Source organism: Hippocampus zosterae, chromosome 7 (assembly GCF_025434085.1).
Source record: "Hippocampus zosterae strain Florida chromosome 7, ASM2543408v3, whole genome shotgun sequence".
Lineage (NCBI taxonomy): Eukaryota > Metazoa > Chordata > Actinopteri > Syngnathiformes > Syngnathidae > Hippocampus > Hippocampus zosterae.
The window spans coordinates 13,163,680-13,224,627 of record NC_067457.1 but is presented as its reverse complement, the minus strand read 5'-3'; the positions used below and the strand labels follow the sequence as shown (position 1 = coordinate 13,224,627).

Here is a 60,948-nt window from a genome sequence, read left to right as displayed (position 1 = left end):
GAATAAACTCGTTTGTGACGAGTCTGCACCTCGGCCTCTGACTTAGTTTGTTTTTGGACTTCGAACGATCTCGGCTTCAAGCTCTTAGAAACTTCTGGTGTGTCCCCTGATCTGCGGCTCAACTAAGAAACCTCTCTTCGCTTCTTTTATGTCGGCCCACCGGATCCTTCAGCTGACGCCCGGGAAGAGGCGGAACGCCTCGGCGCGCCCCTGGTCTCCAGGAGAAAGCGTGGGTGGGGTCTGGCTCCGGGCCGACACATCACTGTCACCCGCAGCATTCTTCTAATTTCAAAAGGAGCTACGTGGCGAAGAAACGTGGCGATGTCGAGAGAAGACCACCCAACGAGTCTCCTCGGAAGTCGGGACCTCAGCGCAAGGGAAAGTCTGTGCATACCTGTGCTCAAAATGGCATGCCACGGTCTATCTATGCTAGGACATGAAAGGCCATGAAGGGCGCAGCCATTAGGAGATTTTACCGCCCACTGCTGGCGATTGAAATTGACATCAAGTGCAAACGTCGCAGCTCGCCTGTTTTGTGGATTCATTCACGTGACATTCGCAATGCCAGCCGAAGGCACTTTGACAAAAAAAATAAAAAATATGTCAGGCCATTTGATATGCGTCATTCCTTGACTATCCTTTTTATATGACCTCCGCCCCCAGCCTTACTGGATTCCAAGTGCATCAAGGACTCGGGGTCTTCCTATTTTGGCGAGGCCAGAAGGTTTGTGAGAAAGAACACCCATCCTGTCGATGCCTCACCTCTTAAAAACGCTTGCATGCACGTGCAGACGGCAGAGTGTTCTTTGTGCATGACAGCATGTCGCTGTGCGTCTTCCACCGTGGTCTGATGATGGTCTGCTTGATGGGCTGTTGCTGCTGCGTCGTCCTGCCCGACTCTCCTGGGTTGCAGCCGGGAGCCACCGTGACAGGTGAGACTCATGGGAGACTTTATTAGGTACAACCGCACTATCTTGATTGGCTAGGGAAAGTCTGCACACCCCTGTTAAGGTTTTTGTGATATTAAAAAATGAGACACTCAAGGGTGTGGACATGGGTCACGTGATTGTCCATCATTGTACTGTATTGCAGACGGCATTGCATATCAATATCAATCATTCCACCCCACCCTGTTGATACAACATTTTCAATGGGCAGCAAAAAGTAAAAATCTTTGTTCCAGTCCACGATTGTTTTTCAATGAGCATCAGCCCAGGCAGGAACGGTGCTACTACTACTCTACTCTCCACGTCTGTGATGCTTTGTCATCAAATTCCATTCCAGTTGCCTTGAAAGGGTTTCTTCTTTTGGTGCGCTGTTTGTATTTATAGCCACGAAGAGGCCGGCGTCCATCAAAGAGGCAGGAGAAAGGAGCCTCACACTGGTGCCAACACGCTCCACGGTGGCCTCCCTTGTGCCTCCGAAGAGCACAGCGTGCTTCCTGGAAGACGTGCTGGCCGCCATGCGAGAGGCTCTCGAGGACGACGGCCAGCTGACGCCAGGCGGCGCCTCCTTATTCGGAATGTGCGCGGCTTCTAGGAGTCTAGCGGTCTTGATGGGTCTGGCGAAGGATGCAAAGAGGAACCTTGGCAGTACAGTGGAGCTCCTGCATCCCACTGAAGGTAACGATGTCACAACAAGCTGAAGCCAACATAAAATCTTTCTCATCTTCTCCACTGAAATGAAGAGAGGGGCAAGTCCATTTGGGGAATTTTGCAAGTTTTATGGCTGCAATAAATTCTGGGGCCCATTGGTGATTGTTATGACACTTCCTCATGACTGCAACTGGGTCTCAACTGTTTTAATTAGCATTTCAATGATATTCACTGTAATACAAGTGAAAAAATAAGTGAACCGTTGGCACCGTTTACTCTCCTCAGTGATTTTAGTGGAGGAGGAGGATGATCGGGAAGCACTGATTCTCGACTTTCACATTCCACAATCCCCTTTGCTCCAACACAAGTTTGTTCTGCTCTTGGCATTGGAAAGTCCCTTCAGTGGAGACGACTCGGACCAGATCACCTTCACCAGTCAGTCTCTGCTACCCAACACACAGGTAGACTCCATCGCAATTGGGTCAATTCACTGTGATATGTCCACCATGTTTCATTTGTTTGTTTTTGTTTTTTGTGGAGGTTGTGTGCATGTCAGAAGGAACGCAATATGTTCTACTGACAGGACAAACATCCATGGAACACCAAAGATGGATGCTCTCCATTGACTCCAAATCCCCTAATATGAGTATGTATTTTCTTTCTTCATTATTTTGTTAGTACATTCATACTGTTCGGTCCGAATTGGGATACAAAGTCAATCTGTTTGATTCCACATTATACATAAGTTTCATTCAATGTCATTCCACGTGATTCCCATTTTTTTCATTTAGTATTCTAGCTTTCAAAAGCAATTTCATCAGAAATAGCATTTTTCACTTTAAGATACAATAGGAATGTTTTAAGTTAAGAATGTGATCATGGAACAAAGTAAACTTGTGAGTCATGTTATGAGTGCAATTTTAAATATCATAAGTAAAAATGATAATGTAGTAGTATTTTTTTCCCTGTGTACATGCTCATCCAAATGTATTTGTCATAGAGAAAAGGATGAAAGAACTCCTTACGGATGGAAATATAAGAAGAAGCAACGTGACTCCAGTTCTTCTTTTCTCTCTTGAAGAGGATATCAGGTTTGTCCTGCATCTTGTTTTTCCCCTTTCAACGCAAACCCACATTTTTTAAATTCTGAAGTGTCAATTCCATTTCTCAATAGCACCAAAGTTTCCGGCTTATCACAGCCAAGCTCCTTCTTGTGTGAGCTGCGCCGCTTCCTGAGTGATTCCCTTCCTCACAAGAGTCCGCACGCTCCTCCACTGAGGCGGGAGTCTCTGCACGCTCCGCCCCCCATCAGCCTGGATCTCTCCTCCAGTGAGTCCGTGTTGGCGGAACTCATCAACTCGTCAGCCCAGACCGTCTTCTCCTTCACGGGCCCCACGTATCACGTCCACTGGGGAGAGCTGGCCATGCCTCCCGGCCTGCTGGATGAGCTCAGGCACGGTTTGGAGCAAACCCTTTTGCAGATCAGGGAGGTTTTACGAGACAAGGATAACGGCCAGAGGAGCATCAAGAGGCTCCAGAGGCTCTGGGAGCTTTGCGACTTTCCCATGGTGGACCCGGCAAAAGGTAATGTGCACAAAAAGTATTCGTGTAGGTCCCTTGATGATGATGATAAGGAATGGGCACCATATTGGTACTATTTCGTCGGATATGGTTTAAATGGGAATAATCTCTATGAATATGCGATCAACACTATGCATCTAGCATGTACACAATTATAAATCAATGTTACATAAATTGATTGTCTCAGCCCTTAGACTTTTTTCGACACAAACGACCTTCCGAGAGGAATTGTGGGCCATTTAGGTTCTGCAATGAAGAAGAAAAGAAAAAGACTAAGTGTTAAGAATGTGGAACAGTCGGGTGTGGGAAGAACGTGACAAATGTGTTCATCAAAATGAATAATGTTGGTTTTGCTTGAGAGTGTTCAGTGTCACAGGTGACCTCACTTAGGGGAAAGCGTAACCGAGCAAAATTTTCATGAGCGCCATTTGTTTTCCTTAAATTTAACCAAAGTAAATAAATGTTAGTTAGCTTCTCTGTGGTTGTTTTACCAACATTATTGTAGAAAGGACTGCGCGTTGCGCTTGATTTAGATTAATGTTCCAACATGGTTACATTCATTGCAATTAATTAAGCACGTTCTCTATTTAGTTGATAACTAATGGCCAAGTTTTAAGGTAGCATAATATTGTCATTGCAACATTTTTCCCTGAAACAAAGTTTCAGAAAGACACAGTTGGGACTGATGGCTTTTTCCGCCCCCTTAAGGTGAAAGCCAGTACTGCGCGTTCCTCCTGTTGAAGGCCATGAAGACGGTGGGTCGCGAGATGTTGCCGCAACTGCGGGCCACCCGTGCGGAACCCAGACCCACGGCCAGGGAAGCCACGTGCCGCCTGAGGAGCCTCACGGTCTCCCTGGAGCGTTTCGTGGTGGGTCCCAACACGGCCAACATCAACAACTGCCACGGCCAGTGCGCTTTCCCGCTGGAGAAGACCGTAAACCACGCCGTGTTGCTCAACGCGCACATTGAGAGCGGCAACGTCCACGAGCGGTCGCCGTGCTGCGTGCCTTTCGCTTACGAGTCCCTGGAGGTGGTGGACTTGAACGAACATGGCACGCTTTTCTTCACGCACCCAGATATGGTCGCAAAGGAGTGTGGTTGTCGCTAATGCTAAAGCTAATAGACACATACTGGTGTGCACTTGACTTAGTGACCACAAACACCGTTCTCTGAGCGAATTCTTTTATTGACACTTATTTATTCACAAATTTGACACTCTGGCACATATAGGAAGACGAAGTAGCTGTCCAACCAATATATCTCTAATATGCTGTTTGTTTCTATAATAATAAAACGAAAACCACACCAAAAAAATTCATTTGCGTTTCAGATCAAAATACGGTGATAAGTGATTTTTGTTGGCACAGCAACGATATTGAAATATAAGTAGTGTCACAAAAATCATGACACTTCCTTTTTTCCCTGTTTTGTTTAATACACTGTCTAACTCAAGGCCCGAGGGCCAGATCTGGCCCGCCACATCATTTTACGTGGCCCGCAAAAGCAAACCGAGCATGTCAACTTCCATGATGCTTGCTAAAGTCTGAACAAAAATTTCAAATTGTCATACATAAGCCACAATAAGAGTCATTTTTTTTTTTTACTTCTGATTTTAAAACTAGTTATCCATCAATTTGTTGTGCACTGTGTATGTAATATGTGGAGGTGATTAAACATTTATATTGTTTCCTAAAATTCATAACGGTACTCCAAGGGAAACGGTAACTACATTGTGGCCCGCGACAAAAATTACAGCTGCCGCTGTTGTGAAAGCGCTATATAAATCGGCATGTATTGTATTGTATAAAAATAAGTTAGACACCCGTGGTTTAAGGTTTCATTTGGCCAAATGTGAGGCCGTCGACGTGAGACAACTTCCACTCGACAGCACATCATTCATTTGTCCGAATGTCCCTTGAAATGAAATAGAAAAAAGGAAGCGCAAATTGACTTTTGGGACACCCAGTATATTAATTACTGTATTGTGTATAAGTATAACATGTTTGAATCCACGCGTAGTCTTACGATGCTGCAGTATTGTTTCACTGGCACGAGATGTCCTATTTTGCTTGTAATTATACAAAGGTATAATCTCAATTTGTAGTAACTAAAATGGAAGGCTTGCATCTACCTATTAACTACAAAGTACACCGTGCCTTTTTTAAACTTTCTAATCAAAAAGCATCAGTCCCAGCATATTTTCGCGGTTTTAGGTTTTTAGGCCGTTTTACTGCCTATGGGCTTTTTCCGTTTCCTTATCGCTCCAAGTTCTTCAGATCCCCACCACGATGTGAACTTGTCCCACAAGGAGATCTGGGCAAGGAAGACACATAGAAACGATGTAAATTCAATTCCTAGTTCTATGATTGTCATATCAATTCCGTTTGAGCTGACGGCATGTTCTTCTGGAATACTTTGGCCAAATTCTACCACTCTCTTGGCGGTCAAATCTGGCATGGTTAATAAGCAGACAATAAATACCTGAGTTATTGAACCATCTTGAATACTTCCAATGAAATAATTTATCCCAGTCTCTTCGACAAATATGTCAACGGCATCTATGGGACACAATGTTCAAGAAAAATATGTAAAGTGGAGATAGTCTATACACCCTTGACCTGTTCAAATGTCTTGTTTTCTGTGATAAAATGCAACTATTTGCGGACTATGGTTTATACTGTAAAACGTGTCTACAAAATGTCAGGAAAAGCCTACTAGAACATTTGAACATTTGGGGTTATGCAAATGCAGCTCAAATGGTGAAAACCAGCCTTGCACAACCACATCAGAGCATTTTGAAATTATTTATCATTATTTTTTTTTTAACTCACTGTGAAATTGATGGACCCCTGCCTCCACAAGCAGCACGATCAGCGCCAACGCCAAGCAGCGATTCATGGTGAATCCCTTCCATGGATTTGAAACCTCGTTCAGATTTTGCATGGACAAAATCCTGTCATAGGACACTGAACAAGACGCCATTCAAATTAAATTAGTTTAAAAGCAGCATGTGATCTCAAACAGTGGATGGGTTCAAGTGGAGTCAAGTCTTACTTATTTTTGCTTGCTTGTGAACTTTTAGCCTAACCTGCAAATGAGAACACTTGGTATAATTTGTGTACTGCTTTGAGCACATGTGTCTTAAAATAGACCACTGTATTAGTTTCAGTTATATTGTCTTAAAAATCAAGAGAGAGGAACATACCTTGTGTAAAAAAGCCTTCAGTTGTGCGTCCACGGTAAGTACACTTGTTGCCGGTGACGACTGTTCTTCACCGGCGAAACACACCCCGCCTGTTCGCACTTTGATTGACAGGAACAGATGATAATGGTTTCCAAGTAGGACAAATCTTGTACATTGACACTGTTTGGCCTGTAGGTGGAGCCATTAGTCACCAGTAATTAGTGTTTGGTCACACGACATCATACGCCCCCCACTCCGTCGAGCTCAGCAGCATCAGCCTGTTGGCCGCCTACTACACTGAGGCAAGTAGAGAGTTCAGCGGTGCAGTGGTTAGCGACCATACTGAAAATAAAACGTCTCCCGTGTTGTCATCTAACCAAGAGTAGTCATCCGAAATGATGTCTACACAAAACCGTAGAGACTTGCGCGCAAAGAGGATCAACAGAATCTACATAGCCTGACTGCTGTGTTCAAAGCAAACTTGAGAAAAAACGAAATATGCAACCATGGCTTAAATCCACTATAGGCTGAGTTCTAGTTTATCTTAGATGTGCACTTTATAATGTTATATTGCTCTGTTTTGAGTCCATAAAAAGAGCTGTTAAAGCAGCTGTTGTGTGACAAAATATTTTTTCACTGTTGTTGATGGACAGTAATATTGTGTGAGAGATTATGTGTGAATAACTGCTCCAAGTGAAAAATGTTCATGTAAAATTGAAAATCGAAATTTTTATTTCAGTAAATATTTGCATTTTGCACGTAGAAAATTAATTCATGATTCCATGTTGATAAGAGCATTAAGAAAAATAGGACAAAAAATGTAAAAGGAAATTCAGAAACAATAAAAAATAAATACATAAAAAAATGCGTGAGTAATCACGATTAATTTTTTGTTCATTTGAGTTAATTATGACAGTTGTGTTTTTAATTAGATTAAATATTTTAATCGTTTGACAGCTCTAATTTGTATACATGTCGTGTTCTTCACCTTTCTCAGGTAATGCTCCACTTCCACGTCCTGGGTACCAGATGCCTGAGCCTGATGGGTGCAGCTCGTACTTCTTTGGGCTTCCTGTTCCAGAAGGGGTATGTGCTTCACAACATTTATGGCAATTAATGCAAAATATTTATACAAAAGAATTTTAAAAAACGGCAACAACTTTGTTGTCAAACCCTGTTTTTCATCTTATGCTTTATTCAACATTGGTTCCAAAGATCAAAATTGGAAACAAGGCTGTCGCTGTTTCTTAGTGGAACATTAATATTTTTTCATGAAACTTTGATGTATTACTATGAAGTCACATCTGTGTATTATAATAATCAACTGCACTGTTGACTTTGCAACAGAGAAATTTAGTTGGACCAGATCCTGCAGCCCATATTGTTTTCATTTTCAATATGAATTAATATTACACAATCAAATATTAATATCTTTTTTGGGTGTGTTTTGTTTTTACAAAACACCAACAAGTCACAGGTTTCCAAGACGTTGACTTTGTAACTAGAGTGTTACAAGCTGCAGCTGTAACAAAGCCCTTTACAGAACAGTTAACATAAAATAACAAAATAATATATCACAGCACATAACGGTGCTGTATGTTACGCATACAGTACATTTGAAAATAAAGTTTATCCAATACAATACAATAACGTAATGGACAGTAATGCAATCATAACCACTATTCCTGCATACGGTTTGTTGTTTGAACAATTGCTTGATGAAAGAGGAGAGAATCAAAGTGTCCTTTTACCAGTGCGTCAGAGACATCCTGCTAAAAGTGTGCACACGTCAACTGCAAGCTAAGATTGAAAATAAACACGAAGCTGTAGTGTACATTGACGAAAAAGAAGAGATTGGTTTGATTCACTTGTCCCATCCCCATGTAAATCCCTCCAATTCCAAGGAGTGACTCTCTGTTCCAATGCTCCTCTCTCGGCTCCATCGGCCATCCATCTAGCTGCACCAACGCAAACTGTCCAACAGTTTACAGGGCTGTAAAAAATGCTGCCCATTACAGGTGCAAAAAACACAAAGCGCACCGGCTGTTGAACGGCGACAGTCAAATAGCACCGGCATACGCTTCGCCGAAAACCAAATCAGTGCTGGTACATGTGTGCTGCCGAGAAGGTGCAGCCACCCAAACAGATTCTTCTCATTCGCCGAATGTCGCGGCAAAATGCGGAAAACTGTCCACACAAAGGACAACAAACATCAAATGACAAAACAAAAGGCAAAAACAACAACAAGCAATGCTCTTGCCTACGGGTGCCAACAATGGCGCCAAATGTGATAACAGCGACCATTTGCTGTGCCCTAGATGGATATGGGGATCCCCGCCATGAGCAAGTGTTGCAATCAGCTAGACATGTGTTATGACACCTGTGGCTCAAACAAGTACCGCTGTGACTCCTAGTTTCGCTGGTGCCTCCACAGCATCTGCACCGATCTCAGGAAGAGCCTTGGTTTCGTGTCCAAAGTTGAAGGTTGGTATCCTCTTTCCATCCCATTTCCTCATGTTCATAATTCTCACCTTGCTGAATGTTACAGGTCCACTCTTGTACATTGTAGGAAACTGACCTGCCTTCACAGGGAAGTCAACCCTAAAACCTTCTTTACAATATGTTCGATACAGCCTCATAAGTCAAAACGCGGTATTCTGATTCATAATGTTTGTGTTAGGCAGCAAAACTCACCTATTTTTATCCATTTCAGGGGATGGCCATTTTGCCAATTGCTGTCAACTGAAAATGACATCACAGTGCCTACTAGACAGCATGATGGGTCCTACTATTTGTCGTGCTTCCAGTTTACCTTATTTTCGTAAGACAATTCTTGCATATAGCTAAGTCCTTCTTCAGCTTTGGACCTACGATAAAATTTGAACTGTAGTCACAATTTTGACTTGTATGATACCGGCGCATCTTACATTCGGTCTTCCGCTTGTTTCCGCCTTAGTTTTCTCAATAACTCGATCATAAATCTCATCGTGCTCAAATAATTACTCATGATTTCGTATACACGTTTTGTGTACAAATGGGTGCGGACACACCAATCCGATGTTTGTCAATGTGACGGACTGTAGTATCCGCCGAACTTCTTTGCTGTTTGTTGTGTACATCACTTTTGCTTGTCCCGTTCACTGATTTGTGACCCAACAGTGAATCAGAGTGATCATTTGTCAGGACAGCCTGATGCCATGACAAAACACCCCGACAACAGCTCCAACGTTATGGCGGTGCGGCCGACACCAAGCAGACGTTGCACACGACACCAAGCAGACGTTGCACACCGACTTCCCGACATCGGATTGGTGTGTCGAGGCCCTTGAAGGATTGAGAACCACTGATTCAGCAAATTCATGATGCAATTTGTAATCTGTCCTGAGTGGCAAAAAACAAAACAAAACTGCATTTACCGTCAACTATAAAACATGTGTTTTTTCTGTTCAGGGATCATTGCATTCAAAACCAGATTTTGACCATTTCATCCAACTGTTGTCGTGGTTCACAGTCCAACGTCACACATCTGCAGACAAAAAACACATTAAATGCGTGATTTTGAGTGACACGTACACACGCATGCCATGATGAAGATCACATTTCTATCTTTCTTGTAAATACACTTCTTCTGTCAATATAGACATACGAAGTGTGTCAGGCAAGTTCCAGGACTTGCCTGACACAGCCCCAAAAATCTATTTCAAATCCAAACTAAAAGATTTCCCGTTGACCTCTTCAATGTAATTGTCCTGGAATATACAATAGAACTGTGACCTTGGCACTGTACATCAGCTGTTGAATTTTTTCACAAAGGTTTTAAAATAATAATAGAGATACTTGACATATAATTTGATCAATAACTCATAATATGATAATTACATACTTCATATTATTTTTGAAAATCAATTACTGATATGAGTACAAGGCTCGAATAACTTCTTTTCCCCTTTAAGAAGCAATTCTATTTGTTACTTACCTGTGTGTCAGGACAGGGACTTGGTTGGGCATGAGAATTGTTCTTTGACATCTGGTTAAGTGCTTCCAACTTAAAAAAAAAAAAAATGGCGGCTGATTGCAATCATGTTGCCTGTTAATGCACACAACAAATGCCATCAGTACTATCACAAAATAAAATAAAAGAACGTGTGGACAAGAGAAACCATTAATAGAAGTAATTCCTGCAATGCATAAATATCTCAATGAGATTGTAATGAATGGGTTAAAAAATATTTATCAAGAGAAATAGATCTTTTAGATTGATTGTATAAAAGTCAATGTGGACTTGAGGGGTGTTCACACGGCACACATTTGCATCGGTGCTGCACCGATGTATTTTGTTGCGATATATCATACACCCGTGTAAATTTTGTGGAGCCTTCACACGTATAAAGCTGCTTACTAAAGAGACGCGTGTTAACCCCGGTGCAGCCCCACTTGCATTCACATGGCAGTTTATGCGGCCGTGCAATACAATAATAATAAGTTATAATAGCAATAATACAGAAATAAAACATGTGTATGCGTAACGTGTACTCCCTTTTCCCCGCCTTGTTTGTGACATATCGAAAAACCATGGTTTATACTTCTCCAGACAAATCAACGCTGTGGTTTATCAGACACCGTAAAAGGATGAGAGAGAGAAAGGAAAGAAGTGCAAAATACCCAGGATGCAAATTATGCAATACCCGTATGTAATCAACTCTTCTCACGCCTAGCAAGTCTACCCCTGTAGCGTTCGCATGTCCCATTTTATATCGATGCTGCCCCGCAAACTAGCATTTACTCCGGAGTAAATTTTTTAACCACCTCCCGAGTAGTGTTGAATTCGCTCCGGTTTAAGATGTTTTCAGGGGTTACACCGGTATAACTTTGTACGTGTGAATGCTCTACGAGGAGCAGCCCGTAGAGCACCAGAGTAAAAGCTGCTGTGTGAACACCCCTTTCACTCATTCAGTACCAGCCAATTCTAGACCACGTCTGAAAAGACGTTTAAAAACGTCTTTGGGAGTGAATGAGTTAAAGGCAGATGGGCCTCCCAATAGTCTGTTCTGAGATTTTTTTTTCCTCATAGGGGGATTTTCCTTCCCCTGTTTCTTCTGCTCCATATCAACAGTGCCAGTTGTGTTTTGTGAATTGATTGGACAAATATGACAGAAAAATGCTATTTAAGCTTTGTAGAAAACTCAAGGAAGGGGAACTCAAGGCCAAAAAATTCCCCTGAAGTTAGGAGTGGCCAGTTACCGAACAGTTAAAGCTTAAAGAAAATAACCTATGTTGTTGTTTTGAATTTGTGTGCTTGTTTCTTAGAGGTGTTCTGACATGCCGCTGTCTTTTCCATTTCTTTCACTATTATGCCCTTTGGCAGTGATTTTCCAAAATTACCGGTAGTCATTTTGCCTTTTGATACAATATGTGAACTATATTGAGAAAATGTTACCTTTTTTCTCCAGTTTGCCTTAATTTCCTCCTCTGTTGGTGTTCGTTGTTTCTTTGAGCTATCTTTCCAACCTGCCTTCTTCCCTGAAGCTTTCGTCTCTCGATGAGCCCTCAATATCTGCACATCTCACGCCTGTTCCTCTATCAGTTTTAGCCTTTTGGTTTTGTCTTGATTTGCTCCCCATTCAATAACCTTTTAACACCCCACATTTGCGGCTTCCTCTTGACCACCTGCAGATACCTCGGACGAGAAACCGAGCCCAATTGACCTTACTTGTTGACAGGTCTGGATTCTCGAGGGGAACATCTTGAATGATTTCCTGAGGAAATAGTGTCGTGGGAGTCGTAGGTGTCCGCTGAATCAGGATTACGATTGGGACAATATGGGGTGACACTGGCATCCAGAGTGCTTGTCCAATAAGAATTGGTGTCATGGCTTTAGGAGGAATGGTAGTGAGAGAAATGGGGAAAACTGTAATCTGGGCAAGCAAACGAAGTAGCAGGATCAGGATCACAATAAGAACGAACCACAGGGATTTCGTTCAAGATGTTGGCAACTTTGTTTTTTCCAACAGTCTTCTGCGCTCGTGTGCCATCTTGGCTTGTCGCTGAAAGTGATAATTTCTCTTTGCTTTTTCTTGCGCCACCACATGCTAACAATGCGTATTTCTTGTGCGGATCCTGAGACTCCCTGCTGCCGGAGAGCTGTCTGGAAGAGGGACTGTGACTACAGCTTCTGGAAGGTGACAATGAGGAGGAGGAAGTGGATTTCATATCAGGTTTGCAGGATCCACTTGTACTGAAATCTTGACTCTGCTGCTACACTGGCTCTCTTTGATTCTTTTTCCCATAGAGCCTCTCTTGAGTCTGGTCTGTTAGTTTACTCAAGTCTTCTATTTCCAAGTTCAAGCCCAAAGTATTGAGAATATTCTGGAGCTGTTCGCACCGCTCATCGACCTGCACCATTTCTTTTCCATCTTCCTTGGTTTTCTCCTCTGTCGGGGGAGACTGGTATCCACTACTGGAACCTAAAGAATGGTCTCGTTTGTCTTTGTCGTTCTTGTCATCATCCGACAGTGAAGGTCTGTCCCTGGGGTGCTCTTCGCTAGTGGAGAGCGCTGTGCTCTCTCCACCATTCTCTGGTAGCTACGGTTCACCGTTGCACTGAATGCTCTCGCAGCAAAGAGGCCGATCTGAATCATCCCCCACACCGGAGTGCTGGCTGTTGGAGAGCTGCTGTCAGGTTGGTCCAATTTGAAACTCAGGAATAACCAAAAGGAGGAGACAGGAGACTCGATTCTGGTACAAGGAGGGAACGAGGAGAAGCGTTCGGTTTCAGTTCTCGGCACGTAACCCTAACGATCTCCCCCTTCACCTCCTCATTTATTGGGAAAGCTACTACATAGGTGTGTCCAACCTAAAGGGTGGGGTCTGTTGAACACACACTGAACTTGTTTGACTATGTGTGTGTATGTGAGTGCAAATTACGTACATGTGTGCAATTGTCACAAAAACATCACGCCGCAGCTGGTCAAATGGGGCTACTAAGCCCCATTTGACAGCTCCTCGGATCACCTGACAGATATCCCATCAGTGTAAATCGACCTGTTCATTCCCAAGTTGCGTATTCACATAACCAACCAATTCTCTTTGTAATTATGTCAATGTCAGACCATAATCAAGGCAAAGTGTCAGGACAAATCACAGTACTCACAATGTCTTTACCCTGAAAATAAGGTGGCACAACTTTTTTAACCACCTGTAAAGAACTCGCTCTGTCTGTAACTCTGTCATATTCCCAGCTATCTTCCCACGGTTGCTTCGCCTCTTCATTAGATGATGGTGTGTTGTTAGGTGTAAATACGCAACTGCGATTTGAAACAATTGAGAGTAAGAAATTGCTTAAACGCTTCAGGAGCAACTCTTCTGCCAATGCCTGCCAATACTGGTAGGAACTCCGTGGGGGTGCGCTGTGATTATCCCCATGGTGTCGTTGAGGGCAACATCGATCTTCTTTGAATGGGTACTTCGGCACCACACTGGTGTTGTATATTCAGCTGTGCTGTAAGCAAGCGCAAGAGCACTTGTATGGAGTTTTGGGGCGTTTTTAACACAGTGATGGGTCATTTTGACCCGAGGACAACAGGAGGGTTAGGGAGCCGGGTCAAATGTGCCTGCGGGCCGTATCCGGCCCGTGGGCCATAGTTTGGGGATCCCTGGTCTATGTCATCAGCGAACCGGAGGTTGCAGATGGGTCTTCCTCCGATGGATATGGAGGTGTGGATTTGTGGAACTGTTCAAGGGCCTCGTCCATGATGTTTTCCAGAAAGACAATAGGGGTGTTCACACGGCACACATTTGCTCCGGCGCTGCACCGATGTATTTTGTTGCGATATATTTTGCACCACAGCAAATTGTGTGGAGCGTTCACACGGACAAAGCCGCTGAGCGTGACAGCACCGGCACAGCGTCGGTGCAGCCCCACTTGCGTTCACACGGCAGTTTCTGCAGCGGAGCAAAACGACAGAAAACAAATGAGCTGTCGTGTTGGTTCTTTTTAAAACGTACTGTATATACACAACTCAAGCGACTACTGGACAGGCACGCCCTTCTCCTTCTCAGTCTCCATGCCTTCTGCTCGAGAGTGACCGCCCAAGAAAACGTAAATCAACGATGACTTCAATGACACTCAGAAAAGCAAACATTAATGCACCAAACAGAAAATCAAGAGAGGAAATCACAAAATAAATTTTATGGGGGCCGGGGGGTTGTGAACAAACAAACAAGGAACAAACCATTCAGAGACAGCCAAGTCTCCTACAAAAGGAAAGATGTTACCAGCCAAGTCTTGTGTCGTTATTAAACAAACACATTACGGAAGTCCGACTGAGCGCGAAAGCAACGCATTCTCGCCATACGTACTCTTCACAAGCATTTGCTCTGGAGCAAATTTAACCCAGTTGCGTTCACACGTGCAAATTTACATCGGTGCTGCTTCGCAAACGAGCATTTGCTCCGGAGCAAATTTTTAAACCACCTCCCTGAGGCGGATCAAATTTGGTCCGGTGTAAGCCTTTTTCCGGGGCTACGCCGGAGCTAAGTTGCATGTGTGAACGCTCAACTGGGGCAGCCCCGGCGCAGCACCGGACCAAATCTTGCCGTGTGAACACCCCTATTGAATAGGACAGGGGACAGAAGACATCCTTGGCGGACACCGAACGATGTTTTGAAAAGTTCTCCCATAGTGTTGTTAATGAGAACTGCACGACTTGAGTTTGTGTAGAGTGATTGGATGACCTGGATGAGATTATTGTTAAAGTTGTCGTTTCGGAGCACCTGCCACAGCCACTCATGCCACACACGGTCAAAGGCTTTTTTTAGAGTCGATGAAGTTGTGGTAAAGGTCATGTTGATGCTGGAGGTGTTTCTCAATGAGTAATCTGATGTTAAAGATCTGCTCCGTGGTACTCCTTTTTGGTCGGAATCCTGCTTGTTCTTCTGAAATGATTTCCTCTGCCTTGCTCTTAAGTCTATTCAGGATGATCCGAAGTAGCATCTTGCTTGCGTGGCAGATCAGGCTGGTGGTCCTGTAGTTCTGACACTGCCTTGAGTTCCCTTTCTTAGGGATGGGAATAACGAGAGATTGTGTCCATGTTATGGGCCATTGCTTGGTTACCCAGATATTTTGACAGATGTGTGTGAGTACTTTTATTGTCTCATGCCCTCCTTGTTTCCAAAGCTCTGCAGGAATGTTGTCGATGCCAGGTGATTTGCCAATTTTCAGGCTCCTTACTGCCTCCTCCACTTCAGCCTGGAGTATTGGCGCGTTGGCATCTTCGCTGGTAGTCTTTGTGGCGTCTGTAATTATGTTAAGGTTGGGTTTTATTGTGAAATTGTAGAGTTCCTGGCAGTGCTCTGTCCATCTTCTGGTTACTGCTGTCTTTTCGGTTAGCAGAGCACCGTCCCCGTCTTCTATTATTGTTGCTGTGCGTTGCCATGTCTTTGTCAGTGTCTTCAATGTGGCGTATGCTGCTTTACTGTTGCCCAGTCATACAAAACGGAAAATTAACAGTAGGGAAAGTGAGAGTGTCAGAGCCAGTGTCCATTTTACTCTTGTTACGCTTATTATGTTAGTGTATGGCTGTATGCCCACCTTGTCTCTTTTCATGCGCGTAATGACGGTGGTTTCCAAATCTGAAACCATGGTCCTCAGTCAGAAAAGGGTGGAACGCCCCCTCTGGGTCAGGTAGGAGATCTTGACCCAAGTGGAGGAGTTCAAGTATCTTGGCGTCTTGTTCACGAGTGGGGGCAGTCCTACCCCCACTGGAAACGATTCCGACTTACTGCCGGCAATGCAAACCAAACTCTGACATCGGTGATATCGTGACCGAACAGCCCGTATACATATAGACTTGACTCAGTGGCTGCCTAAAGAAAACCTGGCTTCCGACATGGACACTATACCACCCAGCAAATAATCAAGCTGACCAGTTATATTGAAGATAGCTTCGAGAAGGGAAACAAGGCGTGAGTTACCTTGGTTGACCTAACTGCGGCATATGACACTGTATGGCATCTAGGCCTGATACTGAAGCTTCTCCAGATGATTCTGGACAAGCAAATGGTACACTTCCTGAGCAATATTCTGGCAAACCGAAGCTTTGTGCTAAAGACCAGCAACGGACAATGTAGTCGACCCCGCCGCTTGCGAAATGGAGTACCACAGGGATCATGCCTCTCGCCTATGCTCTTTAACATCTATATCAGCGATATGCCCAAAACGAAGTCTCATCAATATGGATATGCTGACGGTCTTGCACTATGCTACTCCCACAAAAGCTGGCGCATGGTGGAAAAATCACTAACTGCTGATATGGCACTGATATTGGAATACATGAGAATGTGGAGACTTAAATTGAGCTTGGCAAAGACTACCACCACACCTTTCCACCTAAACAACATGGAATCCAAGCACCAACTCTCTGTCTACCTGCATGGGATTCCACTCCCACATAACCCATCCCCCACGTATCTAAGAGTGAAGCTCAACCAACAGCTCACATATATAAACAGCACATAGAAGACCAGGACACGCTGGAGAGACTATGTCACCCAGCTTGTCTGGGAACGACTCAGGATCCCCCGGGGAGAGCTGGATGAAGTAGCTAGGGAGAGGGAAGTCTGGGCTTCCCTGCTAAAGCTGTTGCCCCCGCGACCCAGCCCTGGATAAGCGGTAGATGATGGATGGATGGATAGATGCTCTTTGTGCCAAAGTAACAGCTCGAAACAATCTGCTGAGACGCCTAGCTGGCTCGTCCTGGGGTGCAAGCACTCATACACTCCGTACAAGAGCTCTTGCGCTTGCTTACAGCACAGCTGAATATACACCAGTGTGGTGCCGAAGTACCCATTCAAAGAAGATCGATGTTGCCCTCAACAACACCATGGGGATAATCACAGGACGTCTGCGTCGCACCCCCACGGAGTTCCTACCAGTATTGGCAGGCATTGCCCCAGCCAGCTTACATAGAAAAAAAAGCTACCCACTGCCTTCCTCAGCATGCTGTGCTAGACAAAAACCATGCCCTAACCTTGATCGCTGAGGTACAACCTGGAAAGCGCCAAAGGCTAAAATCTTGCCACCCTTTACCTCATCATGCTGCATAACTTCATGATTCCAACTTTAACATCCTGGAAGCGTGGAGAAGTAGCTGGGATAAAACTGCAAGACCCAACCAGTTCATGGTCCAACCTAACACCGAACCCCCACCTGGTTCAGCGCTACCCTGGAAAGTCTGGGTACGACTCAACCGCCTAAGAACTAGGGTTGGCCGTTTCAACGACAACATGTTCCGATGGGGTCTTGACGAATTACCATTCTGCGACTGTGGACCAGAACTCCAAAATGCAGAACATCTCATCTACTATTGTCCCATTCATCGACCACCAGATGGCAACTTGAACATCGCAGCACCTAATGAATCCACTGTCCAATGGCTGCAACGTCTGGACATTTAACACCACAAAGCTGCCATCATACGCGAGAGAGAGAGAGACACAATAAGGATTTTCTTTTTAAATCAAGGTTGGCTTCAGTTTGTCATCAACTGTCTTGCTACTTATAGCAACATGCACAGGAAGCACATTTCTTCATTTGGTGAATTTTGGGTTGCAGCTGTAAACTAGTTATATAAATAAATAAACAATGTGTCGACAACCTATATCAGGGGTGCCCAACCTTTTTTTGACCGAAAATCTACTTTTCAAGCAACCAAGCTCCCACGATTAACCGACCGGTGACTGCAAATACACGCATAACACACATGCATGCGCAGACGCTATGAACAGCCATAATGGCCCCTAACGAAACTGAAAAATAAAGTACATTGAATAGTTTGTGACCACTGCCTGCCTTAGTTGAGACGTAACTTTTTTTGGGTGAAATTGATAGGATGCAGTGTTCACTAACACAAAAATATACTGTATAACACACAGACACATCCTTTTTTTCCGATTTCACCCTACAGCTCCCGCGATTGATTTGCAGTCTGCGGGCTACTGGTCCGCCCCGATCGATGTATCGGGCACTCCTGACGATAATGAATTTACATTTTTTAATTGAACCAATGTAAATCAATTCCGTTTTCTGCAATATTGTAGTTCTTGAGATATACCTCTAGATACCTCATATTTATTTACCGATACCTTGAGAAAATTACAAAACGTCACACTGTGTAACCAAATTTATTTAACAATATAAAGGGAAGGAAAAAAACTATGTGCATTGTTTTCAAATAAACATTTGAGATTGGTGGGGTTTTAATCCATCCTAGCCTTCAAGCTTCTTTTGGTGATCTTGTTTTTTTCACTGGAAGAAAAGACTGTCAATCACTGCACATCTTATTGCTCCGAACCTATCGAAATACTGTCACTGTACTTACATAATATAATATGTACGACGACGCCCATGCCTGACAGTGCGTCCCGATCAAGTGCATTCAGCATGGCCTGCGAAATGGTCTCAAACAGGTCCTCGGGCTCCTGTGTGACCAAACACATTTCTAATGTACTATACAGCAAACGCCTGCAAAGTCGTTTGCATCCCGACTTATCTTAAGATTTCAATGTGACTGTTTCTTGATTACGTTTTTTTAAAATGATCTCTACATTATGGATTTTCACCTATTCCAAGTGGGAAAGCCCCTCTTTTTGAAACATAACTTACCAGGTCGGGTTCCCACAAAGATTCACACATGCCGTACATCTGCTCCGAGCAGGTCCCACTCACGACAAAGTCCTCCGTCACCATGGGACATCCGATCAAATCCAGGGAGCAGATGAAGGGCTCAAAGGTCTTCGGATCGAGCCCGGCAATCACAGGCTCGATGTAGTAAGGCCCGAACCTATCAGAGAAAAACACCATTAGATTGCATCTTGTCTGTATCCATCTTTTGAGACTAAAGTGTAGCCAAGAAAATACACACACCTCCTTTCATATAGTAGGTTCGACACCATGCTCATGAAAGTTTTGGGTTTGATCTGGCGACCCTCCTTCAGTTCATAAAGGTTCAATCGGAATTTAAGCCTCTGGGATCTGTACGCATTATCAAAAATATAAACAAACAAAAAAATTACGACACTGTTGAATTAACTCAAACTATCACACACACTTACACTGTCTGAACATCAGTGGCCAGCCCAGACAGCCCGATGTAAAGCCTCTCCCCCTTGGGGAAGAGCTTCTTAAAATCAGTTGTTACCATCTGAGCCTGGATGCCAAATCTGCGGTCGGATGCGATGGCCACACAATTCTTCCCCCTCATGGCCTGACGGCCCCTCCATTGTAAGACATAATAGACTGCATGGGGGAGGATGAAGGTGAGATACCACAATTACAGTACAGTATCAAACATTGAAAATGCTGTGAATCACATGTAAGTCATGCAGAAACAATATGAGACAAGAATTCTTTAAAATGTAATATTACACCATTTTCTGGTCACTTGAACACCAACTATGCAATGAGTGTGAGCTGAATCTACGTGGTGGGCAATTACACGTTACGTTGTGATGTCTGAACAGTACTATGCATATTAAGCTAGCTACTATACACGCTTTATATTATCAACATTTATTTTTCTCAATGAGCACTTCCTTTTCTAATATGACTTTAAACGTGCAACTGAACAACTTTGCAAACACTATGCGTATCAACATTTTTTCCAAATACTGTACGTATGTTATATATCTGGTTCGTGAAGTACATTGGCTTAATTAATTACTGACAGTTTTAAGGTGCGTTCGCGGCAACCTAGGGTAATAAAACTACAACATAGCAAGCGATTCATTCAACATGGAAGCGTGATAACAACGGCGCTGAGATCATTACAGGCTAACAATTATGTATTTGCGTATGAACTGTCTTACACATGTAAACTTACAGAACACTTTCTGAAACAGCAACAGTAGACTTTCCCAATTAAATTGGACTACATACTACATAATACGACAAAATCCTAGTGCGGCCATGCTACACATTAGCATGGCTGAGATCTCCCTTCACGTAAACATCAATTTCAAGTTTCAATCCCGTCGTTCAATAATGTTACGTGTTCCTACCATTGTAAAGATGTCGTAGTGCAATTGTCACAAATAGAACTTTACACTGAGCCTCGTTGTTTTTCTTTCAAACTAGCTTCCCGGAGTGACTATACAATTCTGAAGAAAGGCTGAGATCACACAAAAAAAGCTCGATGTGCAACAGAATGCTCGAATATGATTGGCTCTTTATGAACGATTTCATTGGTTGTCAGCATAGTTTCTTTGAGGCGAGTAAAGCGAAATAAAAAAACTGGTTGGTTCCTGTGTACTGTATGTGGTTTTATATTATGAATGCAATGTGGTGTATTTGAGGTGTGTACAAAATAGTAAGAGATTAAATAATCTTTTAACAAAGACAATTACGCATATTGGTGCTGTATTTTTCGATGTATAATATTAATATTTACCAAACTGTTTATTCTAAATTAATTAATGGGAATTACAACACGATGGGAAAAAAAGTTGCTCAATGCATTGAAAATGTGTATACTGTACTGTATTCTAATAAATATGCTACATTTTTATTGGGGGGGGGGGTAACGTCTAAATGTCACTCATGGCATTAAGAAACTCACACACATTTCATTTAAAAAAAAAGAGATTACTTCTTCATACATGACAAATACACCCAACCAGTTTTATCCGCTTGTCAGATGAGTTGATTGAAACATAATGTACATGTGTTCATGCTGTTCTTCCAACATGTCTTTTTTAATCAGTACCATCTATTTTAACGATCGTTGCCAAGCATTAGTTTATTTTACTAAACCCCCCCAAAAAAGAGTAAAATAAAATGGGGACCATAGTGAGGTTTGAACTTTCCGTGAAAAAGTAACGTACCCCACAAGCCCATGCACAAGACCATAGTGGGACGTAGACAGAAGAGTTGCTCCTGAAGCGTTTAAGCAATTTCTTACTCTCAATTGTTTCAAATCGCAGTTGTGTATTTACACCTAACAACACACCATCATCTAATGAAGAGGCGAAGCAACCGTGGGAAGATAGCTGGGAATATAACGGAGTTACAGGCAGAGCGAGTTCTTTACAGGTGGTTAAAAAAGTTGTACCACCTTATTTTTAGGGTAAAGACATTGTGAGTACTGTGATTTGTCCTGACACTTTGTCTTGATTATGGTCTGACTTTGGCATAATTACAAAGAGAATTGGTTGGTTATGTGAATACGCAACTTGGGAATGAACAGGTCGATTTACACTGATGGGATATCTGTCAGGTGATTCGAGGAGCTGTCAAATGGGGTTTTGTAGCCCCATTTGACCAGCTGTGGCGTGATGTTTTTGTGACAATTGCACACATGTACGTAATTTGCACTCACATACACACACATAGTCAAACAAGTTCAGTGTGTGTTCAACAGACCCCACCCTTTAGGTTGCACACACCTATGTAGTAGCTTTCCCAATAAATGAGGAGGTGAAGGGGGAGATCGTTAGGGTTACGTGCCGAGAACTGAAACCGAACGCTTCTCCTCGTTCCCTCCTGGTACCAGAATCGAGTCTCCTGTCTCCTCCTTTTGGTTATTCCTGAGTGTCAAATTGGACCAACCTGACAGCAGCTCTTCAACAGCCAGCACTCCCGTGTGGGGGATGATTCAGATCGGCCTCTTTGCCGCGAGAGCCTTCAGTGCAACGGTGAACCGCAGCTACCACAGAATGGTGGAGAGAGCACAGCGCTCTCCACTAGCGAAGAGCATCCCAGGGACAGACCTTCACTGTCGGATGATGACAAGAACGGCAAAGACAAACGAGACCATTCTTTAGGTTCCAGTAGTGGATACCAGTCTCCCCCGACAGAGGAGAAAACCAAGAAAGATGGAAAAGAAATGGTGCAGGTCGATGAGCGGTGCGAACAGCTCCAGAATATTCTCAACACTTTGGGCTTGAACTTGGAATATATATATATATACCTTTACGGGGTAGAGGTGACAGTCGTGCCTGTGGTGGTCGGAGCACTCGGGGCAGTGACCCCCAAACTAGATGAGTGGTTGCAACAGATCCCGGGAACAACATCGGACATCTCAGTCCAGAAATGTGCAGTGCTGGGAACAGCAAGGATACTGCGCAGAACCCTGAAGCTTCCTGGCCGCTGGTAAGAGGACCCGAGCTGAATGAGGGACGAACACCACCCAAGGGGTGAGAAGAGGATATTTATATATATATATATATATATATATATATATATATATATATATATATATATATATATATTAGGGATGTGAATCTCAGCACTGAGGACGATTCGATACACATCTCGATGCACTACCAGCGATGCGATACTTAAACGATACATGGAATTTTCTGGCTACACGATGCGATACGTTTCACCGTCTTTATGATGTGATACGACGCGATACACATTTAGTTCAAATCAATGCGATCCGATATGATACAGTGCAATTTGTTGTGATATTGTGTGTGTAATTAAACGTGATGCAAATACGCAAAGAAAAAAAGTTAAAATAAAGATGGAATTCAGTATGGTATTGCAAAAAGTAGACCACTTTATTCCTTATAAACAGTAGAACGTGTAAAACAACTTATTTAAGCCCTTTCACAATTGGGTTTTGTGCAAAGAAATGTGCGGCCGGGCAGCAAGCCTCTTGGACAGGTTGAGAGATAAAAAAAAAAAATAGCCCCTGTTCAGTCTCAATGGCGGGGAGCGGGCCGGCCCGTAGGCCGAGTGCGGCCGGGCAGCAGGCTTCTTGGACAGGTTGAGAGATAAAAAAAAATAATCCCCGTTCAGTCTCAATGGCGGGGAGCGGGCCGGCCCGGCGGCCGAGTGCGGCCTAGCAGCAGACCTCTTGGACATGTTGAGAGATAAAAAAAAAAAAATAGCCCCTGTTCAGTCTCAATGGCGGGGAGCGGGCCAGCCCGGCGGCGGAGAGAGGGCCGCACTCGGCCGCCAAGTGCGGCCGGGCAGCAGGCCTCTTGGACAGGTTGAGAGATGAAAAAAAATAGCCCCCGTTCAGTCTCAATGGCGGGGAGCGAGCCGGCCCGGAGGCCGAGTGCGGCCGGGCAGCAGGCCTCTTGGACAGGTTGAGAGATAAAAAAAAATAGCCCCCATTCAGTCTCAATGGCGGGGAGCGGGCCGGCCCGGCGGCCGAGTGCGGTCAAGCAGCAGGCCTCTTGGATAGGTTGAGAGATTAAAAAAAAAATCCCCGTTCAGTCTCAACGGCGGGGAGCGGGCCGGCCCGGCGGCGGAGAGTGGGCCGCACTCGGCCGCCAAGTGCGGCCAGGCAGCAGGCCTCTTGGACAGGTTGAGAGATAAAAAAATAATAATCCCCGTTCAGTCTCAATGGCGGGGAGCGGGCCGCACTCGGCGGCCGGGGAGCAGGCCTCTTGGACAGGTTGAGAGATGAAAAAAAAATAATCCCCGTTCAGTCTCAATGGCGGGGAGCGGGCCAGCCCGGCGGCGGAGAGCGGGCCGCACTCGGCCGCCAAGTGCGGCCGGGCGGCAGGCCTCTTGGACAGGTTGAAAAAAAATAATACTCCCCGTCAGTCACAATGCCGGGGAGTGGGCCGGCCCGGCGGTCGAGTGTGGCCGAGCAGCAGGCCTCTTGGACAGGTTGAGAGATTGAACATGTATTTAGGTCAGGTTGACCTCCTGAAGCTTAAATGAGCATTAATTTGACTACACAACTCATTCCTATGAAGATACATTCAAACTCAGAAAACGTGCTCAACTCGACCTGAAAATGCATTTAAAGCAATAAAAACTCAAATTGAGTGTCACGCCTAAACCAAAGGACTTATGCACACATTTCAACATGTATTTAGTTCAGGTTGACCTCCTGAAGCCTAAATGAGCATTTATTTGATCACACAACTCATTCCTATGAAGATACATTCAAATTCAGAAACGTGCTCAATTCGGCCTGAAAATGCATTTAAAGCAATAAAAACTCAAATTGAGTGTCACACCTATACCAAAGGACTTATGCACACATTTCAACATGTATTTAGTTCAGGTTGACCTCCTGAAGCCTAAATGAGCATTAATTTGACTACACAACTCATTCCTAAGAAGATACATTCAAATTCAGAAACGTGCTCAATTCGGCCTGAAAATAAATTTAAAGCAATAAAAACTCAAATTGAGTGTCACGCCTAAACCAAAGGACTAATGCACACATTTCAACATGTATTTAGTTCAGGTTGACCTCCTGAAGCCTAAATGAGCATTTATTTGACTACACAACTCATTCCTATGAAGGTATATTCAAACTCAAAAAACATGCTCAACTCGGCCTGAAAATGCATTTAAAGCAATAAAAACTCAAATTGAGTGTCACACCTAAACCAAAGGACTTATGCACACATTTCAACATGTATTTAGTTCAGGTTGATCTCCTGAAGCCAAAATGAGCATTAATTTGATCAAACAACTAATTTCTATGAAGATACATTCAAACTCAGAAACATGCTCAACTGGGCCTGAAAATGCATTTAAAGCAATAAAAACTCAAAATGAGTGTCACGCCTAAACCAAAGGACTAATGCAGACATTTCAACATGTATTTAGTTCAGGTTGACCTCCTGCAGCCTAAATGAGCATTAATCTGACTACACAACTCACTCCTATGAAGATACATTCAAAGTAAAAAAACGTGCTCAACTCAGCCTGAAAGTGCATTTAAAGCAATAAAAACTAAAAATGATGTCACGCCTAAACCAAAAGACTTATGCACACATTTCAACATGTATTTAGTTCAGGTTGACCTCCTGAAGCCTAAATGAGCATTAATTTGACTACACAACTCATTCCTATGAAGGTACATTCAAACTCAAAAAACGTGCTCAAGTCGGCCTGAAAGTGCATTTAAAGCAATAAAAACTCAAAATGAGTGTCACGCCTAAACCAAAGGACTAATGCACACATTTCAACATGTATTTAGTTCAGGTTGACCTCCTGCAGCCTAAATGACCATTAATTTGACTACACAACTCATTCCTATGAAGGTACATTCAAAGTCAAAAAACGTGCTCAACTCGGCCTGAAAGTGCATTTAAAGCAATAAAAACTCAAAATGAGTGTCACGCCTAAACCAAAGGACTTATGCACACATTTCAACATGTATTTAGTTCAGGTTGACCTCCTGAAGCCTAAATGAGCATTAATTTGACTACACAACTCATTCCTATGAAGATACATTCAAAGTAAAAAAACGTGCTCAACTCAGCCTGAAAGTGCATTTAAAGCAATAAAAACTCAAAATGAGTGTCACGCCTAAACCAAAGGACTTATGCACACATTTAAACATGTATTTAGTTCAGGTTGACCTCCTGCAGCCTAAATGACCATTAATTTGGCTACACAACTCATTCCTATGAAGGTACATTCAAAGTCAAAAAACGTGCTCAACTCGGCCTGAAAGTGCATTTAAAGCAATAAAAACTCAAAATGAGTGTCACGCCTAAACCAAAGGACTTATGCACACATTTCAACATGTATTTAGTTCAGGTTGACCTCCTGCAGCCTAAATGACCATTAATTTGGCTACACAACTCATTCCTATGAAGGTACATTCAAAGTCAAAAAACGTGCTCAACTCGGCCTGAAAGTTCATTTAAAGCAATAAAAACTCAAAATGAGTGTCACGCCTAAACCAAAGTAGTTATGCACACATTTCAACATGTATTTAGTTCAGGTTGACCTCCTGAAGCCTAAATGAGCATTAATTTGACTACACAACTTATTCCTATGAAGATACATTCAAAGTCAAAAAATGTGCTAAACTCAGCCTGAAAGTGTATTTAAAGCAATAAAAACTCAAATTGAGTGTCATGCCTAAACCAAAGGACTTATGCACACATTTCAACATGTATTTAGTTCAGGTTGACCTCCTGAAGCCTAAATGAGCATTAATTTGACTACACAACTCATTCCTATGAAGGTACATTCAAAGTCAAAAAACGTGCTCAACTCGGCCTGAAAGTGCATTTAAAGCAATAAAAACTCAAAATGAGTGTCACGCCTAAATCAAAGGACTAATGCACACATTTCAACATGTATTTAGTTCAGGTTGACCTCCTGCAGCCTAAATGACCATTAATTTGACTACACAACTTATTCCTATGAAGATACATTCAAAATCGGAAACGTGCTCAACTCGGCCTTTAAATTTATTTAAACCAATAAAAACTCAAATTGAGTGTCACGCCTGAACCAAAGGACTCATGCACACATTTCAACATGTTTTTAGTTCAGGTTGAACTCCCGAAGCCTAAATGAGCATTAATTTGATTACACAACGCATTCCTATGAAGATAATTTCAAAGTCAAAAAACGTGCTCAACTCAGCCTGAAAGTGCATTTAAAGCAATAAAAACTCAAAATGAGTGTCACGCCTAAACCAAAGTAGTTATGCACACATTTCAACATGTATTTAGTTCAGGTTGACCTCCTGAAGCCTAAATGACCATTAATTTGGCTACACAACTCATTCCATTGAAGGTAAATTCAAAGTCAAAAAACGTGCTCACCTCGGCCTGAAAATGCATTTAAAGCAATAAAAACTCAAATTGAGTGTCACACCTAAATGAAAGGACTTATGCACACATTTCAACATGTATTTAGTTCAGGTTGACCTCCTGAACCCTAAATGAGCATTAATTTGACTACACAACTCATTCCTATGAAGGTACATTCAAAGTAAAAAAACGTGGTCAACTCGGCCTGAAAATGCATTTAAAGCAATAAAAACTCGAATTGAGTGTCACGCCTAAACCAAAGTAGTTATGCACACATTTCAACATGTATTTAGTTCAGGTTGACCTCCTGAAGCCTAAATGACCATTAATTTGACTACACAACTCATTCCTATGAAGGTACATTCAAAGTCAAAAAACGTGCTCAACTCGGCCTGAAAGTGCATTTAAAGCAATAAAAACTCAAAATGAGTGTCACGCCTAAACCAAAGTAGTTATGCACACATTTCAACATGTATTTAGTTCAGGTTGACCTCCTGAAGCCTAAATGAGCATTAATTTGACTACACAACTTATTCCTATGAAGATACATTCAAAGTCAAAAAATGTGCTAAACTCAGCCTGAAAGTGTATTTAAAGCAATAAAAACTCAAATTGAGTGTCATGCCTAAACCAAAGGACTTATGCACACATTTCAACATGTATTTAGTTCAGGTTGACCTCCTGAAGCCTAAATGAGCATTAATTTGACTACACAACTCATTCCTATGAAGGTACATTCAAAGTCAAAAAACGTGCTCAACTCGGCCTGAAAGTGCATTTAAAGCAACAAAAACTCAAAATGAGTGTCACGCCTAAACCAAAGGACTTATGCACACATTTCAACATGTATTTTGTTCAGGTTGACCTCCAGAAGCCTAAATGACCATTAATTTGACTACACAACTCAGTCCTATGAAGATACATCCAAAGTCAAAAAACGTGCTCACCTCGGCCTGAAAATGCATTTAAAGCAATAAAAACTCGAATTGAGTGTCACACCTAAATGAAAGGACTTATGCACACATTTCAACATGTATTTAGTTCAGGTTGACCTCCTGAAGCCTTAATGAGCATTAATTTGACTACACAACTCATTCCTATGAAGGTACATTCAAAGTCAAAAAACGTGCTCAACTCGGCCTGAAAGTACATTTAAAGCAATAAAAACTCAAAATGAGTGTCACGCCGAAACCAAAGGACTTATGCACACATTTCAACATGTATTTAGTTCAGGTTGACCTCCTGCAGCCTAAATGACCATTAATTTGGCTACACAACTCATTCCTATGAAGGTACATTCAAAGTCAAAAAACGTGCTCAACTCGGCCTGAAAGTGCATTTAAAGCAATAAAAACTCAAAATGAGTGTCACGCCTAAACCAAAGGACTTATGCACACATTTCAACATGTATTTAGTTCAGGTTGACCTCCTGAAGCCTAAATGAGCATTAATTTGACTACACAACTTATTCCTATGAAGATACATTCAAAGTCAAAAAATGTGCTAAACTCAGCCTGAAAGCGTATTTAAAGCCATAAAAACTCAAATTGAGTGTCATGCCTAAACCAAAGGACTTATGCACACATTTCAACATGTATTTAGTTCAGGTTGACCTCGTGAAGCCTAAATGAGCATTAATTTGACTACACAACTCATTCCTATGAAGGTACATTCAAAGTCAAAAAACGTGCTCAACTCGGCCTGAAAGTGCATTTAAAGCAATAAAAACTCAAAATGAGTGTCACGCCTAAACCAAAGGACTAATGCACACATTTCAACATGTATTTAGTTCAGGTTGACCTCCTGCAGCCTAAATGACCATTAATTTGACTACACAACTTATTCCTATGAAGATACATTCAAAATCAGAAACGTGCTCAACTCGGCCTTTAAATTTATTTAAAGCAATAAAAACTCAAATTGAGTGTCACGCCTGAACCAAAGGACTTATGCACACATTTCAACATGTTTTTAGTTCAGGTTGAACTCCCGAAGCCTAAATGACCATTAATTTGACTACACAACTTATTCCTATGAAGATACATTCAGAATCAGAAACGTGCTCAACTCGGCCTTTAAATTTATTTAAAGCAATAAAAACTCAAATTGAGTGTCACGCCTGAACCAAAGGACTTATGCACACATTTCAACATGTTTTTAGTTCAGGTTGAACTCCCGAAGCCTAAATGACCATTAATTTGATTACACAACTTATTCCTATGAAGATACATTCAAAATCAGAAACGTGCTCAACTCGGCCTTTAAATTTATTTAAAGCAATAAAAACTCAAATTGAGTGTCACGCCTAAACCAAAGTAGTTATGCACACATTTCAACATGTATTTAGTTCAGGTTGACCTCCTGAAGCCTAAATGAGCATTAATTTGACTACACAACTCATTCCTATGAAGGTACATTCAAAGTAAAAAAACGTGGTCAACTCGGCCTGAAAGTGCATTTAAAGCAATAAAAACTCAAAATGAGTGTCACGCCTAAACCAAAGGACTTATGCACACATTTCAACATGTATTTAGTTCAGGTTGACCTCCTGCAGCCTAAATGACCATTGATTTGACTACACAACTCATTCCTATGAAGGTACATTCAAAGTCAAAAAACGTGCTCAACTCGGCCTGAAAGTGCATTTAAAGCAATAAAAACTCAAAATGAGTGTCACGCCTAAACCAAAAGACTTATGCACACATTTCAACATGTATTTAGTTCAGGTTGACCTCCTGCAGCCTAAATGACCATTAATTCGGCTTCACAACTCATTCCATTGAAGGTACATTCAAAGTCAAAAAACATGCTCAACTCGGCCTGAAAGTGCATTTAAAGCAATAAAAACTCAAAATGAGTGTCACGCCTAAACCAAAGTAGTTATGCACACATTTCAACATGTATTTAGTTCAGGTTGACCTCCTGAAGCCTAAATGAGCATTAATTTGACTACACAACTTATTCCTATGAAGATACATTCAAAGTAAAAAAACGTGCTCAATTCAGCCTGAAAGTGCATTTAAAGCAATAAAAACTCAAAATGAGTGTCACGCCTAAACCAAAGGACTTATGCACACATTTCAACATGTATTTAGTTCAGGTTGACCTCCTGCAGCCTAAATGACCATTAATTTGGCTACACAACTCATTCCATTGAAGGTAAATTCAAAGTCAAAAAACATGCTCAACTCGGCCTGAAAGTGCATTTAAAGCAATAAAAACTCAAAATGAGTGTCACGCCTAAACCAAAGGACTAATGCACACATTTCAACATGTATTTAGTTCAGGTTGACCTCCTGCAGCCTAAATGACCATTAATTTGACTACACAACTTATTCCTATGAAGATACATTCAAAATCGGAAACGTGCTCAACTCGGCCTTTAAATTTATTTAAACCAATAAAAACTCAAATTGAGTGTCACGCCTGAACCAAAGGACTCATGCACACATTTCAACATGTTTTTAGTTCAGGTTGAACTCCCGAAGCCTAAATGAGCATTAATTTGATTACACAACGCATTCCTATGAAGATAATTTCAAAGTAAAAAAACGTGCTCAACTCAGCCTGAAAGTGCATTTAAAGCAATAAAAACTAAAAATGATGTCACGCCTAAACCAAAAGACTTATGCACACATTTCAACATGTATTTAGTTCAGGTTGACCTCCTGAAGCCTAAATGAGCATTAATTTGACTACACAACTCATTCCTATGAAGGTACATTCAAACTCAAAAAACGTGCTCAACTCGGCCTGAAAGTGCATTTAAAGCAATAAAAACTCAAAATGAGTGTCACGCCTAAACCAAAGGACTAATGCACACATTTCAACATGTATTTAGTTCAGGTTGACCTCCTGCAGCCTAAATGACCATTAATTTGACTACACAACTCATTCCTATGATGGTACATTCAAAGTCAAAAAACGTGCTCAACTCGGCCTGAAAGTGCATTTAAAGCAATAAAAACTCAAAATGAGTGTCACGCCTAAACCAAAGGACTTATGCACACATTTCAACATGTATTTAGTTCAGGTTGACCTCCTGAAGCCTAAATGAGCATTAATTTGACTACACAACTCATTCCTATGAAGATACATTCAAAGTAAAAAAACGTGCTCAACTCAGCCTGAAAGTGCATTTAAAGCAATAAAAACTCAAAATGAGTGTCACGCCTAAACCAAAGGACTTATGCACACATTTAAACATGTATTTAGTTCAGGTTGACCTCCTGCAGCCTAAATGACCATTAATTTGGCTACACAACTCATTCCTATGAAGGTACATTCAAAGTCAAAAAACGTGCTCAACTCGGCCTGAAAGTGCATTTAAAGCAATAAAAACTCAAAATGAGTGTCACGCCTAAAACAAAGGACTTATGCACACATTTCAACATGTATTTAGTTCAGGTTGACCTCCTGCAGCCTAAATGACCATTAATTTGGCTACACAACTCATTCCTATGAAGGTACATTCAAAGTCAAAAAACGTGCTCAACTCGGCCTGAAAGTGCATTTAATGCAATAAAAACTCAAAATGAGTGTCACGCCTAAACCAAAGTAGTTATGCACACATTTCAACATGTATTTAGTTCAGGTTGACCTCCTGAAGCCTAAATGAGCATTAATTTGACTACACAACTTATTCCTATGAAGATACATTCAAAGTCAAAAAATGTGCTAAACTCAGCCTGAAAGTGTATTTAAAGCAATAAAAACTCAAATTGAGTGTCATGCCTAAACCAAAGGACTTATGCACACATTTCAACATGTATTTAGTTCAGGTTGACCTCCTGAAGCCTAAATGAGCATTAATTTGACTACACAACTCATTCCTATGAAGGTACATTCAAAGTCAAAAAACGTGCTCAACTCGGCCTGAAAGTGCATTTAAAGCAATAAAAACTCAAAATGAGTGTCACGCCTAAACCAAAGGACTAATGCACACATTTCAACATGTATTTAGTTCAGGTTGACCTCCTGCAGCCTAAATGACCATTAATTTGACTACACAACTTATTCCTATGAAGATACATTCAAAGTTAAAGCAATAAAAACTCAAATTGAGTGTCATGCCTAAAACAAAGGACTTATGCACACATTTCAACATGTATTTAGTTCAGGTTGACCTCCTACAGCCTAAATGTCCATTAATTTGACTACACAACTCATTCCTATGAAGATACATTCAAAGTCAAAAAACGTGGTCAACTCGGCCTGAAAATGCATTTAAAGCAATAAAAACTCGAATTGAGTGTCACAACTAAATCAAAGGACTTATGCACACATTTCAACATGTATTTAGTTCAAGTTGACCTCTTGAAGCTTAAATGAACAGTAATTTGACTACACAACTCATTCCTATGAAGATATATTCAAACTCAAAAAACGTGCTCAACACAGCCTGAATATGCATTTAAAGAAGTAAAAACTCAAATTGAGTGTCACGCCTAAACCAAATGACTTATGCATACACTTATACATGTATTTTGTTCAGGTTGACCTACTGAAGCCTAAATGACCATTAATTTGACTACACAACTCATTCCTATGAAGGTACATTCAAACTCAAAAAACATGCTCAACTCGGCCTGAAAATGCATTTAAAGCAATAAAAACTCAAATTGAGTCTCACACCTACACCAAAGGACTTATGCACACACTTCTACATGTATTTTGTTCAGGTTGACCTCCTGATGCCTAAATGAATATTAATTTGACTACACAACTCATTCCTATGAAGGTACATTCAAACTCAAAAAACGTGCTCAACTCGGCCTGAAAGTGCATTTAAAGCAATAAAAACTCAAATGAGTGTCACGCCTAAACCAAAGTAGTTATGCACACATTTCAACATGTATTTAGTTCAGGTTGACCTCCTGAAGCCTAAATGAGCATTAATTTGACTACACAACTTATTCCTATGAAGATACATTCAAAGTCAAAAAATGTGCTAAACTCAGCCTGAAAGTGTATTTAAAGCAATAAAAACTCAAATTGAGTGTCATGCCTAAACCAAAGGACTTATGCACACATTTCAACATGTATTTAGTTCAGGTTGACCTCCTGAAGCCTAAATGAGCATTAATTTGACTACACAACTCATTCATTCCTATGAAGGTACATTCAAAGTCAAAAAACGTGCTCAACTCGGCCTGAAAGTGCATTTAAAGCAATAAAAACTCAAAATGAGTGTCACGCCTAAACCAAAGGACTAATGCACACATTTCAACATGTATTTAGTTCAGGTTGACCTCCTGCAGCCTAAATGACCATTAATTTGACTACACAACTTATTCCTATGAAGATACATTCAAAGTTAAAGCAATAAAAACTCAAATTGAGTGTCATGCCTAAAACAAAGGACTTATGCACACATTTCAACATGTATTTAGTTCAGGTTGACCTCCTACAGCCTAAATGTCCATTAATTTGACTACACAACTCATTCCTATGAAGATACATTCAAAGTCAAAAAACGTGGTCAACTCGGCCTGAAAATGCATTTAAAGCAATAAAAACTCGAATTGAGTGTCACAACTAAATCAAAGGACTTATGCACACATTTCAACATGTATTTAGTTCAAGTTGACCTCTTGAAGCTTAAATGAACAGTAATTTGACTACACAACTCATTCCTATGAAGATATATTCAAACTCAAAAAACGTGCTCAACACAGCCTGAATATGCATTTAAAGAAGTAAAAACTCAAATTGAGTGTCACGCCTAAACCAAATGACTTATGCATACACTTATACATGTATTTTGTTCAGGTTGACCTACTGAAGCCTAAATGACCATTAATTTGACTACACAACTCATTCCTATGAAGGTACATTCAAACTCAAAAAACATGCTCAACTCGGCCTGAAAATGCATTTAAAGCAATAAAAACTCAAATTGAGTCTCACACCTACACCAAAGGACTTATGCACACACTTCTACATGTATTTTGTTCAGGTTGACCTCCTGATGCCTAAATGAATATTAATTTGACTACACAACTCATTCCTATGAAGGTACATTCAAACTCAAAAAACGTGCTCAACTCGGCCTGAAAGTGCATTTAAAGCAATAAAAACTCAAATGAGTGTCACGCCTAAACCAAAGGATTTATGCACACATTTCAACATGTATTTAGTTCAGGTTGACCTCCTGCAGCCTAAATGACAATAAATTTGACTACACAACTCATTCCTATGAAGATACATTCAAAGTCAAAAAACGTGCTCAGCTCAGCCTGAAAGTGCATTTAAAGCAATAAAAACTCAAAATGAGCCTCACGCCTAAACCAAAGGACTTATGCACACATTTCAACATGTATTTAGTTCAGGTTGACCTCCTGAAGCCTAAATGACCATTAATTTGACTACACAACTCATTCCTATGAAGGTACATTCAAAGTCAAAAAACGTGCTCAACTCGGCCTGAAAGTGCATTTAAAGCAATAAAAACTCAAAATGAGTGTCACGCCTAAACCAAAGGACTAATGCACACATTTCAACATGTATTTAGTTCAGGTTGACCTCCTGCAGCCTAAATGACCATTAATTTGACTACACAACTTATTCCTATGAAGATACATTCAAAATCGGAAACGTGCTCAACTCGGCCTTTAAATTTATTTAAACCAATAAAAACTCAAATTGAGTGTCACGCCTGAACCAAAGGACTCATGCACACATTTCAACATGTTTTTAGTTCAGGTTGAACTCCCGAAGCCTAAATGAGCATTAATTTGATTACACAACGCATTCCTATGAAGATAATTTAAAAGTCAAAAAACGTGCTCAACTCAGCCTGAAAGTGCATTTAAAGCAATAAAAACTCAAAATGAGTGTCACGCCTAAACCAAAGTAGTTATGCACACATTTCAACATGTATTTAGTTCAGGTTGACCTCCTGAAGCCTAAATGACCATTAATTTGACTACACAACTCATTAATATGAAGGTACATTCAAAGTCAAAAAACGTGCTCAACTCGGCCTGAAAGTGCATTTAAAGCAATAAAAACTCAAAATGAGTGTCACGCCTAAACCAAAGTAGTTATGCACACATTTCAACATGTATTTAGTTCAGGTTGACCTCCTGAAGCCTAAATGAGCATTAATTTGACTACACATCTTATTCCTATGAAGATACATTCAAAGTCAAAAAATGTGCTAAACTCAGCCTGAAAGTGTATTTAAAGCAATAAAAACTCAAATTGAGTGTCATGCCTAAACCAAAGGACTTATGCACACATTTCAACATGTATTTAGTTCAGGTTGACCTCCTACAGCCTAAATGTCCATTAATTTGACTACACAACTCATTCCTATGAAGATACATTCAAAGTCAAAAAACGTGGTCAACTCGGCCTGAAAATGCATTTAAAGCAATAAAAACTCGAATTGAGTGTCACAACTAAATCAAAGGACTTATGCACACATTTCAACATGTATTTAGTTCAAGTTGACCTCTTGAAGCTTAAATGAACAGTAATTTGACTACACAACTCATTCCTATGAAGATATATTCAAACTCAAAAAACGTGCTCAACACGGCCTGAAAATGCATTTAAAGAAGTAAAAACTCAAATTGAGTGTCACGCCTAAACCAAATGACTTATGCATACACTTATACATGTATTTTGTTCAGGTTGACCTACTGAAGCCTAAATGACCATTAATTTGACTACACAACTCATTCCTATGAAGGTACATTCAAACTCAAAAAACATGCTCAACTCGGCCTGAAAATGCATTTAAAGCAATAAAAACTCAAATTGAGTCTCACACCTACACCAAAGGACTTATGCACACACTTCTACATGTATTTTGTTCAGGTTGACCTCCTGATGCCTAAATGAATATTAATTTGACTACACAACTCATTCCTATGAAGGTACATTCAAACTCAAAAAACATGCTCAACTCGGCCTGAAAATGCATTTAAAGCAATAAAAACTCAAATTGAGTCTCACACCTACACCAAAGGACTTATGCACACACTTCTACATGTATTTTGTTTAGGTTGACCTACTGAAGCCTAAATGAGCATTAATTTGATCACACAACTAATTCCTATGAAGATACATTCAAAAAATCAGAAACGTGCTCAACTCGGCCTGAAAGTGCATTTAAAGCAATAAAAACTCAAATTGAGTGTCACGCCTAAACCAACGGACTTATGCACACATTTCAACATGTATTTAGTTCAGGTTGACCTCCTGAAGCCTAAATGAGCATTAATTTGACTTCAATCCTATGAAGATACATTCAAAGTCAAAAACACGTGCTCAACTCGGCCTAAAAGTGCATTTAAAGAATTAAAAATTCAAAATGAGTGTCACGCCTAAATCAAAGGTCTTATGCACACATTTCAACATGTATTTTGTTCAGGTTGACCTCCTGAAACCTAAATGAACATTAATTTGACTACACAACTCATACCTATGAAGATACATTCAAAGTCAAAAAATGTGCTAAACTCAGCCTGAAAGTGTATTTAAAGCAATAAAAACTCAAATTGAGTGTCATGCCTAAACCAAAGGACTTATGCACACATTTCAACATGTATTTAGTTCAGGTTGACCTCCTACAGCCTAAATGTCCATTAATTTGACTACACAACTCATTCCTATGAAGATACATTCAAAGTCAAAAAACGTGGTCAACTCGGCCTGAAAATGCATTTAAAGCAATAAAAACTCGAATTGAGTGTCACAACTAAATCAAAGGACTTATGCACACATTTCAACATGTATTTAGTTCAAGTTGACCTCTTGAAGCTTAAATGAACAGTAATTTGACTACACAACTCATTCCTATGAAGATATATTCAAACTCAAAAAACGTGCTCAACACAGCCTGAATATGCATTTAAAGAAGTAAAAACTCAAATTGAGTGTCACGCCTAAACCAAATGACTTATGCATACACTTATACATGTATTTTGTTCAGGTTGACCTACTGAAGCCTAAATGACCATTAATTTGACTACACAACTCATTCCTATGAAGGTACATTCAAACTCAAAAAACATGCTCAACTCGGCCTGAAAATGCATTTAAAGCAATAAAAACTCAAATTGAGTCTCACACCTACACCAAAGGACTTATGCACACACTTCTACATGTATTTTGTTCAGGTTGACCTCCTGATGCCTAAATGAATATTAATTTGACTACACAACTCATTCCTATGAAGGTACATTCAAACTCAAAAAACGTGCTCAACTCGGCCTGAAAGTGCATTTAAAGCAATAAAAACTCAAATGAGTGTCACGCCTAAACCAAAGGATTTATGCACACATTTCAACATGTATTTAGTTCAGGTTGACCTCCTGCAGCCTAAATGACAATAAATTTGACTACACAACTCATTCCTATGAAGATACATTCAAAGTCAAAAAACGTGCTCAACTCAGCCTGAAAGTGCATTTAAAGCAATAAAAACTCAAAATGAGCCTCACGCCTAAACCAAAGGACTTATGCACACATTTCAACATGTATTTAGTTCAGGTTGACCTCCTGAAGCCTAAATGACCATTAATTTGACTACACAACTCATTCCTATGAAAATACATCCAAAGTCAAAAAACGTGCTCACCTCGGCCTGAAAATGCATTTAAAGAAGTAAAAACTCAAATTGAGTGTCACGCCTAAACCAAATGACTTATTGTTAAGGAATTATTCCGCTAGAAGTAGTAGTAGAACATTGTTGATGAATTTCATCTTGCTATGAAAACTATTGACACTAGTCTCTCTCCTGAACATCTGCTGAAGTAGTTAAAACAAAGAGTGTAGGGTGAAGTTGGGGTCCTAATTCCCCTTGAGAGATTAACAGCCCCCTGGCCGTCTTCTTTTGCGTCCCCCACATCGTAAAAGTCCCTGAAGGCTGTCAAGTGCCTTCGAAGAGGAAACCTAATCTCAAGATTTGTGGACCTACAGATATTCTCTGTACTTTGTCAAAATGCCAAGATCGAACTTTGCTTGACTTTCTTTGTTTCAGATTTTTACATAAGGGGAAGGACTGCCCGCCCCTAATTAACATGATTCACATACTATGCCTATATGTACGTGTGACTGAAGTTGCTCGGGGCTTCCTGATGAAATCTGAGACTCACAGGAGCCCGAATCGATTCGTGTTGTGTTGCGATAAACTGAAGAAAAGACTACGTGGTGTTGGGTCTTCTTCCACCTTATAGAGAGATAAAAAGAATCTGTAACCAAGGAAGGGCCAAGAGCAAATTGACAGCTCCCATTCCTCAACACTTATGCACACACTTCTACATGTATTTTGTTTAGGTTGAACTACTGAAGCCTAAATGAGCATTAATTTGATCACACAACTAATTCCTATGAAGATACATTCAAAAAATCAGAAACGTGCTCAACTCGGCCTGAAAGTGCATTTAAAGCAATAAAAACTCAAATTGAGTGTCACGCCTAAACCAACGGACTTATGCACACATTTCAACATGTATTTAGTTCAGGTTGACCTCCTGAAGCCTAAATGAGCATTAATTTGACTTCAATCCTATGAAGATACATTCAAAGTCAAAAACACGTGCTCAACTCGGCCTAAAAGTGCATTTAAAGAATTAAAAACTCAAAATGAGTGTCACGCCTAAATCAAAGGTCTTATGCACACATTTCAACATGTATTTTGTTCAGGTTGACCTCCTGAAGCCTAAATGAACATTAATTTGACTACACAACTCATACCTATGAAGATACATTCAAAGTCAAAAAACGTGCTCAACTCAGCCTGAAAGTGCATTTAAAGAAATAAAAACTCAAATTGAGGGTCACTTCTAAACCAAAGGACTTATGCACACATTTCAACATGTATTTAGTTCAGGTTGACCTCCTGAAGCCTAAATGAGCATTAATTTGACTACACAACTCATTCCTATGAAGATACATTCATAGTCAAAAAACGTGCTCAACTCGGCCTGAAAATGCATTTAAAGCAACAAAAACTCAAATTGAGTGTCACGCCTAAACCAAAGGACTTATGCACACACTTCAAAATGTATTTTGTTCAGGATGACCCCCTGAAGCCTAAATCACCATTAATTTGATAACACAACTCATTCCTATGAAAATACATTCAAACTCAGAATACGTTCTCAACTCGGCCTGAAAATGCATTTAAAGCAATAACAACTCAAATTGTGTCTCACGCCTAAACCAAATGACTTATGCACACACTTATAAATGTATTTTGTTCAGGTTGACCTACTGAAGCCTAATTGAACATTAATTTGACTATACACCTCATTCCTATGAAGGTACGTTCAAACTAAAAAAACATGCTCAACTCGGCCTGAAAATGCATTTAAAGCAATAACAACTCAAATTGTGTCTCACTTCTAAACCAAAGGACTTATGCACACATTTCAAGATGTAGTTAGTTCAGGTTGACCTCCTGAAGCCTAAATGACCATTAATTTGACTACACAACTCATTCCTATGAAGGTACATTCAAACTCAAAAAACATGCTCAACTCGGCCTGAAAATGCATTTAAAGCAATAAAAATACAATTGAGTGTCACGCCTAAACCAAATGACTTATGCACACACTTATACATGTATTTGGTTCAGGATGACCCCCTGAAGCCTAAATCGCCATTAATTTGACCACATAACTCATTCCTATGAGGACACATTCAAACTCAGAAAACGAGTTCAGCTCAGACTGACACTGCACTTAAAGCAATAAAAACTGAAATTGAGTATAGTCATTTACCCGCGTTGACTTATAATTACTTCAAAAACAAAGAGTAATGGAATAATTTGCTGAAGAGTACAGTTATACAGTCATATAAATGAAAATAGTTTCAGGCCTCGGAGACAATATCGGATTTTGGTCAGTAGAGGGCGACCAGACCATAACATGATTCAAGACATCTTTTGAAAACATTCTCAGGCTCGGCCTGAAAATGCATTTAACGCAATAAAAACTCAAAATGAGTGTCACGCCTAAACCAAAGGACCTATGCACACATTTCAACATTTATTTTGTTCAGGATGACCCCCTGAAGCCTAAATCACCATTAATTTGATAACACAACTCATTCCTACGAAAATACATTCAAACTCAGAAAATGTGCTCAACTCGGCCTGAAAATGCATTTAAAGCAATAAAAACTCAAATTGAGTGTAACACCTAAACCAAAGGACTTATGCACACACTTCAACATGTATTTTGTTCAGGATGACCCCCTGAAGCCTAAATCACCACTAATTTGACTACACAACTCATTCCTATGAAGATACATTCAAAGTCAAAAAACGTGCTCAACTCGGCCTGAAAATGCATTTGAAGCAATAAAAACTCAAATTGAGTGTCACGCCTAAACCAAAGGACTTAAGCACACATTTCAACATGTATTTAGTTCAGGTTGACCTCCTGAAGCCAAAATGAGCATTAATTTGACTACACAACTCATTCCTTTTAAGGTACATTCAAACTAAAAAAACATGCTCAACTCGGACTGAAAATGCATTTAAAGCAATAAAAACTCACGTTGAGTGTCACTTCTAAATCAAAGGACTTATGCACACATTTCAACATGTATTTTGTTCAGGTTGACCTCCTGAAGCCTAAATGAACATTTATTTGACTACACAACTCATTCCTATGAAGATACATTCAAAGTCAAAAAAACATGCTCAACTCAGCCTGAAAGTGCATTTAAAGGAATAAAAACTCAAAATGAGTGTCACGCCTAAACCAAAGTAGTTATGCACACATTTCAACATGTATTTAGTTCAGGTTGACCTCCTGAAGCATAAATGAGCATTAATTTGACTACACAACTTATTCCTATGAAGATACATTCAAAGTCAAAAAACGTGATCAACTCGGCCTGAAAGTGCATTTAAAGCAATAAAAACTCGAATTGAGTGTCACGCCTAAATGAAAGGACTTATGCACACATTTCAACATGTATTTTGTTCAGGTTGACCTCCTGAAGCCTAAATGACCATTAATTTGACTACACAACTCATTCCTATGAAGGTACATTCAAACTCAAAAAACATGCTCAACTCGGCCTGAAAATGCATTTAAAGCAATAAAAACTCAAACTGAGTGTCACGCCTAAATGAACGGACTTATGCACACATTTCAACATGTATTTTGTTCAGGTTGACCTCCTGAAGCCTAAATGACCGTTAATTTGACTACACAACTCATTCCTATGAAGGTACATTCAAACTCAAAAAACATGCTCAACTCGGCCTGAAAATGCATTTAAAGCAATAAAAACTCAAATTGAGTGTCACGCCTAAATGAAAGGACTTATGCACACATTTCAACATGTATTTTGTTCAGGTTGACCTCCTGAAGTCTAAATGAGCATTAATTTGACTACACAACTCATTCCTATGAAGGTACATTCAAAGTAAAAAAACGTGTTCAACTCGGCCTGAAAGTGCATTTAAAGCAATAAAAACTCAAAATGAGTGTCACGCCTAAACCAAAGTAGTTATGCACACATTTCAACATGTATTTAGTTCAGGTTGACCTCCTGAAGCCTAAATGAGCATTAATTTGACTACACAACTTATTCCTATGAAGATACATTCAAAGTCAAAAAACGTGCTCAACATGGCCTGAAAGTGCATTTAAAGCAATAAAAACTCAAATTGAGTGTCACATCTAAATCAAATGATCTACGCACACGTTTCAACATGTTTTTAGTTCAGGTTGAACTCCCGAAGCCTAAATGACCATTAATTTGACTACACACCTCATTCCTATGAAGATACATTCAAAGTCAAAAAAAACGTGCTCAACTCGGCCTGAAAGTGCATTTAAAGCAATAAAAACTCAAAATGAGTGTCACGCCTAAACCAAAAGACTTATGCACACATTTCAACATGTATTTAGTTCAGGTTGACCTCCTGCAGCCTAAATGACCATTAATTTGACTACACAACTCATTCCTATGAAGATACATTCAAAGTCAAAAAAACATGCTCAACTCAGCCTGAAAGTGCATTTAAAGGAATAAAAACTCAAATTGAGTGTCACTTCTAAACCAAAGGACTTATGCACACATTTCAACATGTATTTAGTTCTGGTTGACCTCCTGAAGCCTAAATGAGCATTAATTTGACTACACAACTCATTCCTATGAAGATACATTCAAAGTGAAAAAACGTGTTCAACTTGGCCTGAAAGTGCATTTAAAGCAATAAAAACTCAAAATGAGTGTCACGCCTAAACCAAAGTAGTTATGCACACATTTCAACATGTATTTAGTTCAGGTTGACCTCCTGAAGCATAAATGAGCATTAATTTGACTACACAACTTATTCCTATGAAGATAAATTCAAAGTCAAAAAACGTGATCAACTCGGCCTGAAAGTGCATTTAAAGCAATAAAAACTCGAATTGAGTGTCACGCCTAAATGAAAGGACTTATGCACACATTTCAACATGTATTTTGTTCAGGTTGACCTCCTGAAGCCTAAATGACCATTAATTTGACTACACAACTCATTCCTATGAAGGTACATTCAAACTCAAAAAACATGCTCAACTCGGCCTGAAAATGCATTTAAAGCAATAAAAACTCAAATTGAGTGTCACGCCTAAATGAACGGACTTATGCACACATTTCAACATGTATTTTGTTCAGGTTGACCTCCTGAAGCCTAAATGACCATTAATTTGACTACACAACTCATTCCTATGAAGGTACATTCAAACTCAAAAAACATGCTCAACTCGGCCTGAAAATGCATTTAAAGCAATAAAAACTCAAATTGAGTGTCACGCCTAAATGAAAGGACTTATGCACACATTTCAACATGTATTTTGTTCAGGTTGACCTCCTGAAGTCTAAATGAGCATTAATTTGACTACACAACTCATTCCTATGAAGGTACATTCAAAGTAAAAAAACGTGTTCAACTCGGCCTGAAAGTGCATTTAAAGCAATAAAAACTCAAAATGAGTGTCACGCCTAAACCAAAGTAGTTATGCACACATTTCAACATGTATTTAGTTCAGGTTGACCTCCTGAAGCCTAAATGACCATTAATTTGACTACACAACTCATTCCTATGAAGATACATTCAAAGTCAAAAAAACATGCTCAACTCAGCCTGAAAGTGCATTTAAAGGAATAAAAACTCAAATTGAGTGTCACTTCTAAACCAAAGGACTTATGCACACATTTCAACATGTATTTAGTTCTGGTTGACCTCCTGAAGCCTAAATGAGCATTAATTTGACTACACAACTCATTCCTATGAAGATACATTCAAAGTGAAAAAACGTGTTCAACTCGGCCTGAAAGTGCATTTAAAGCAATAAAAACTCAAAATGAGTGTCACGCCTAAACCAAAAGACTTATGCACACATTTCAACATGTATTTAGTTCAGGTTGACCTCCTGCAGCCTAAATGACCATTAATTCGGCTTCACAACTCATTCCATTGAAGGTACATTCAAAGTAAAAAAACGTGTTCAACTCGGCCTGAAAGTGCATTTAAAGCAATAAAAACTCAAAATGAGTGTCACGCCTAAACCAAAGTAGTTATGCACACATTTCAACATGTATTTAGTTCAGGTTGACCTCCTGAAGCATAAATGAGCATTAATTTGACTACACAACTTATTCCTATGAAGATACATTCAAAGTCAAAAAACGTGATCAACTCGGCCTGAAAGTGCATTTAAAGCAATAAAAACTCGAATTGAGTGTCACGCCTAAATGAAAGGACTTATGCACACATTTCAACATGTATTTTGTTCAGGTTGACCTCCTGAAGCCTAAATGACCATTAATTTGACTACACAACTCATTCCTATGAAGGTACATTCAAACTCAAAAAACATGCTCAACTCGGCCTGAAAATGCATTTAAAGCAATAAAAACTCAAATTGAGTGTCACGCCTAAATGAAAGGACTTATGCACACATTTCAACATGTATTTTGTTCAGGTTGACCTCCTGAAGTCTAAATGAGCATTAATTTGACTACACAACTCATTCCTATGAAGGTACATTCAAAGTAAAAAAACGTGTTCAACTCGGCCTGAAAGTGCATTTAAAGCAATAAAAACTCAAAATGAGTGTCACGCCTAAACCAAAGTAGTTATGCACACATTTCAACATGTATTTAGTTCAGGTTGACCTCCTGAAGCCTAAATGACCATTAATTTGACTACACAACTCATTCCTATGAAGATACATTCAAAGTCAAAAAAACATGCTCAACTCAGCCTGAAAGTGCATTTAAAGGAATAAAAACTCAAATTGAGTGTCACTTCTAAACCAAAGGACTTATGCACACATTTCAACATGTATTTAGTTCTGGTTGACCTCCTGAAGCCTAAATGAGCATTAATTTGACTACACAACTCATTCCTATGAAGATACATTCAAAGTGAAAAAACGTGTTCAACTCGGCCTGAAAGTGCATTTAAAGCAATAAAAACTCAAAATGAGTGTCACGCCTAAACCAAAGTAGTTATGCACACATTTCAACATGTATTTAGTTCAGGTTGACCTCCTGAAGCATAAATGAGCATTAATTTGACTACACAACTTATTCCTATGAAGATACATTCAAAGTCAAAAAACGTGATCAACTCGGCCTGAAAGTGCATTTAAAGCAATAAAAACTCGAATTGAGTGTCACGCCTAAATGAAGGGACTTATGCACACATTTCAACATGTATTTTGTTCAGGTTGACCTCCTGAAGCCTAAATGACCATTAATTTGACTACACAACTCATTCCTATGAAGGTACATTCAAACTCAAAAAACATGCTCAACTCGGCCTGAAAATGCATTTAAAGCAATAAAAACTCAAATTGAGTGTCACGCCTAAATGAACGGACTTATGCACACATTTCAACATGTATTTTGTTCAGGTTGACCTCCTGAAGCCTAAATGACCATTAATTTGACTACACAACTCATTCCTATGAAGGTACATTCAAACTCAAAAAACATGCTCAACTCGGCCTGAAAATGCATTTAAAGCAATAAAAACTCAAATTGAGTGTCACGCCTAAATGAAAGGACTTATGCACACATTTCAACATGTATTTAGTTCAGGTTGACCTCCTGAAGCCTAAATGAGCATTAATTTGACTACACAACTCATTCCTATGAAGATACATTCAAAGGCAAAAAACGTGCTCAACTCGGCCTGAAAATGCATTTAAAGCAATAAAAACTCAAATTGAGTGTCACGCCTAAACCAAAGGACTTAAGCACACATTTCAACATGTATTTAGTTCAGGTTGACCTCCTGAAGCCTAAATGACCATTAATTTGACTACACAACTCATTCCTATGAAGGTACATTCAAAGTAAAAAAACTTGTTCAACTCGGCCTGAAAGTGCATTTAAAGCAATAAAAACTCAAAATGAGTGTCACGCCTAAACCAAAGTAGTTATGCACACATTTCAACATGTATTTAGTTCAGGTTGACCTCCTGAAGCCTAAATGAGCATTAATTTGACTACACAACTTATTCCTATGAAGATACATTCAAAGTCAAAAAACGTGCTCAACTCGGCCTGAAAGTGCATTTAAAGCAATAAAAACTCAAAATGAGTGTCACGCCTAAACCAAAAGACTTATGCACACATTTCAACATGTATTTAGTTCAGGTTGACCTCCTGCAGCCTAAATGACCATTAATTCGGCTTCACAACTCATTCCATTGAAGGTACATTCAAAGTAAAAAAACGTGTTCAACTCGGCCTGAAAGTGCATTTAAAGCAATAAAAACTCAAAATGAGTGTCACGCCTAAACCAAAGTAGTTATGCACACATTTCAACATGTATTTAGTTCAGGTTGACCTCCTGAAGCCTAAATGAGCATTAATTTGACTACACAACTTATTCCTATGAAGATACATTCAAAGTCAAAAAACGTGCTCAACTCGGCCTGAAAGTGCATTTAAAGCAATAAAAACTCAAAATGAGTGTCACGCCTAAACCAAAAGACTTATGCACACATTTCAACATGTATTTAGTTCAGGTTGACCTCCTGCAGCCTAAATGACCATTAATTCGGCTTCACAACTCATTCCATTGAAGGTACATTCAAAGTCAAAAAACATGCTCAACTCGGCCTGAAAGTGCATTTAAAGCAATAAAAACTCAAAATGAGTGTCACGCCTAAACCAAAGGACTTATGCACACATTTCAACATGTATTTAGTTCAGGTTGACCTCCTGAAGCCAAAATGAGCATTAATTTGACTACACAACTCATTCCTATGAAGATACATTCGAAGTCAAAAAACGTGCTCAACTCGGCCTGAAAATGCATTTAAAGCAATAAAAACTCAAATTGAGTGTCACGACTAAACCAAAGGATTTATGCACACATTTCAACATGTATTTTGTTCAGGTTGACCTCCTGAAGCCTAAATGACCATTAATTTGACTACACAACTCATTCCTATGAAGATACATTCAAAGTCAAAAAACGTGCTCACCTCGGCCTGAAAATGCATTTAAAGCAATAAAAACTCGAATTGAGTGTCACGCCTAAATGAAAGGACTTATGCACACATTTCAACATGTATTTTGTTCAGGTTGACCTACTGAAGCCTAAATGAGCATTAATTTGATCATACAACTCATTCCTATGAAGATACATTCAAAAAATCAGAAACGTGCTCAACTCGGCCTGAAAGTGCATCTAAAGCAATAAAAACTCAAATTGAGTATCACGCCTGAACCAAAGGACTTATGCACACATTTCAACATGTTTTTAGTTCAGGTTGAACTCCCGAAGCCTAAATTACCATTAATTTGACTACACAACTTATTCCTATGAAGATACATTCAAAATCAGAAACGTGCTCAACTCGGCCTTTAAATATATTTAAAGCAATAAAAACTCAAATTGAGTGTCACGCCTAAACCAGAGTAGTTATGCACACATTTCAACATGTATTTAGTTCAGGTTGACCTCCTGAAGCCTAAATGAGCATTAATTTGACTACACAACTCATTCCTATGAAGATACATTCAAAGTCAAAAAACGTGCTCAACTCGGCCTGAAAGTGCATTTAAAGCAATAAAAACTCAAAATGAGTGTCACGCCTAAACCAAAGGACTAATGGACACATTTCAACATGTATTTAGTTCAGGTTGACCTCCTGCAGCCTAAATGACCATTAATTTGACTACACAACTTATTCCTATGAAGATACATTCAAAATCAGAAACGTGCTCAACTCGGCCTTTAAATTTATTTAAAGCAATAAAAACTCAAATTGAGTGTCACGCCTGAACCAAAGGACTTATGCACACATTTCAACATGTTTTTAGTTCAGGTTGAACTCCCGAAGCCTAAATGACCATTAATTTGACTACACAACTTATTCCTATGAAGATACATTCAGAATCAGAAACGTGCTCAACTCGGCCTTTAAATTTATTTAAAGCAATAAAAACTCAAATTGAGTATCACGCCTGAACCAAAGGACTTATGCACACATTTCAACATGTTTTTAGTTCAGGTTGAACTCCCAAAGCCTAAATGACCATTAATTTGACTACACAACCTATTCCTATGAAGATACATTCAAAATCAGAAACGTGCTCAACTCGGCCTTTAAATATATTTAAAGCAATAAAAACTCAAATTGAGTGTCACGCCTAAACCAGAGTAGTTATGCACACATTTCAACATGTATTTAGTTCAGGTTGACCTCCTGAAGCCTAAATGAGCATTAATTTGACTACACAACTTATTCCTATGAAGATAATTTCAAAGTAAAAAAACGTGCTCAACTCAGCCTGAAAGTGCATTTAAAGCAATAAAAACTCAAAATGAGTGTCACGCCTAAACCAAAGGACTTATGCACACATTTCAACATGTATTTAGTTCAGGTTGACCTCCTGCAGCCTAAATGACCATTAATTTGACTACACAACTCATTCCTATGAAGGTACATTCAAAGTCAAAAAACGTGCTCAACTCGGCCTGAAAGTGCATTTAAAGCAATAAAAACTCAAAATGAGTGTCACGCCTAAACCAAAAGACTTAAGCACACATTTCAACATGTATTTAGTTCAGGTTGACCTCCTGCAGCCTAAATGACCATTAATTCGGCTTCACAACTCATTCCATTGAAGGTACATTCAAAGTCAAAAAACATGCTCAACTCGGCCTGAAAGTGCATTTAAAGCAATAAAAACTCAAAATGAGTGTCACGCCGAAACCAAAGGACTTATGCACACATTTCAACATGTATTTAGTTCAGGTTGACCTCCTGAAGCCTAAATGACCATTAATTTGGCTACACAACTCATTCCTATGAAGGTACATTCAAAGTCAGAAAACGTGCTCAACTCGGCCTGAAAGTGCATTTAAAGCAATAAAAACTCAAAATGAGTGTCACGCCTAAACCAAAGTAGTTATGCACACATTTAAACATGTATTTAGTTCAGGTTGACCTCCTGAAGCCTAAATGAGCATTAATTTGACTACACATCTTATTCCTATGAAGATACATTCAAAGTCAAAAAATGTGCTAAACTCAGCCTGAAAGTGTATTTAAAGCAATAAAAACTCAAATTGAGTGTCATGCCTAAACCAAAGGACTTATGCATACATTTCAACATGTATTTAGTTCAGGTTGACCTCCTGAAGCCTAAATGAGCATTAATTTGACTACACAACTCATTACTATGAAGGTACATTCAAAGTAAAAAAACGTGCTCAACTCGGCCTGAAAGTGCATTTAAAGCAATAAAAACTCAAAATGAGTGTCACGCCTAAACCAAAGGACTTATGCACACATTTCAACATGTATTTAGTTCAGGTTGACCTCCTACAGCCTAAATGTCCATTAATTTGACTACACAACTCATTCCTATGAAGATACATTCAAAGTCAAAAAACGTGGTCAACTCGGCCTGAAAATGCATTTAAAGCAATAAAAACTCGAATTGAGTGTCACACCTAAATCAAAGGACTTATGCACACACTTCTACATGTATTTTGTTCAGGTTGACCTCCTGATGCCTAAATGAATATTAATTTGACTACACAACTCATTCCTATGAAGGTACATTCAAACTCAAAAAACATGCTCAACTCGGCCTGAAAATGCATTTAAAGCAATAAAAACTCAAATTGAGTGTCACGCCTAAACCAAATGACTGATGCACACACTTATACATGTATTTTGTTCAGGTTGACCTAGTGAAGCCTAAATGAGCATTAATTTGACTACACAACTTATTCCTATGAAGATACATTCAAAATCAGAAACGTGCTCAACTCGGCCTTTAAATTTATTTAAAGCAATAAAAACTCAAATTGAGTGTCACGCCTGAACCAAAGGACTTATGCACACATTTCAACATGTTTTTAGTTCAGGTTGAACTCCCGAAGCCTAAATGACCATTAATTTGACTACACAACTTATTCCTATGAAGATACATTCAGAATCAGAAACGTGCTCAACTCGGCCTTTAAATTTATTTAAAGCAATAAAAACTCAAATTGAGTATCACGCCTGAACCAAAGGACTTATGCACACATTTCAACATGTTTTTAGTTCAGGTTGAACTCCCAAAGCCTAAATGACCATTAATTTGACTACACAACCTATTCCTATGAAGATACATTCAAAATCAGAAACGTGCTCAACTCGGCCTTTAAATATATTTAAAGCAATAAAAACTCAAATTGAGTGTCACGCCTAAACCAGAGTAGTTATGCACACATTTCAACATGTATTTAGTTCAGGTTGACCTCCTGAAGCCTAAATGAGCATTAATTTGACTACACAACTTATTCCTATGAAGATAATTTCAAAGTAAAAAAACGTGCTCAACTCAGCCTGAAAGTGCATTTAAAGCAATAAAAACTCAAAATGAGTGTCACGCCTAAACCAAAGGACTTATGCACACATTTCAACATGTATTTAGTTCAGGTTGACCTCCTGCAGCCTAAATGACCATTAATTTGACTACACAACTCATTCCTATGAAGGTACATTCAAAGTCAAAAAACGTGCTCAACTAGGCCTGAAAGTGCATTTAAAGCAATAAAAACTCAAAATGAGTGTCACGCCTAAACCAAAAGACTTAAGCACACATTTCAACATGTATTTAGTTCAGGTTGACCTCCTGCAGCCTAAATGACCATTAATTCGGCTTCACAACTCATTCCATTGAAGGTACATTCAAAGTCAAAAAACATGCTCAACTCGGCCTGAAAGTGCATTTAAAGCAATAAAAACTCAAAATGAGTGTCACGCCTAAACCAAAGTAGTTATGCACACATTTCAACATATATTTAGTTCAGGTTGACCTCCTGAAGCCTAAATGAGCATTAATTTGACTACACAACTTATTCCTATGAAGATACATTCAAAGTAAAAAAACTCGCTCAACTCAGCCTGAAAGTGCATTTAAAGCAATAAAAACTCAAAATGAGTGTCACGCCTAAACCAAAGGAATTATGCACACATTTCAACATGTATTTAGTTCAGGTTGACCTCCTGCAGCCTAAATGACCATTAATTTGGCTACACAACTCATTCCATTGAAGGTAAATTCAAAGTCAAAAAACATGCTCAACTCGGCCTGAAAGTGCATTTAAAGCAATAAAAACTCAAAATGAGTGTCACGCCTAAACCAAAGTAGTTATGCACACATTTCAACATGTATTTAGTTCAGGTTGACCTCCTGAAGCCTAAATGAGCATTAATTTGACTACACAATTTATTCCTATGAAGATACATTCAAAGTCAAAAAATGTGCTAAACTCAGCATGAAAGTGTATTTAAAGCAATAAAAACTCAAAATGAGTGTCACGCCGAAACCAAAGGACTTATGCACACATTTCAACATGTATTTAGTTCAGGTTGACCTCCTGAAGCCTAAATGACCATTAATTTGGCTACACAACTCATTCCTATGAAGGTACATTCAAAGTCAGAAAACGTGCTCAACTCGGCCTGAAAGTGCATTTAAAGCAATAAAAACTCAAAATGAGTGTCACGCCTAAACCAAAGTAGTTATGCACACATTTCAACATGTATTTAGTTCAGGTTGACCTACTGAAGCCTAAATGAGCATTAATTTGACTACACATCTTATTCCTATGAAGATACATTCAAAGTCAAAAAATGTGCTAAACTCAGCCTGAAAGTGTATTTAAAGCAATAAAAACTCAAATTGAGTGTCATGCCTAAACCAAAGGACTTATGCATACATTTCAACATGTATTTAGTTCAGGTTGACCTCCTGAAGCCTAAATGAGCATTAATTTGACTACACAACTCATTACTATGAAGGTACATTCAAAGTAAAAAAACGTGCTCAACTCGGCCTGAAAGTGCATTTAAAGCAATAAAAACTCAAAATGAGTGTCACGCCTAAACCAAAGGACTTATGCACACATTTCAACATGTATTTAGTTCAGGTTGACCTCCTACAGCCTAAATGTCCATTAATTTGACTACACAACTCATTCCTATGAAGATACATTCAAAGTCAAAAAACGTGGTCAACTCGGCCTGAAAATGCATTTAAAGCAATAAAAACTCGAATTGAGTGTCACACCTAAATCAAAGGACTTATGCACACACTTCTACATGTATTTTGTTCAGGTTGACCTCCTGATGCCTAAATGAATATTAATTTGACTACACAACTCATTCCTATGAAGGTACATTCAAACTCAAAAAACATGCTCAACTCGGCCTGAAAATGCATTTAAAGCAATAAAAACTCAAATTGAGTGTCACGCCTAAACCAAATGACTTATGCACACACTTATACATGTATTTTGTTCAGGTTGACCTAGTGAAGCCTAAATGAGCATTAATTTGACTACACAACTTATTCCTATGAAGATACATTCAAAATCAGAAACGTGCTCAACTCGGCCTTTAAATTTATTTAAAGCAATAAAAACTCAAATTGAGTGTCACGCCTGAACCAAAGGACTTATGCACACATTTCAACATGTTTTTAGTTCAGGTTGAACTCCCGAAGCCTAAATGACCATTAATTTGACTACACAACTTATTCCTATGAAGATACATTCAGAATCAGAAACGTGCTCAACTCGGCCTTTAAATTTATTTAAAGCAATAAAAACTCAAATTGAGTATCACGCCTGAACCAAAGGACTTATGCACACATTTCAACATGTTTTTAGTTCAGGTTGAACTCCCAAAGCCTAAATGACCATTAATTTGACTACACAACCTATTCCTATGAAGATACATTCAAAATCAGAAACGTGCTCAACTCGGCCTTTAAATATATTTAAAGCAATAAAAACTCAAATTGAGTGTCACGCCTAAACCAGAGTAGTTATGCACACATTTCAACATGTATTTAGTTCAGGTTGACCTCCTGAAGCCTAAATGAGCATTAATTTGACTACACAACTTATTCCTATGAAGATAATTTCAAAGTAAAAAAACGTGCTCAACTCAGCCTGAAAGTGCATTTAAAGCAATAAAAACTCAAAATGAGTGTCACGCCTAAACCAAAGGACTTATGCACACATTTCAACATGTATTTAGTTCAGGTTGACCTCCTGCAGCCTAAATGACCATTAATTTGACTACACAACTCATTCCTATGAAGGTACATTCAAAGTCAAAAAACGTGCTCAACTCGGCCTGAAAGTGCATTTAAAGCAATAAAAACTCAAAATGAGTGTCACGCCTAAACCAAAAGACTTAAGCACACATTTCAACATGTATTTAGTTCAGGTTGACCTCCTGCAGCCTAAATGACCATTAATTCGGCTTCACAACTCATTCCATTGAAGGTACATTCAAAGTCAAAAAACATGCTCAACTCGGCCTGAAAGTGCATTTAAAGCAATAAAAACTCAAAATGAGTGTCACGCCTAAACCAAAGTAGTTATGCACACATTTCAACATATATTTAGTTCAGGTTGACCTCCTGAAGCCTAAATGAGCATTAATTTGACTACACAACTTATTCCTATGAAGATACATTCAAAGTAAAAAAACGTGCTCAACTCAGCCTGAAAGTGCATTTAAAGCAATAAAAACTCAAAATGAGTGTCACGCCTAAACCAAAGGAATTATGCACACATTTCAACATGTATTTAGTTCAGGTTGACCTCCTGCAGCCTAAATGACCATTAATTTGGCTACACAACTCATTCCATTGAAGGTAAATTCAAAGTCAAAAAACATGCTCAACTCGGCCTGAAAGTGCATTTAAAGCAATAAAAACTCAAAATGAGTGTCACGCCTAAACCAAAGTAGTTATGCACACATTTCAACATGTATTTAGTTCAGGTTGACCTCCTGAAGCCTAAATGAGCATTAATTTGACTACACAACTTATTCCTATGAAGATACATTCAAAGTCAAAAAATGTGCTAAACTCAGCATGAAAGTGTATTTAAAGCAATAAAAACTCAAAATGAGTGTCACGCCGAAACCAAAGGACTTATGCACACATTTCAACATGTATTTAGTTCAGGTTGACCCCCTGAAGCCTAAATGACCATTAATTTGGCTACACAACTCATTCCTATGAAGGTACATTCAAAGTCAGAAAACGTGCTCAACTCGGCCTGAAAGTGCATTTAAAGCAATAAAAACTCAAAATGAGTGTCACGCCTAAACCAAAGTAGTTATGCACACATTTCAACATGTATTTAGTTCAGGTTGACTTCCTGAAGCCTAAATGAGCATTAATTTGACTACACATCTTATTCCTATGAAGATACATTCAAAGTCAAAAAATGTGCTAAACTCAGCCTGAAAGTGTATTTAAAGCAATAAAAACTCAAATTGAGTGTCATGCCTAAACCAAAGGACTTATGCATACATTTCAACATGTATTTAGTTCAGGTTGACCTCCTGAAGCCTAAATGAGCATTAATTTGACTACACAACTCATTACTATGAAGGTACATTCAAAGTAAAAAAACGTGCTCAACTCGGCCTGAAAGTGCATTTAAAGCAATAAAAACTCAAAATGAGTGTCACGCCTAAACCAAAGGACTTATGCACACATTTCAACATGTATTTAGTTCAGGTTGACCTCCTACAGCCTAAATGTCCATTAATTTGACTACACAACTCATTCCTATGAAGATACATTCAAAGTCAAAAAACGTGGTCAACTCGGCCTGAAAATGCATATAAAGCAATAAAAACTCGAATTGAGTGTCACACCTAAATCAAAGGACTTATGCACACACTTCTATATGTATTTTGTTCAGGTTGACCTCCTGATGCCTAAATGAATATTAATTTGACTACACAACTCATTCCTATGAAGGTACATTCAAACTCAAAAAACATGCTCAACTCGGCCTGAAAATGCATTTAAAGCAATAAAAACTCAAATTGAGTGTCACGCCTAAACCAAATGACTTATGCACACACTTATACATGTATTTTGTTCAGGTTGACCTAGTGAAGCCTAAATGAGCATTAATTTGATCACACAACTAATTCCTATGAAGATACATTCAAAAAATCAGAAACGTGCTCAACTTGGCCTGAAAGTGCATTTAAAGCAATAAAAACTCAAATTGAGTGTCACGCCTAAACCAAATGACTTATGCACACACTTATACATGTATTTTGTTCAGGTTGACCTACTGAAGCCTAATTGAACATTAATTTGACTACACACCTCATTCCTATGAAGGTACGTTCAAACTAAAAAAACATGCTCAACTCGGCCTGAAAATGCATTTAAAGCAATAACAACTCAAATTGTGTCTCACTTCTAAACCAAAGGACTTATGCACACATTTCAAGATGTAGTTAGTTCAGGTTGACCTCCTGAAGCCTAAATGACCATTAATTTGACTACACAACTCATTCCTATGAAGGTACATTCAAACTCAAAAAACATGCTTAACTCGGCCTGAAAATGCATTTAAAGCAATAAAAATACAATTGAGTGTCACGCCTAAACCAAATGACTTATGCACACACTTATACATGTATTTGGTTCAGGATGACCCCCTGAAGCCTAAATCGCCATTAATTTGACCACATAACTCATTCCTATGAGGACACATTCAAACTCAGAAAACGAGTTCAGCTCAGACTGACACTGCACTTAAAGCAATAAAAACTGAAATTGAGTATAGTCATTTACCCGCGTTGAGTTATAATTACTTCAAAAACAAAGAGTAATGGAATAATTTGCTGAAGAGTACAGTTATACAGTCATATAAATGAAAATAGTTTCAGGCCTCGGAGACAATATCGGATTTTGGTCAGTAGAGGGCGACCAGACCATAACATGATTCAAGACATCTTTTGAAAACATTCTCAGGCTCGGCCTGAAAATGCATTTAACGCAATAAAAACTCAAAATGAGTGTCACGCCTAAACCAAAGGACCTATGCACACATTTCAACATTTATTTTGTTCAGGATGACCCCCTGAAGCCTAAATCACCATTAATTTGATAACACAACTCATTCCTACGAAAATACATTCAAACTCAGAAAACGTGCTCAACTCGGCCTGAAAATGCATTTAAAGCAATAAAAACTCAAATTGAGTGTAACACCTAAACCAAAGGACTTATGAACACTATTCAAAATGTATTTTGTTCAGGATGACCCCCTGAAGCCTAAATCACCACTAATTTGACTACACAACTCATTCCTATGAAGATACATTCAAAGTCAAAAAACGTGCTCAACTCGGCCTGAAAATGCATTTGAAGCAATAAAAACTCAAATTGAGTGTCACGCCTAAACCAAAGGACTTAAGCACACATTTCAACATGTATTTAGTTCAGGTTGACCTCCTGAAGCCAAAATGAGCATTAATTTGACTACACAACTCATTCCTTTTAAGGTACATTCAAACTAAAAAAATATGCTCTACTCGGAATGAAAATGCATTTAACGCAATAAAAACTCAAGTTGAGTGTCACTTCTAAATCAAAGGACTTATGCACACATTTCAACATGTATTTTGTTCAGGTTGACCTCCTGAAGCCTAAATGAACATTAATTTGACTACACAACTCATTCCTATGAAGATACATTCAAAGTCAAAAAAACATGCTCAACTCAGCCTGAAAGTGCATTTAAAGGAATAAAAACTCAAATTGAGTGTCACTTCTAAACCAAAGGACTTATGCACACATTTCAACATGTATTTAGTTCAGGTTGACCTCCTGAAGCCTAAATGAGCATTAATTTGACTACACAACTCATTCCTATGAAGGTACATTCAAAGTCAAAAAACGTGCTCAACTCGGCCTGAAAGTGCATTTAAAGCAATAAAAACTCAAAATGAGTGTCACGCCTAAACCAAAGGACTTATGCACACATTTCAACATGTATTTAGTTCAGGTTGACCTCCTGCAGCCTAAATGTCCATTAATTTGACTACACAACTCATTCCTATGAAGATACATTCAAAGTCAAAAAACGTGCTCAACTCGGCCTGAAAGTGTATTTAAAGCAATAAAAACTCAAATTGAGTGTCATGCCTAAACCAAAGGACTTATGCACACATTTCAACATGTATTTAGTTCAGGTTGACCTCCTGAAGCCTAAATGAGCATTAATTTGACTACACAACTCATTCCTATGAAGGTACATTCAAACTAAAAAAATATGCTCTACTCGGATTGAAAATGCATTTAACGCAATAAAAACTCAAGTTGAGTGTCACTTCTAAATCAAAGGACTTATGCACACATTTCAACATGTATTTTGTTCAGGTTGACCTCCTGAAGCCTAAATGAACATTAATTTGACTACACAACTCATTCCTATGAAGATACATTCAAAGTCAAAAAAACATGCTCAACTCAGCCTGAAAGTGCATTTAAAGGAATAAAAACTCAAATTGAGTGTCACTTCTAAACCAAAGGACTTATGCACACATTTCAACATGTATTTAGTTCTGGTTGACCTCCTGAAGCCTAAATGAGCATTAATTTGACTACACAACTCATTCCTATGAAGATACATTCAAAGTCAAAAAACGTGTTCAACTCGGCCTGAAAGTGCATTTAAAGCAATAAAAACTCTAAATGAGTGTCACGCCTAAACTAAAGTAGTTATGCACACATTTCAACATGTATTTAGTTCAGGTTGACCTCCTGAAGCATAAATAAGCATTAATTTGACTACACAACTTATTCCTATGAAGATACATTCAAAGTCAAAAAACGTGATCAACTCGGCCTGAAAGTGCATTCAAAGCAATAAAAACTCGAATTGAGTGTCACGCCTAAATGAAAGGACTTATGCACACATTTCAACATGTATTTTGTTCAGGTTGACCTCCTGAAGCCTAAATGACCATTAATTTGACTCCACAACTCATTCCTATGAAGGTACATTCAAACTCAAAAAACATGCTCAACTCGGCCTGAAAATGCATTTAAAGCAATAAAAACTCAAATTGAGTGTCACGCCTAAATGAAAGGACTTATGCACACATTTCAACATGTATTTTGTTCAGGTTGACCTCCTGAAGTCTAAATGAGCATTAATTTGACTACACAACTCATTCCTATGAAGGTACATTCAAAGTAAAAAAACGTGTTCAACTCGGCCTGAAAGTGCATTTAAAGCAATAAAAACTCAAAATGAGTGTCACGTCTAAACCAAAGTAGTTATGCACACATTTCAACATGTATTTAGTTCAGGTTGACCTCCTGAAGCCTAAATGAGCATTAATTTGACTAAACAACTCATTCCTATGAAGGTACATTCAAAGTCAAAAAACGTGGTCAACTCGGCCTGAAAATGCATTTAAAGCAATAAAAACTCGAATTGAGTGTCACGCCTAAATGAAAGGACTTATGCACACATTTCAACATGTATTTTGTTCAGGTTGACCTACTGAAGCCTAAATGAGCATTAATTTGATCATACAACTCATTCCTATGAAGATACATTCAAAAAATCAGAAACGTGCTCAACTCGGCCTGAAAGTGCATCTAAAGCAATAAAAACTCAAATTGAGTGTCACGTCTAAACCAACGGACTTATGCACACATTTCAACATGTATTTAGTTCAGGTTGACCTCCTGAAGCCTAAATGAGCATTAATTTGACTACACACCTCATTCCTATGAAGATACATTCAAAGTCAAAAAAACGTGCTCAACTCGGCCTGAAAGTGCATTTAAAGCAATAAAAATTCAAAATTAGTGTCAGGCCTAAACCAAAGGACTTATGCATACATTTCAACATGTATTTTGTTCAGGTTGACCTCCTGAAGCCTAAATGAACATTAATTTGACTACACAACTCATTCCTATGAAGATACATTCAAAGTCAAAAAACATGCTCAACTCGGCCTGAAAGTGCATTTAAAGCAATAAAAACTCAAAATGAGTGTCACGCCTAAACCAAAGTAGTTATGCACACATTTCAACATGTATTTAGTTCAGGTTAACCTCCTGAAGCCTAAATGAGCATTAATTTGACTACACAACTTATTCCTATGAAGTTACATTCAAAGTCAAAAAATGTGCTGAACTCAGCCTGAAAGGGCATTTAAAGCAATAAAAACTCGAATTGAGTGTCACGCCTAAATGAAAGGACTTATGCACACATTTCAAAATGTATTTTGTTCAGGTTGACCTCCTGAAGCCTAAATGAGCATTAATTTGACTACACAACTCATTCCTATGAAGGTACATTCAAACTCAAAAAACATGCTCAACTCGGCCTGAAAATGCATTTAAAGCAATAAAAACTCAAATTAGTGTCACGCCTAAACCAAATGACTTATGCACACACTTATACATGTATTTTGTTCAGGTTGACCTACTGAAGCCTAAATGAGCATTAATTTGATCACACAACTAATTCCTATGAAGATACATTCAAAAAATCAGAAACGTGCTCAACTCGGCCTGAAAGTGCATTTAAAGCAATAAAAACTCAAATTGAGTGTCACGCCTAAACCAACGGACTTATGCACACATTTCAACATGTATTTAGTTCAGGTTGACCTCCTGAAGCCTAAATGAGCATTAATTTGACTTCAATCCTATGAAGATACATTCAAAGTCAAAAAAACGTGCTCAACTCGGCCTGAAAGTGCATTTAAAGCATTAAAAACTCAAATTGAGTGTCATGCCTAAACCAAAGGACTTATGCACACATTTCAACATGTATTTAGTTCAGGTTAACCTCCTGAAGCCTAAATGAGCATTAATTTGACTACACAACTTATTCCTATGAAGTTACATTCAAAGTCAAAAAATGTGCTGAACTCAGCCTGAAAGGGCATTTAAAGCAATAAAAACTCGAATTGAGTGTCACGCCTAAATGAAAGGACTTATGCACACATTTCAAAATGTATTTTGTTCAGGTTGACCTCCTGAAGCCTAAATGAGCATTAATTTGACTACACAACTCATTCCTATGAAGGTACATTCAAACTCAAAAAACATGCTCAACTCGGCCTGAAAATGCATTTAAAGCAATAAAAACTCAAATTAGTGTCACGCCTAAACCAAATGACTTATGCACACACTTATACATGTATTTTGTTCAGGTTGACCTACTGAAGCCTAAATGAGCATTAATTTGATCACACAACTAATTCCTATGAAGATACATTCAAAAAATCAGAAACGTGCTCAACTCGGCCTGAAAGTGCATTTAAAGCAATAAAAACTCAAATTGAGTGTCACGCCTAAACCAACGGACTTATGCACACATTTCAACATGTATTTAGTTCAGGTTGACCTCCTGAAGCCTAAATGAGCATTAATTTGACTTCAATCCTATGAAGATACATTCAAAGTCAAAAAAACGTGCTCAACTCGGCCTGAAAGTGCATTTAAAGCATTAAAAACTCAAATTGAGTGTCATGCCTAAACCAAAGGACTTATGCACACATTTCAACATGTATTTAGTTCAGGTTGACCTCCTGAAGCCTAAATGAGCATTAATTTGACTACACATCTCATTCCTATGAAGATACATTCAAAGTAAAAAAAAGTGCTCAACTCGGCCTGAAAGTGCATTTAAAGCAATAAAAACTCAAAATGAGTGTCACGCCTAAACGAAAGGACTTATGCACACATTTCAACATGTATTTATTTCAGGTTGACCTCCTGAAGTCTAAATGACCATTAATTTAACTACACACCTCATTCCTATGAAGATACATTCAAAGTCAAAAAAACGTGCTCAACTCGGCCTGAAAGTGCATTTAAAGCAATAAAAACTCAAAATGAGTGTCACGCCTAAATCAAAGGACTTATGCACACATTTCAACATGTATTTAGTTCAGGTTGACCTCCTGAAGCCTAAATGAGCATTAATTTGACTACACAACTCATTCCTATGAAGATACATTCGAAGTCAAAAAACGTGCTCAACTCGGCCTGAAAATGCATTTAAAGCAATAAAAACTCAAATTGAGTGTCACGCCTAAACCAAAGGATGTATGCACACATTTCAACATGTATTTTGTTCAGGTTGACCTCCTGAAGCCCAAATGACCATTAATTTGACTACACAACTCATTCCTATGAAGATACATTCAAAGTCAAAAAACGTGCTCACCTCGGCATGAAAATGCATTTAAAGCAATAAAAACTCGAATTGAGTGTCACGCCTAAATGAAAGGACTTATGCACACATTTCAACATGTATTTTGTTCAGGTTTACCTACTGAAGCCTAAATGAGCATTAATTTGATCATACAACTCATTCCTATGAAGATACATTCAAAAAATCAGAAACGTGCTCAACTCGGCCTGAAAGTGCATCTAAAGCAATAAAAACTCAAATTGAGTGTCACGTCTAAACCAACGGACTTATGCACACATTTCAACATGTATTTAGTTCAGGTTGACCTCTTGAAGCCTAAATGAGCATTAATTTGACTACAAACCTCATTCCTATGAAGATACATTCAAAGTCAAAAAAACGTGCTCAACTCGGCCTGAAAGTGCATTTAAAGCAATAAAAACTCAAAATGAGTGTCACGCCTAAACCAAAGTAGTTATGCACACATTTCAACATGTATTTAGTTCAGGTTGACCTCCTGAAGCCTGAATGAGCATTAATTTGACTCCACAACTTATTCCTATGA

General features: G+C 39.1%; 3 protein-coding genes and 2 long non-coding RNA genes across 5 annotated transcripts; 2 read left to right on the top strand and 3 right to left on the bottom strand.

The window, feature by feature from the left end:
• The first annotated feature begins 494 nt into the window (after positions 1–494).
• LOC127604169 (uncharacterized) lies at positions 495–4,406 on the top strand. The gene is made up of 7 exons (XM_052071143.1): positions 495–932; positions 1,332–1,622; positions 1,881–2,056; positions 2,136–2,241; positions 2,596–2,686; positions 2,770–3,179; positions 3,885–4,406. Exons 1-7 carry the CDS (start codon positions 821–823, stop codon positions 4,283–4,285), a joined length of 1,587 nt encoding a protein of 528 aa, XP_051927103.1. The 5' UTR covers positions 495–820; the 3' UTR covers positions 4,286–4,406.
• An 89-nt stretch (positions 4,407–4,495) lies between these two features.
• On the bottom strand, positions 4,496–5,487 carry LOC127604361 (uncharacterized). The gene is made up of 2 exons (XR_007963295.1): positions 5,000–5,487; positions 4,496–4,938 (listed from the first exon to the last, which is right to left on the bottom strand). It is a non-coding gene; the product is annotated as an uncharacterized LOC127604361 (long non-coding RNA).
• A 154-nt stretch (positions 5,488–5,641) lies between these two features.
• LOC127604320 (uncharacterized) lies at positions 5,642–6,702 on the bottom strand. The gene is made up of 4 exons (XR_007963252.1): positions 6,383–6,702; positions 6,232–6,265; positions 6,009–6,143; positions 5,642–5,735 (listed from the first exon to the last, which is right to left on the bottom strand). It is a non-coding gene; the product is annotated as an uncharacterized LOC127604320 (long non-coding RNA).
• Positions 6,703–7,333: 631 nt separating this feature from the next.
• On the top strand, positions 7,334–8,938 carry LOC127604967 (group XIIB secretory phospholipase A2-like protein). Its single transcript, XM_052072409.1, is given in 3 exon segments — positions 7,334–7,447; positions 8,680–8,845; positions 8,931–8,938. Coding segments are annotated over 3 exon segments (288 nt in total).
• Positions 8,939–18,451: 9,513 nt separating this feature from the next.
• LOC127604268 (proteasome subunit beta type-3-like) lies at positions 18,452–19,650 on the bottom strand. The gene is given in 6 exon segments (XM_052071311.1): positions 18,452–18,665; positions 18,739–18,838; positions 19,023–19,200; positions 19,284–19,391; positions 19,472–19,625; positions 19,628–19,650. Coding segments are annotated over 6 exon segments (594 nt in total). The 5' UTR covers position 19,650; the 3' UTR covers positions 18,452–18,633.
• Positions 19,651–60,948: the final 41,298 nt, after the last annotated feature.

What these genes read in the sequence shown, in the direction of transcription:
- LOC127604169 (XM_052071143.1), top strand. Translation starts at nt 821, where the DNA reads ATGTCGCTGTGCGTCTTCCACCGTGGTCTGATGATGGTCTGCTTGATG. An exon ending in CTCCAAATCCCCTAATATGA is followed by an intron (nt 2,242 to 2,595) that starts GTATGTATTTTC and finishes TATTTGTCATAG; the next exon opens with AGAAAAGGATGAAAGAACTC. An exon ending in TCTCTTGAAGAGGATATCAG is followed by an intron (nt 2,687 to 2,769) that starts GTTTGTCCTGCA and finishes ATTTCTCAATAG; the next exon opens with CACCAAAGTTTCCGGCTTAT.